Here is a 60,948-nt window from a genome sequence, read left to right on the forward strand (position 1 = left end):
CAGTAACAAACACAGACAACGTGTAATGATACACGAGACAATGGTTACGAAGGTTGAAAATTTACACGAATCCACGAGGACTCCTAACGCGATGAAGCCACGGGTCTGACCTAATTGAAAACATTAATTGCATACATTATTCATAGTTTGTATATGTTTGTGAAGTTATATGTATAACTTGAGATTCACCATGGGAAAAGTCACGGAATACTGACTGGCTGTATGCGGAAATTCAATCCAATGTTCCAGTTGTGTTATGAAGCTTATATGTTTTGCATAGGGTAACCTTTCACCATACTGATCAGGCCTATATGATATAATCCTTCCTTTTATTGTTATTAGTTGGGGTTCTTTTTTGTTTTTATGTTTGTTGGTTTTGTTTAATGGTTTGCATGTTTTTCTTGTTGTTTTTTGGGTTGTTTTGTTGTTTTTTGGTTTGATTTATTTTTCTTTTCTGTTTTTTTCTTTTTTTTTTTTTTGGGGGTGTTTGGGTGGTGGTGGTGGACAGAGAGAGAGAGGCGTGTGTGCCTGCGTGTGTGTGTGTGCTTGGGGCTTGTTTGTTTTTTGAGAGGGGAAATGGTACCCTTCCATTCAATTAGTCTGAATATCACTTGTAATGTTGTAATTTCATATATATCATGAATGTATACCCTTATTTAAAGTAGCACATCATCACGTTTACGATACAGATTTTATTATATTTGAAACTATCCTGCCTCATTGTCAGTAGGGAAGGCCAGTTATTTAATAAAATGCTACGGTGGCTCGTAAACAAACCAGACAATCAAATGATTGATGAGCAAGAAAATCAGCTGACAAAATAGTGCATTCATTTTATATATTTGTCTATAGACGTGTGTAATTTCACCTTTTAACAATTAAACAATTGTTAACATTGTAACATGCAGTTACAATGTATCCGCCTTATATGAGGTCTGAGCTGTATAACACCACATCGATAAATGCCCCTGCGTGTGGTGAAACCCAGGGCTTCAATTCAGCAGCAGAAACATCGATCCAGCTCAAGTAAATGCCAAACGTCACACCTGGCTGAATAAAGTCACAGTCAGCTATACACATTTGCTTCGTCCTTTAAAATATCTGTTACATGAGGGGGCGGTTGGATGGACTTATAATTAAGCGTCCGCTCGTTATGCCGAAGCCCCGGTTCGATTCCCCACATGTGTACAATGTGCGAAGCCAATTTCTGGTGTCCGCCACCTTGATATTGCTGGATTATTGCTAAAGGAGGCGTAAAACCATACTCACTCACTCACTGTTATATGAGAGTACTTAGTATTCGCCGTCAAATTCGAATCCTGGTTCGCCTTATGTTTCTTGGTTTTGTCAGCAACTCCTACAATAACCGGGGGTGGTGGGGAAGCCTAGTGGTTAAAGTGTTCGCTCGTCACACCGAAGGCCCGGGTTTGATTACCCACATGTGTACAATGTGTGAAGCCCATTTATGGTGTCCTCGTCTTGATATTGCTGGAATATTGATAAATGCGGCGTAAAACTAAACTCACTCGCACCTACAATAACCACTAAGAAGGTTTGATTGTGATTTGTGAAAACCATTGATCTCAATACATACTATATGTCATAATTGACATACCTTTCCACCCCACAAATGCACATGAAAACATCGACAGATCGATAATCTACGCATCGCAATGGCTCTTTTTTTTTTTGTTGTTGTTGTTGTTTTGCCTTATTCATCAGCTTCTTTGTTCAGGATATATGTAGGCCATCAGCCCATACAGATTTAGTTACAATGTTGCTAACTAGCAGTCTTTGAATTACTCATTAACACTGTTGTTTCTTAATTGCAATGTACAACGATACACACATTGCCAAATATATATACTGTTCAATCTTATCATGAAAAGCTAGTAAATTACACTTCTGAGAAGTTGAATGCTCAGTTCAACACACAACACACAACACACACACAAAAAACACACACACACACAACACACACAGTGAGTGTTGTTAGTGAGTATAGTTAAGGAAACCACTGGTGGTATTCCTTTCTCTTTTTTAAAAAATAATTGTTATCCCAGAATCATATACAGTCATATTGAAATGATACTTGCAACCCATAACACAAACACAGAAATATATATACTCAGCAGCAAAAAAAAACGTCAGTACGAATTCAAAATTAGATAGGCACTGTAATCAAATCATTACAGAAATGGACATAATAAGCGGATCAAAACCATTTTTTGTGTACAATATCTTGACACATCAATGAATAACTCAGCACAATGTCAAGACATTACGGGAACGTTTGCAGTCCATTCAGACTCTTGACATCAGTATCTAGTGTGACCACCACGAGCGGCAATAACTGATGCACAGCTTTTATGCATGGAGTGCACCAATCGATTGTTGAAGGCCATTGGCACCTGGAACCACACTTTGAGAAAGGCCTGGCGCAATAAATCGGCTGTGTTCGGCCTTGGTATGACATTATTCAGTTTCCTCTGAATTTCCTCCCAAAGATGTTCATTTGGGTTTAAATCAGGACTAAGGGCTGGCCACTGCAAAATGTTGACACCGTTGTGCTGTAGGAAGTCCCGTGTAGGTCTGTCAGTATGGGCCCGGGTGTTATCATGCCGGAAAATGTTGTTCCGGTGACGTGTGAAATGTGGTATGACTCGGGGTCTGAGAGCTTGGTCGAAGTAGCGCACCGCTGTGATGCCGCCTCCTCTCCCTGCACTACAGGACCCACTCTCTGGTTCAGGCCTATTCCACCCCATATCATGATGCTTGCACCTCCCCATGAGTCTCTGTCCATAACACATTGGTCTGAGTCACGCTGGCCACGTCGTCGCCATATTCTTGTTCTGCCATTCTGCAGTTGATACACAGTACCGACTCTCATCTGTGAACAGAACAGTTCTCCATTGCCTGTATCGCCAGTTTTGGTGTTGTAGGGCAAACTGTAGACGTTCACGCCGATGACGAGGGGTGAGGAGGATAGGTCCACGCTAAGGCCTACGGCAATGGAGGTTCCCGCTGTTAAGACGTCGGAGTACTGTATCAGTACTGACTGGTCTTCCGTGTGTTCCCACTGTCTGGCGTGCTGTTTCGGATGCCTGCATGAAGGGATTCTGTACATGCTGTCGCACAACATGGCGGTCTTGTGGTCTTGTGGTCAGCCAGTATGGAGGCGATTATTTGTGGTGTTTGTGGCCCGGAAACGTTGCTGCAGCCTGTAGATTGTCCGAACGTTGACCTGGAAGTGTGGTTGGCAACGGCTTGTGCAGTATGGCTAGCTTCAAGTCTTCCTAGCGCCTGGTTCCTCTGAGCTGTCGTGAGTCGCGGCATCCTGCTGACGTTGTAATGTGAATGTTTCAACCAGGTTTGGTTCAATTCTTAGTTTGGGAAGGAATTTCTTTGCTCAGGTAAAGTTGGAGATGTTGTCAAAAACATACAATCAAACCATTAAATTAGAAAATTCTAAACTGACGATTCTTTTGCTGCTTAGTATACATTAATAGCAAGCTAAAGGTGAGTTACTCATCGAACTGCTGCAATTATTTGACATGGAATTCATTTATACACCCGCGTGCTCTCTCTCTCTCTCTCTCTCTCTCTCTCTCTCTCTCTCTCTCTCTCTCTCTCTCTCTCTCTCTCTCTCTCTCTCTCTCTCTCTCTCTCTCTCTCTCTCTCTCTCTCTCTCTCTCTCTCTCCGCACTTTAAGTCGTTCAAACGTTGTTGTATAATTAAGATCAGATTGGATTCAACCTTCAACAACCACCCATGTATATCGTTAGAGAAAGCGACAAGCGAGATCGTGTCTACAGGCTTTAAAGGTAAAGTCTCCGCCTATACTGTATATAGCTTCAGCCTTTGAAATTGACAAACAAACATTACCTCATGTACGTGCCGCTTTTGATGTTATGAATACGACATCTATATTTGACCATATTACACCCGTGAAGTTTCCACTGTGAGGTTACCGTGTGTCATACATGTAGTAAACATGTTGGAGACACAATGTCAAGGAAGGTTGTGTAGTCTAGTGGTTAGAGTGTTCGCTCGTCACGCCGAAGACATGGGCTCGATTCCCAACATGGGTACACTGTGTGACGCCATTTCTGGTGTTTTGTTTAGCCGACATGCAGCTGAGAACCTTACTCACTCACATTATGTTGTGGGCGTCTCGGGGGGTTAAATAATTAATAAATATCATAATTACATAGTGCGTGGGGTAGGTTAGGTAGTTGGGTGGGCGGCTGACGTAGTACCTACCTTTGTAGTCATATGTGTAGAAGCTTTCGCCCATGCGCACCTCGTGGCTGGGGAGACAGGATGATGTCACGCTTCTTGCATGCTCCGCCATCTTGAGGGGCAGAGATGCAAGGAGCGTGCGCATTGGCCGAATTCGGGATTTCCCCAGTCACGTGGGCCAATGTCGGCTATATAAGCCTACCCTAGGTAGGGAATCCACATTTTCCGCCTGGAAAATGATATCAGATTAGCCCAGGTCAAGAAAAAGTACCTAGCTGCTGTCTTTTTAGACTTCAGCAAAGCCTTTGACATGGTATGGCACGATGGACTCCTCCAAAAACTAGAGAATGTTGGTGTACAAGGGAAAATGGCAAATTATGTTCAAAGTTTTCTGCAAGAAAGGTCAACATCAGTCCTAGTTGGAGACCACCTGTCTGAGCGACACAGATTAGATAATGGCACGCCGCAAGGAAGCATTATCAGCCCCACACTCTTCAACATCATGATTGATGACCTATTTGAACATGTCCGAGATGACGATAACATCAACACCTCTAAGTTTGCTGACGATGGGGCTGTTAGGGTCAGACATCGGGAGGTTTTTAAAATTCAGGCTCTAATGCAGAAAACCCTCGATGGTGTTGGAAAAATTGTGCGACATTTGGGATTCACCATCTCACCTGAGAAGACAGTCGGAGGGGTATTCAAGCGAAAGGGTTGCCGAGTAAGCAACACACCCAGTCTCAAACTGAAGGGCAAAACGGTCAAATTTGAGAAATCGGCAAAGTTTCTCGGGGTCACTTTCGATCAACACCTCACCTGGGCAAAACACATTGACAGCATAGCCCACAGGTGTCAGAGGACCTCAATGCAATGAGAGCTGTATCCGGCAGCTCTTGGGGAGCAAACGGCGAAACGCTCCTGACCCTCTATAAGACCTTTATCGGAAGCAAAATAGACTATGGGTGTGAAGCATACCACAGCGCCTCCCAAACGGTTCTAAACCGGCTTGAAACGATACAATATCGAGCTCTGAAATTGGCTACGGGCGCGGCGGCCCATACCTCCCACCAGGCCCTACTAGTGGAAACTGGGGAGCTACCACTCAAACTCAGGCGTGAGAAACTCACATTGAACTATTGGAGTCGCTGCTCCAATCCACTTGTCACTAGACAATGGGAAGAGAAACTCTACCCCGGACGCATAAAAGCATGACTCCAATAGAGACCTGACATAACGCCAGGCGGGTTCAGAGTCATTCAGCTTAGGCGAGAACATGGATGTAGAGGGTAGAGCCTCCAACATGTCGAATGACAGTGCAATGTCCCCATGGGACTTAAAATCCCCCAATGTCGATACCACTCTCACAAATGAAGTGCCTAAAAGTGAGAACCCAATGTTGCTACGAAGCATTGCGCTAAGTAGGATTGACTCCCTTTACGAAGACTCGGCTCACATATATACTGACGGATCCAAGGATCCTGTGAGAAATAAAACCGTCTATGGTTTCCAGATATACACAGCCTCTACAAACCAAACAATCTCGGTCCGCCTTCCCAACGGACAGTCAGTCTACACAGCGGAGCTAGAAGCCATACACCATGCACTAAGGTACAGTCGAAACCTTAAAGAGAAAAGAGTGGTCATCCTCTCTGACTCTCTCAGTGCATTGCAGTCACTGGCAACTAAGCATTCGAGTAGACGAGTAGACCTGACACCATCCGAGACATTTTGGTTCTCATTCAGACACTAAGAAAGGAAATTGAGAAAGAGATCACGCTGTGTTGGGTACCATCTCACATAGACATCCCCGGTAATGAGAGACCTGACAAATTAGCTAGGCAAGCGCTAGATTGGACGTGTCATTGGACCATCCTTAATCAAAAAGCGAAATTCGTAGCATGATCCAAGGTTCAATTACTAGCAAGTGGCAGAGGCAATGGGACACCTCAGACAAAGGCAGATGGTATCACGGGCTCCGCCCCAGTGTAAAAGGGAAGCGAACCACTCCCTCACAAAACAGGCGAGTCGACATCATGATCACCCGCCTTAGACTAGGTACCACCAAAACCTCATACAAAAACTGTCAAACATGCCACACCAAAGTTACTGTCCCTCACATTATACATGTGACTGGTTTGTTCGGAACTAACTTTCTTATGCATTTTCTTTTCAATAAACAAGAATGGAAACGTAATACTCTTTTTGTTGTGAACCGCCTCCGTGGTGTAGTGGTTAGAGCGTCCGCCCGGAGAGCGGAAGGTCGCGGGTTCGATCCCCGACCGCGTCATTCCAAAAGACGTTAAAATATGGTACTTGTTGGTCCCTGCCTGGTGCTCGGCATTAATGGGTACAACAAGGACTGGTCTGCTCGGAGTCAGTATAATGTGTCTGAGTGAGGTATTTATGCTTCACTGCGGCATGGTATCTCAGTGGGCTAGCACTATACAACCAGCTTAAGTCTGGGCTAGTACAAGCAGCCGCACATATACATACACACGCATGCCCGTCGTCATATGAGCGAAATATTCTCAAGCACGACGTTAAACCCAAATTCACCTCACCTCACCTCTTTTTGTTGTGACTTTAACCATTCACACAGAACCTGCAGACAAGCTGTACTGACCACGCAAAGAGACCTATTATAAAACACAACGCAAAGCATTATACTTCAGTAGCCAACTGACACTTGTCACACATCTGCAAGGTTCTGATGTCACTTGGCGTCTATTTTACACCACTCACGCGCTAGGCGCCTATTACAATGTCATTGTTGAGAGAAGTGTTTCCAGAGATAGTTTGGCCAGGTCTTTGGTGCAGGTAATATTGTACAGGCTGGCCTTTGCCAAAGGGGAGGCGTGTAAGGGTGTGTTTGGATTTTCCTTTTGAACATGGTTGGAAAGATAACATTTACAGATAACTCATTTTTTCTTGAATTCAATGGAACATTTACATTATGTGTGCGCCATACGCCGGTAAATAACATTTAGTTGTGGCTAAATATATTTTGCATATATTTTAAATGATTAATTATGAAATGTTGGTTAAAATATCCTGCCAGAATATATAGTTTGTTGGAAGTGATGATAGAAAATGAATAGTTTGTTTCGCGGCAAACGTCAGGATTTGTATGTTATTCCGCAAAAATGAACAGATTGTTTGATGGTCCTCAGTAAAAACAGAGTATAGAGGATAGAGTCGGGGAAAATATTCCAGTCTTGTTTCATCCCCTTAATGCCGAGTGCCAGGCAATGTGACAGCAAGAACTGTGTTTTAACGCAGTTTTGGTATGACACGGCAAAGTGGTCGAACATTCGACAACATTCGACCAAATCAGTGCAAAAGACTGAGTTTGGTTTTACGCCGCTTTAGCAATATTCCAGCAATTAACTTTATTGAATTCACTGTATAAAATAGTAAGCACTTGTATTTCCAATCGTTTAAAAACAACCTTGTACTCTCTGAATCATGAAAATCAGACTGGATTTATACCTGGTAGAAATATAAGCGAAAACACAAGATTACTGTATGACATTATGTTTGAGACAAAAAGAAGAGACATCCCAGGTTTATTAATTTTGATCGATTTTGAAAAGGCATTTGATACTGTCTCTAAAGATTTTATCAATTTGGTATTAAAAAAGTTGGTTTTGGTCCCCAAATTATTAACTGGATAAATATCCTAACCTATAATACAACTTCTTTTGTTATTCAAAATGGACATCTCTCAGAATTCTTTTCAAATGAACGGGGCTGTAGACAAGGGGATCCGTTATCACCATATCTTTTCCTTTTTGTAGCTGAAATCCTTGGATGCATGATAAGACAAAATGAAAATATCAAAGGTATAGCAATTGATGATACGGAGTATAAATTAGGACAATATGCAGATGATACTGAATTGTTTTTAGATGGTACAGAAAAATGTCTTTATTCTGCTGTTGATACAATTAATGCCTTCTATAAGATGTCAGGACTAAAAATAAATATTGATAAGACTAAAGCAATCTGGATTGGTTCAAAAACAGGCTGTGGAGATAAACTATGTCAGGATTTGAATATTGAATGTCGAAAAAATGAATTTGATGTTCTGGGAATTATATTTAACGCCGAACTGAAGGATTTATGGATCATCAATACAAAGAAAAAACTAGAGGAAATTAACAGATTATTGGCTGTGTGGAGAAAAAGACATTTAACACTAATCGGCAAAATCACTGTTATCAAGACACTGGCTATTTCAAAGTTAGTTCATATTTTCAATACTTTACCAAACCCACCCCAAGATTTTGTTACCTCCCTTGATAACATATTTTTCAAATTCATTTGGAATGACAAAAAAGACAAAATTAAGAGAAGTACTTTGAAAAAAGATTATATACATGGGGCTTTAAGAATGACTGACATAAATACCTTTATCAATGCCTTGAAACTGTCCACTTTGAGACTTTATTTGAGAAAATTATCAACATGCAATCCATGCAATTTTCCTTTACATGATATCATGAAATTTGGTGCTAATTTCTCTAATATTGCTGATATTCATAATCCATATTGGAAAGATGTTTTAAATGCATGGAATATGTATTGTTCTAACATAACCATAGACGAAAGCAACATTGATGAAATTTTAGCACATGGTTTAATCATAATTTTTAATAACCAAAATCATTATATCAGACATTGGGCAAATAAAGGACTATTAACCATCAAAGACATGTGTGATGAAGAAAGTTTGATGTCTTTTAAATCTTTGAAAAGTAAATATTCAATAAAAGGGACAGAATTAGATCATAGATATGTTTTAAATATTTTACCTGGATCATGGAAAAATACAATAACAAATCACAGATATATACATAACTATGACTTGAATCTAAATTCTTATCAAAAGAATTTTATGAAATCATTACAGGGATCAAGATTGTTTTATGATATATTGCTATTTAATAATAATAACCCTCATATATGTCATAAATGGGAGAAAGTGTTTGATGATACTGATTTTGGTTGGCCAATGACTTTTATGTCTTACAGACAAGACATTAATGATGTAAAACTCTTAGATTTCCAATTTAAATTTTTACATGGTATTATCTATACCAAAAAGGAACTATTAAAAATGAACCTTATCCAAAGTGCCTCATGCAGCTTTTGTAAAGATGAGGATGAAAACTTGTGCCATGTTTACTGGGAATGCTGTGAAATAAGAAGTTTTGGAATGATCTTCAAATTTGGACGAACACCCATTTGATACAAAAAGTTAATTTGACAAAATTTTTGGTGTATTTTGGTTCCTTAAGTAAAATCCCATTACTTAATCATATAATAATTTCAGCAAAAAAACATATTTATGTCTCTTCTTTGAAAATCAACATTCCAAAATGCAATAATCTTATAAAGACATTAAAAGATATTTTTTCTGTTGAAAGCTTCATTGCCAAAAGAAAGAATGAAATGAAGAAATTTGCAAATAAATGGCATCCATTATTCCCAGTATTTCAAACCTGACCTGTGTATGCAACAACCACTTTTGTAAAATCTTGATCTTTATGTATTGATTAATTAGTTAACATATTTGTAGGTGCACTGATGTAACATTGGGAACATTTATTATAGGGCGGGTATATGACGCAACATACAACACAATAAGTCGGATGTGGCGCAATATACAATACGCACTGGATGTGACATAAGACGCAGCATGATATGTCAATTTTTAAAATAAAAAAAATAAAAATAAAACATATTCCAGCAACATCACGGCGGGGGACATCACAAATGGGCTTCACACAATCTACCCATATGGGGATTCGAACCCGGGTCTTCGGCGTGACGGGCGAACTCTTAAACCACTAGGCTACCCCACCGCCCCAGTGCAAAAGACATCCACGTTAAGGAAATAATCGCCCAAATAATAGGCGGTCACACCCACACTACAACATTCGACTAAATAGCTGCCAACAGCCTCATTACGTAATCATTCGACAAAATACCTGCCAACATCCATCTTAAGGCAACAATCGTTCAAATAACTACCAACATACACGATAAGACAACATTTGGACAAATAACTGCCAACATACACACTAAGGAAACATTTGACCAAATAACTGCCAACATCCACGTTGAGGCAACTTTCGACCAAATATCTGCCAACATACACGCTAAGGCAACATTCGACCAAATATCGGCTAACATACACGCTGAGGGAACATTCGACCAAATAACTACCAACATACACGCTAAGGCAACATTCGATCAAATAACTGCCAACATACACGCTAAGGCAACATTCGACCAAATAACTGCTAACATACACGCTAAGGCAACATTCGATCAAATAACTGCTAACATACACGCTGAGGCAACATTCGACCAAATATCTGCCAACATACACGCTAAGGCAACGACCAACTAATTGACATCGAGTATTATCGAGTACGTCGAAGGCAACATATTGGCAGTTTTAGTAAACGATACCCCGTATTTCAAAAGTCTGACTGCTCCTTGTCCGTTGCTATAATACATCAGCCAATGAGACGAAAGGAAAAAGGCAACATATTTGCAACTTTAATTAACGCTATCCCGGTATTTCAAAAGACTGACTGCTCCTTGTCCGTTGCTATAATACATCAGCCAATGAGACGAAAGGAAAAACCAACACCTTTGTACAACTTAAAGCACATTGTGTGACTCGGAGATCGTCGTGATTCTCCGTGTCATTTCGCCTATTGCAACAGCTCAAGTTTGTAGACGGGGTGGACGTTTGTTACACTGCAGACATCGTCTCTGTAGTCGTGGACTGAAAGCTACACAAGGATAACGCTATCACTCAAAGCCCAGACAAAGGCAAGTATTAATATAATATCATTATCAATAAATAATTTATATACTATTACATATCATTCATGTCTGCGAACTTATTTCCTTTGTAACGCGCGAGACCCAACAGTTGGGAATGTAACTCGGGACTGCACAGCATAAGATTTAGATCAACACTTTATCAACATAGAAACGTCATGTTTGTCTATTCATCTGTTGGTATATATTTATATTATGTTCTGTATTAAGTGTGTCTTGTATGTGAAACAGTTTTGGGTACGATTGGATGTTTTCAGGGTCAAGGAATGTTTTGGGGGTATACCTCACACAACCAGGAAGTAGTTCACCAGCCTGTTGCCTTGTGAAACAGAGCATCACTTTCTGTACACATAAGGAATCTTCAGCGTGTGCAAAACGCTGCTGCACGTATAGTGACCCAGTCACGTAAATCTGATGACGCTCTGAAACTCCTACATTCTTTACACTGGCTGCCCATTCACTATAGGATTCAATTCAAGCTTCTGTGCCTCACTTTCCGCTGTCTGTCTGGATCTGCCCCTTTGTATCTGGCCTAGTCCCTCACACAGCACCGCCCATGTCGCCCTCTCCGTTCACAGGATAAACGTTTCCTCGTTATCCCCACTGTTAGGACTTCTACGTATGGTGAAAGGTTCTTTTCGTATGCAGCCTCTACAGCTTGGATTCAACTACCTCAATATCTACGTGACTGTACAGAACTTTCTAATTATAAATCTTTACTAAAGACTCACTTTTTCAGATTAGCTTATGAGTGTAAACCATAATTCATTGCATTGTTTCCATGTATCTCTCTAATCTTTTATTCTCTTCTATAGTCTGTTTGTATGTCTTGCGCTTTGAGCATGTTGTACATGGAAAACAGCGCATTACAAGCATGCTATTATTATTATTATTATTATTATTATAAACATTGAACAGGTGATTACATCACCGCAGCTGCACTTGGCCTTATGCATAATCGTCTCTCTCAGAAACTAAGGCCCAAAGGAAACGATTTTCTGACCCACAGTCCCTAAACCACAGTCCCTAAACCTACACTGCCGGTGAGCCCTTTCTGCAATCCAAAAGCCCTAAGTGATGCAAGTCTAGATTTTCCGCAGGTTGAGCTTACATCTCTCAGCCAACTGGAGCTTCTTTTCAGTTTAAATGGAGTTAGCTGTTGATATTAAAACAATATATAGTCACAGACGAAGCTATATGTATAACTCTCAGTTGACATTATCAAATATTTAATTTTCAGATGAAAATAACGATATTATAACCTAATAATGAACTCAAGTGAGACTTACACACCGCAATGTATACTTCCCATCAAAAGTTTAGACTCACTAGTGTAAATATAGCCACTTACTTCAGGCAGCTGTTCTACACTAAATTTTGCAAAAATATTCCATAGTTGCTTAAAGGTACTGTTTACACATGAACTGATGTATTGTAAAACAAATTCGTAACGTTGAAAAGATTATTGACATGAGTTCAATAAATGATAAAAATCAGTAAAAATTGGCGAATTCTTAACAAAACTTTACACCAAAACGTTCACATGCAGGTATTTCCACATGCTTTTCAGCAATTTGATGCATGATCCTCGTGCAATTTATCTGCATAAGGTTTTCTGTTTGTTCCCCAAAGTTAGTGGAGAAAGCAATCTTCGATGTAAACATACATATATATATATGCATAACATATAGTGAGTGTTTTAAGTGAGTCTAAACTTTTGATGGGAAGTATTATTATCATTAATATGATGTCTAAATTTATTTGTTTTAATAATTTGATTCAAAACGTATAAACTTGCAGACTATAAAGATTAAATGTCCGTAATACACAAGTGGTCATGGGTATCCCACTCCCATTCTGGCTGGGAAAAAAGGAAGGGGTAACCTGTGCATAATGGACTAGTCTATAGTCGGATCTGTACTCTGCTCTTATATATAGTAATGCAGTTTAATGGAGGATGTTGTTACGTTCAATGTATTATCTGTTCTTTTATTCCTTTTCACAACAATCGTAGAGAATATTATACCGAGAAAGCTGTTCGGGTATTTACAATAGCGATAAACGTATTAGTGGAAAATGCAATAGAAGTCACGTGTGCATTATTAAGATGGCACAAAATATCAACTTGCCTGATGATTGTATGCTAACAGTTTCAGACAGAATGATTGCCTGGATTTTATTGTATAGATCTGAAGTTTTTATATTTTTTAAAATATAAACCCTGCTGAAAGAGTACCGTTACTTTTCTGAACATGTACAGACTCGTTACTCATCAACATACTTTACTGTCTACGTTGAAATGGCTGCAGAACTAATGTAAATTAAAGTTTTATCACATCTTGGCGTAAAATTGAAACAAAGAAGTAAATCTTAATAACAAACATTTTATAACAGTTGATGACTCTAGACAGATCCCAGATTGCTTATGAAACTGTTCTACAAAATGGTAGGCTTCGAAGGTGGAAGAAATCTTTAAATATCTGGTAGTATATTATGAAAAGTTCAAAGACTTTGTACTAAAAGGAATTTTATAGACATTTCATCTCTTCAAACCTATCTTTCTCACACAAAAAATCAGATTTAGAACTTATAACCATAAATTGCCAACTGAATAAAGACAAACAGTTTTTTATTCAGTATACCAATAAAAGACCATGGCCCACATAACAGAATAATGTTACATTTAATTTGCTGCTGGTAAACCAGTAACAGTCATACATTTAAAAACGATGGAAACATTTTTGCACAATGTACAGGCATAATATACCCTTCTAAAGATAACATGTGAATCTTATGTACGCCTTTATCAGAAAACTTAGCAATACTTATCAAAACATCAGCCTTACATGACACAAGTCTAACAAGTGAGTGAGTAAGTTTAGGTTTACGCCGGTTGACACGTGTCGTCGGTTCCCAATTGCGCAGATCGATGCTCATGCTGTTGATCACTGAATTGTCTGGTCCAGACTCGATTATTTACAGACCGCCGCCATATAGCTGGAATATTACTGAATGCGGCGTAAAACTGAACTCACTCACTCACTCACATATAGTCTGTCTCACACGGGCGGTGGGATAGCCTAGTGGTTAAAGCGTTAGCCCGTCACACTGAAGACCAGGGTTCGATTCCCCACATGGGTACAATGTGTGAAGCCCATTTCTGGTGTACCCCGCCGTGACTAGGCTCACTCACCTGAACTGCATAGTCTAGATTTCCCCAGGTTCTGGATATTCCCAGCCTCAGAGTACAAGTTAGAAACCGTTGTAGCAAAGAGAGATGGTTAAGAGATAAAGTTACCTATTTCATTAGAAACAAAGTTGGTATACTTTCATTTGGACTCTTTTGTTTATAAGATCTCTTTTAAAGTCTGCTGTGTTGAAATAGACTGTACGTTCACCTACTTGACCTATTTTATGTTTACTTTCGTGAATGTATCTTTTGTCCATATACCGACGTCGCCATATGCTCTTTTGGGGGGTGTAGTCCTGGCCGGGATTCGAACCCACACTCTTCTAGTAAGGCTCCTGGGGCGGTGGGGTAGCCTAATGGTTAAAGCGTTGGCTCGTCCCCACATGGGCACAATGTGTGAAGCCCATTTCTGGTGTCCCCCACCGTGATGTTGCTGGAATATTGCTGAAAGCGGCGTAAAACCAAATTCAGTCAGTCAGTCAGTAAGGCTCCTAATCGTCCGTACACGAAGACAGCGATCTAACCTGAGATGTTTACTGAGAAAGTCGAATCCCAAATATAGCACATGTTACATTTAACTACCTTCTATAAGGCATTGTGTATTCATAGCTTTGGCCCAGGGAGCCGTGTCAATTTACACGTGTCAGACGTGGTCTAGGCTACCTGTTGTCAGACTGAGTGGTTTAGATTGCTGACTTTGTGTGCCGGCGATTACGTGCCTTACTATAAAATCGTGGGTTCGAATCCCGGTTGGGACTCAACCCCAAACAATACTAGAATCTGTATTTTTTTGAGAAAGTGTAATCCCCAATATAATATATGTCACTTTTATCGTTTCAGTTTGTCCATATTCTTAGACATGGAGCACTATGTTGGGTAAGTACTGTGTTCACATAATGATATCACGTACTTAGAAAAAAATAACTGCTATTGTTGACTGTCTTCAAAGTATTAACTTCAGTTGATGTTGAAGCTGGAAGTACATGAATATTGTAGAAATAGATAAAAATGGTGGTCCTTATTTCTTTCCTCGTTATTTCCTCATATACATATACATATATACATATACATATATATATATATATATATATATATATATATATATATATATATATATAAACGAGGTAAGAAATATGAACTGGTAGGCATGCTACATACTAAAGATTTTGTCTTTCCACAATATTCAGAACTTTATCAAAACCTCAGAGGGCTGAAGACTAAGGGCCCGTTAAATAACTGTGATACCTGAATCAAAGATGTCACTTTTGAATAACCATCAACAGCAGCAGCAGCATCATCAGCATCATCATCATCATTATCATCATCATCGTTACTGTTGTTGATGCTGCTGACCAAGTGTTCCAACATAATTGCAATGATCATAGTGGTGAAAATCATCTTCTGGGTGATCTAACTAGATACCATCATCGTCATCATCATTATTATTATTATTACTGTTTTTGTTGTTGTTGCTGTTGAACGTTTCTTACGAGCGTTCCAATATAATTGAAATGATCATAGTGGTGAAAATCATCTTCTGGATGATCTATATATCATCATCATCATCGTCATCATCATTATTATATTATTACTGTTTTTGTTGTTGTTGCTGTTGAACGTTTCTTACGAGTGTTCCAATATAATTGAAATGATCATAGTGGTGAAAATCATCTTCTGGATGATCTATATATCATCATCGTAATCATCATTATTATTATTGTTGTTGTTCTTATTATTATTTTTGTTGTTGTTGCTGTTGCTGCTGACCGTCTCTTACAAATGTTCCAGGATAATTGTAGGACTCATAGTGGCGAAAATCATCTTCTGGACGATCTATATATGCATTCGGGTATCAAGATCTCGGGCCAACAATGTACGTATCGGCCTAATTTTAATCAACCTTTGACGCAATATTGCTGACATATAGATGAAGTGATTTAAATCTTATCTCACACAAATTAAACTTAGAGTATATTGTCCTAGCAAAACGCTAGTTGCCTTGCTAAGATATGCAGATCATGGGTTCGAATCCCGGTTGGCCCCAGTTGTGTTCCTATGTTTGTCAACCCTCTACATGTGTATGTAGATATCAATACCGACGCCATGAAACATCAGCCCGCATGTTTAAGCCATACATGAGAGGAACAGTGAAATATGAACTGTCCAAGCAACACTTCGTATTTGCTCGATTTTGGGTAAAGAAGAGCGTAAAACACAGGCTACAGAAACGTTCGTAAAATGTATCTGAACAGGAAGTATTCGCTGAACATGTTATCTTCCTTGTTTGGTTAGATGGTTAGACTGGGTCCCTGACTCTTGAGGAGAAAGTTCCATTCTCGCCAATCCTTGTGAAAAAGATTGCTTCGACTTTAAGGCATTGGACGTTTGAAACACTCAGTCCAAACCTCTCTGCTTAAGACATACATTTCGCTCTACCCGATGTATAGTGTAATAAATTACAGTTTTGCTCTAAATTATTACCGTTTCAGCACGGGGACGCATGCGGGCAAAACTGTACTCTAACACACTTTCTAAGATACTTTAATATCAAAGGCGCCGACAGTACTTTTTCTGACGATAACGCACACTTTGTACATTACGTCACACTGTATTGACGTCATACGCCATTCTAGTCTGCCAGCTCGTAATCAAACGCCCACATGGTAATGTCATTTGTCATAGCCTTGCATCCCATTTCACGTCAACAGAAAAGCACGTCACTTACCCCTGAACAGTGAAAGTTGAGACGATGATCAGGGCTCATATATCAAAATTATGTCGTGGAATTATTTTTCCAAGGTTAAAGAACTATGTGCTAACTATTATTTAATAGCATTCTGGGAATCGTTTGTTCGGACTACAGAGTGGTTTTCCTTACATTTAACTGTGTGCGAGCAAAAACGGGGAATTCTGGGTTGAATTCAGACTCTACGACTCTTTTGAAAATGTGGTTGTCTTGCTCTTCAATACTGCAAAATTGGGCTGGAATTTCGATACTGTTCCTGCTTCCATAGCTATAACCAGACAATTCCCCAGTCTATGATAATAGCGACGAGGATGGCATAACATTGTTGAAAACTTATTTAAGTACAATTGTTTTGGCCAATCCAGGCAGTGCAATATTTCTCGCTGGTGATCTTAATACCAGAACAAAGGACTTTTAGACTACATCCCTAAGGATAACATTAACTTTATTGATAATGGTATAAAACTTGTTAATGATTATCCATCTGATTATTTCTGTATACCAAGGCAAAGTAAAGATAATGCTGTTTATAATCATTACTGTAGGAGACAATACAATACAGTGTGACGTTATACAATATGACGTCAATACAGTGTGACGTCTGTAATCACGTGACCAGTCATGTGACGTCTAGCGACAGGTGTCAGCGACGTCTGATGTGCTGTAAACGCCTTTGATCACTTGGCAAAGCATCTTTGTAAAGTTCATTGCAATGAAATAGTCATTACCTTGTATTCCATGATTCCGGGTTTCGAATCCCTACATATGTACAATTTGTGATGCCCATGTCTGGTATCGCATGGGTACAATGTTGATTTGTTAACGATATGGTGAAACATAACCAGTGTCATATATATCATATACGTCACACTTGCTTACCGTGTTTTACTGCACAAATGTACATGCATAAAATGGATAATAAAGAAATCAGTACACTCGAGCAAGTGTGTCTTACGACTTATACGAAACTCGTCCAGGATTATGTACAAAATTTCACACTCGTTCCGTCTAAGTCGTATGACACACTTGCTCGTGTAATAACCTCTATATATTACCGTCAAGCTCACCCACTCACCCACTCTTACAGGACCGCGTGGTGATTGTAGAACACGAGTACCCGCCGGACAGGTCTACACCACAAACGCCACGTCAGTTCGACCAGCGTCCCCCACCCGCGTATGAACAGACCTGCAAGCCAGGCCCGTGGGTCAGCCAACCCAGAACAGCGCGGCCAGTATAGTCCGCGTGGCAGCATTCTCAACTACACTGAAACCATGACAACGTATGCATAATATAAGATCTAGCAGCGTAGATTGAGATCATAATATTTTTATTTTACTACAAAATATAATGAATTATAGACATGTGTCCATCCTGTTTCTGGTAAATATTTTTTATTAAACCAGTAGGTATTCTAGCCGCTTCTTGTTGTATTTGTTCATGCTGAGAGGAATCCTTTTGAATCTGATCAGTTATCATTTATTTCATGTGCATATTCTATGACAGCCTCTGTGTTACGCCAGCACAGCATACAGACTGCCAGACTGAATATAAGATTATTATAAACAGTTATCACATACTTCAGATGCATAAGACCGCCTGTGTGTAGCGCCAGCGCAGCATACAGAAGGAACGAGGCGGATTGTAAGATTTTTAATAACGGCATATGTTCATTAAGAAACAACAAATTGGTTTGAAGCTTATTCAAATTCTATTATTGTAAATTGGATACTACATTTTTGCTTTTGTTTATCACTGTTGTGAAAGTGATTCCGTCTTAAGCTTGTTACACAAAACTCCATCCTGCCTTTAGGTTTCTCTTCAGGCCTACAGGTTCCTGGGCCATCTGACTGGGATCTGCATCACGTAGCATACCACCATGTAACGTGGGCGCTTGTCACGCTGTAATTCCTTGGTTAAAGTTATTTATAGTTCAGTCTTATACTATTATTGACGATTTATTATCAGTATTTTTATGGTGGTTGCTGTTACGAAAACCCTGACTTTGGAGACCGAAATCCATGGAATGTTAACATTTATTTATATTTTTGGTCATTTACAAACATAAATGGAGACAACTAGTCCCAGGGTTTACACACAGGAAAGAATGTTGGTTCCTTTCAAATAAAAACATGAAGCGCCTTGAATTCCTATATGCCTATATTGTATCTTACAATCGAATCGCAATGTCCCAGTAACTGTTATACACAGTGTCCAATGGTAGTAACACTGTCAAGCTGCTTTGCATACAACTTCCTGCTTGCAAGCATTTGTGTGTATTTTATTTCATGTCGTCTATGAGCTTCTTTACCGTAAGACATTTATAGCAAGCTTGTCCGCACCTCTATATTTTAAAGGGCAGTCTTATTAAAGTAATATTCCGAGACTATGTAAATCACGTATCTATATTTCGTCTTAATTGTTAAGATTTAGACGTAAGATCAACTTTTGTCTTAACCTGCAGTGCTCCTATGCCCCTGTACCGGTGAGTTCTCCCTACCACAAGACAAAGCTTTCTATGAAAAGAGGTTGAGGTGTAGTTGAACGACATATACTTTTGTGCTGTTTACTTCTATTTTGATACGTGTTTTGTTACACGCTTTAAAGTAAAGACATATTTTTAAGTACCATTGACCTTGTGTTGTTGTATAGATAATTTTGTTTGTTGATGGTCAAAGTCAAAGAAGTTTATTGTATTTCAGGCCCCCGGCCTATTTTCATTGGAGTTACATGCATTATACAGTCATATACAGCTTGAATACAGAGATAACTTTAACAGAGTATCACGCTTAGACATTGCATTGTGATAGTTTTAGCTGATACAGTTGTCATTAGTAGACAGGAATTGTTTAAATGCTACAGTAGGTGACTTGGAGAGGTAACATTTGGGAATATATTGTTTACGTAAAATGTAAGATGGACAGACAAATAAGAAATGAATTTCGTTTTCAATAGATATATAATTTAAACAATGGGCAAATTCTTTTATATCTGTCGATGGACAAACGTCTTTCTTCATTAATCATTAAGTTTGATATTAATGAATTTCTTAACTCTTTGGATGTTAAGTGTGATGGGTACTTTTCAGGTTGGAGTAAGGTTTTAAACATTCTATTGGAATCATATCGTGAGCTATTATCTAACTCTATTTCGGTTCGAAAATTATGTTTAATATCAAAATAAAATATCGCCACCATCAAAGGTAGACGCCCATTTCCTCACAGGGCTGTGCTCTCAGATTTCAAAGATTACGTTAAATGAGTTGATTGTCCCTGATTACACGCTGTCTTCGTTACTCCCAACAGGGAGTTACTTTGTTGTGTAAACCGTTACTTTAAAGTGGCACTGAGTTCATCCTTATAGTTAAGGAAATTGTCCGATTAAACGAGATTCTTCTTATATATGTCGTTTTGATAGCATCAGTTCATTTGTCGTCATTAAGGCCCCCTTAGTTCTTGGTACTGCATACAGACTGTTCTGAATTGGAGCTAAACTAATGAACCAAAAGTAATTCGCATATCTGGACAACTGTTAATCCCTGCGAGTTAACCGTTGGAAGTACTCTCCGGATTAACTGGCTTTTACTGTGTTTTCAACATACTTTCCTCAAGACTGAGGTTCGTTTAAATGACCCGATGTCACAATCAATACGAAAGCTGCTGCTACCTTTAACATCTGTTTTAACAAAAACTTGCATAAATCAAAATATTGAATAAACACTGCTGACTTGTTTGAAACTGTGTTGACTGGCTGATCGTGTGTTGACAAGCTGATCCTTGTAGTTAATGCGTTGACTGGCTGATAGTGTGTTGGTTAGTTGATCGTGTACAGTCAATGCGTTGACTGACGGATGGTGTATTGACAGTGTGTTGACTAGATGTTATGAACGTGTTAACATTGAATGGCCTATGGTGTGTTGATGGATCGTGTGTTGACTTGATGATCACGTGTTGACTGGTCGTGTGTATATATTCCGCTGGCTGGTTGGTCTTGTGTTGTCAATGTGTTGACTGGTCGTGTGTATATATTCCACTGGCTGGATGGTCGTGTGTTGACTGGTCGTGTGTATATATTCCACTGGCTGGATGGTCGTGTGTTGACTGGTGTTGTATATATTCCAATGGCTGGTTGGTCGTGTGTTGACAGTGGGTTGACTGGTCGTGTGTATATATTCCGCTGGTTGGCTGGTCGTATGTTGACAACGTGTTGACTGGCAGATCTGATCGTATGTTGGCAATCTGTTCACATGATTATGTATTGACATGTTGACAATATGCTGACAACCTGATCGTATGTGGATACGTGTATACGTTAGCTAGGTAATGGTTCGTTTTCAGTGCGTTTATTGGCTGATATGTTCTTGGCTGAACCTTTGTTGATCAACTGATCGCGTGCTGACAGGTAGATCACGTGTGGGTAATGTGTGGGCAATGTGTGGCCTGAACGAGCTTATGTTAAGAATGTTTTGTCTGGAGATTGCATGCTACTTTTTGCTAATTGACAAGGATAATAGTGATATCACATCACCAGTGAAATAACCTTCAAATGCAAAATAAAACATAAACATCAAGGTTAATAGACCCGAGTTGTGAAGCTGATGAGATATTAACTGATTAAACGCATTAATTTCTACATGAAAAGAAACGTGACCCAGCTGCTTTAAACACACGATAAATGTGGTGTCATCGATCAGGTTGGATGGTTGGTTGTTTAACGCCACACTCAGCAATATACCAGCTATATGGCGGCGGTCTGTAAATAATCGAGTCTGGACCAGTGATCCACTGATCAACAGCATGAACATCGATCAATTGGAAACCGATGACATGTGTCAACCAAGTCAGCGAGCCTGACCACCTGATCCCGTTAATCGCGGGTTGATCCCGTTAGAGAGAAATTGTTTATAGAAGCAGCATTGCCTTGGTAAATAGCATTGGCCACCATAAAAAGGAGAATTTTAAAACAAAATAGACAATAATAAAATTCATATAATTTATAAAAAATTACGTTCACACTATGAATGACATATTTGTTTTCAAACACTCAATCACGTTCATCCTGATAATATAAAAATATCAAAACTATAACATAACACACACACATGACTTAAAATACAAATATGATGTGATGATATGATGAAAATTGAATAAAATAATAAGTCGGTCGCTACAAGGAAGTTTCCTCATTTATTGTTCTATAAACCAATCAGAAACGAGGACAGCCATCGTAAATGCTGTAGTCAGTGGGGTAGCTTTGTGGTTAGAGCGTTCCCCCGTCACGCCACGAATATGCCTTCACTCACGATGCTCACTGACCCCCTAAACAATCTCTCTCTCACACCTTCAACATGCCTTCAAGATGCTAAATACTTCTAGTACACTGACCCCCTAAACAATCTCTCTCTCATCCCTTCAACATGCCTTCAATATGCTAAATACTTCTTATACACTGACCCCCTAAACAATCTCTCTCTCATCCCTTCAACATGCCTTCAAGATGCTAAATACTTCTTATACACTGACCCCCTAAACAATCTCTCTCTCATGCCTTCAACATGCCTTAAATATACTAAATACTTCTTATACACTGACCCCCTAAACAATCTCTCTCTCATCCCTTCAACATGCCTTCAATATGCTAAATACTTCTTATACACTGACCCCCTAAACAATCTCTCTCTCATCCCTTCAACATGCCTTCAATATACTAAATACTTCTAGTACACTGACCCCTAAACATCTCTCTCATCCCTTTCAACATGCCTTCCTAAACAATCTCTACACTGACCCCTCTCATCTCTCTCATCCTTCAACATGCCTTCAATATACTAAATACTTCTAATACACTGACCCCCTAAACAATCTCTCTCTCATCAACATGCCTTCAATATGCCTTAAATATACTAAATACTTCTTAATACACTGACCCCTAAACAATCTCTCTCTCATGCCTTCAACATGCCTTCAATATGCTAAATACTTCTTATACACTGACCCCCTAAACAATCTCTCTCTCACACCTTCAACATGCCTTCAAGATGCTAAATACTTCTATACACTGACCCCCTAAACAATCTCTCTCTCATCCCTTCAACATGCCTTCAATATGCTAAATACTTCTTATACACTGACCCCCTAAACAATCTCTCTCTCATCCCTTCAACATGCCTTCAAGATGCTAAATACTTCTTATACACTGACCCCCTAAACAATCTCTCTCTCATGCCTTCAACATGCCTTCAATATGCTAAATACTTCTAATACACTGACCCCCTAAACAATCTCTCTCTCATCCCTTCAACATGCCTTCAATATACTAAATACTTCTTATACACTGACCCCCTAAACAATCTCTCTCTCATGCCTTCAACATGCCTTCAATATACTAAATACTTCTAATACACTGACCCCCTAAACAATCTCTCTCTCATGCCTTCAACATGCTAAATACTTCTAAAGGCGGGGTAATACTAAACTCACTCACTCACTCACTCACTCTAATCTGTTGACTTGAATGCATCGTCAGCGTTTGCCTTTACTCATCCTTAAGTCATAGATACACAGAGAACGTCCACGATGAAACACATTAAGACATTTTTAAGTCGTGTGTAATTCTAAATCTTGAAAGGTGAAGGCTATTTCTAGTCAGTGTGTATAAGGTATAAGGCTAATGTTACACAGACCCATCAAATCTCTATTAATGTGGAATCGTGGATATATGGTGGTCCACGTTGCACACCGATCCTCTACCATAATCTCTCTCTCTCTCTCTCTCTCTCTCTCTCTCTCTCTCTCTCTCTCTCTCTCTCTCTCTCTCTCTCTCTCTCTCTCTCTCTCTCTCTCTCTCTCTCTCTCTCTCTCTCTCTCTCTCTCTCTCTCTCTCTCTCTCTCTCTCTCTCTCGATCGATCGATCGTGTCTACAGGCTCGTATTGTACAGCTTTACAGCTCTCTGTGAGACAGGTCCTTGGTCCGCCATTAGCAGCGTGCAGTCTTTATAGGTAAAGTCACCGCCTATACTGTATATAGCTTCAGCCTTTGAAATTGACAAACCAAAATTACCTCATTTACGTGCCGCTTTAGATGTTATGAATACGACATCTCCATTGAACAGGATACGATCTATCCAACTATGCAAAGTTACACCCGAGAAGTTTCCTCTGTGAGGTTACCGTGTGTCATACATGTAGTAAACATGCTGGAGACACAATGTCAAGGAAGGTTGTGTAGTCTAGTGGTTAGAGTGTTCGCTCGTCACGCCGAAGATACTGGTTCGATTCCCAACATGGGTACACCGTGTGACGCCATTTCTGGTGTTCTGTTTAGCTGAAATACAGCTAAGGGCGGAGTAAAGCGTTACTCACTCACTCACATTATGTCATTGTTGGGAGAAGTTAATCGCCTGTTCTTACTGCAAACTACCAGGTCATGTCGACAGTCACTGAATTACATGGTACAAGAAAATATTTGTGTGCGGACATGGATCTTACAAAACTGATCATTCTAGTTAAGACAATGATTAATTTTTTTAAATAGCCAACTTTTGTTCTGTGGTTGCGTGTGTTAAATTAAGTGGGACACCGGCAGTTAATGGACCACCATAACCATGGGTGAGAGTGAGTTTGGATTTTCGCCGCTTTTAGCAATATTCCAGCAATAACACGGTGGCGGATACAAGAAATGGGCTTCACACATTGTACCCATGTGATGAATCGAGTCAATATTCAACCAAATATCTGCCAACATACACGCTAAGGCAACATTCCACCAAATAACTGCCAACATACATGCTAAGGCAACATTCCACCAAATCATTGCCAACATGCAGGCTAAGGCAACATTCCACCAAATCATTGCCAACATGCAGGCTAAGGCAACATTCCACCAAATCATTGCCAATATACAGGCTAAGGCAACATTCCACCAAATATCTGCCAACATACATGCTAAGGCAACATTCCACCAAATATCTGCCAACATACACGCTAAGGCAACATTCGACAAAATAACTGCCAACATACATGCTAAGGCAACATTCCACCAAATCATTGCCAACATGCAGGCTAAGGCAACATTCGACCAAATCATTGCCAACATGCAGGTTACGGCAACATTCGACCAAATCATTGTCAACATGCAGGCTAAGGCAACATTCGACCAAATCATTGTCAACATACAGGCTAAGACAACATTCGACCAAATCATTGCCAACATGCAGGCTAAGGCAACATTCGACCAAATCATTGGCAACATACAGGTTAAGACAACATTCGACCAAATCATTGTCAACATACAGGCTTAGGCAACATTCGACCAAATCATTGTCAGCATTAAGGCTACGACAACATTCGACCAAATCATTGTCAACATACAGGCTAAGGCAACATTCGACCAAATCATCGTCAATATACAGGTTAAGACAACATTCGACCAAATCATTGCCAACATGCAGGCTAAGGCAACAAAATCATTGTCAACATACAGGTTAAGACAACATTCGACCAAATCATTGTCAACATACAGGCTTAGGCAACATTCGACCAAATCATTGTCAACATTAAGGCTACGACAACATTCGACTAAATCATTGTCAACATTCAGGATACGACAACATTCTACCAAATCATTGTCAGCATTAAGGCTACGACAACACTCGACCAAATCATTGTCAACATACAGGGTACGACAACATTCGACAAAATCATTGTCAACATTAAGGCTACGACAACATTCGACTAAATCATTGTCAACATTCAGGATACGACAACATTCTACCAAATCATTGTCAGCATTAAGGCTACGACAACACCCGACCAAATCATTGTCAACATACAGGGTACGACAACATTCGACCAAATCATTGTCAGCATTAAGGCTACGACAACACTCCACCAAATCATTGTCAGCATTAAGGCTACGACAACATTCGACCAAATCATTGTCAACATACAGGCTAAGGCAACATTCCACCAAATCATCGTCAATATACAGGCTAAGGCAACATTCCACCAAATCATTGTCAACATTCAGGCTAAGGCAACATTCCACCAAATCATCGTCAATATACAGGCTAAGGCAACATTCTACCAAATCTTTGTCAATATACAGGCTAAGGCAACATTCCACCAAATCATTGTCAACATACAGGTTAAGGCAACATTCGACCAAATTATTGTCAACATACAGGCTAAGGCAACATTCGACCAAATCATTGTCAACATTCAGGATAAGGCAACATTCGACCAAATCATTGGCAACATACAGGCTAAGGCAACATTCGACCAAATCATTGTCAATATACAGGTTAAGGCAACATTCGACCAAATCATTGTCAATATACAGGCTAAGGCAACATTCCACCAAATCATCGTCAATATACAGGTTAAGGCAACATTCGACCAAATCATCGTCAATATACAGGCTAAGGCAACATTCCACCAAATCATCGTCAATATACAGGTTAAGGCAACATTCCACCAAATCATTGTCAACATTCAGGCTTAGGCAACATTCTACCAAATCTTTGTCAATATACAGGTTAAGGCAACATTCGACCAAATTATTGTCAACATACAGGTTAAGGCAACATTCGACCAAATTATTGTCAACATACAGGCTAAGGCAACATTCGACCAAATCATTGTCAACATTCAGGATAAGGCAACATTCGACCAAATCATTGGCAACATACAGGCTAAGGCAATATTCGATCAAATCATTTTCAACATACAGGCTACGACAACATTCGACCAAATAGCTGTCAGCCACATTCACGCAAAGCCAACATTCAACAAAATAACTGCCAACATCCACGTTAAGACAACATTCGACCAAATAATTGACATTGAACATTATCGAGTACGTCGAAGGCAACATATTGGCAGTTTTAGTAAACGATACCCCGTATTTCAAAAGACTGACTACTCTTTGTCCGTTGCTTTAATACACCAGCCAATGAGACGAAGTGGAAAAGCAACACCTTTGTACAGCTTAAAGAACATTGTGTGACTCAGAGATCGTCGTGATTCTCCGTGTCATTTCGCCTATTGCAACAGCTCAAGTTTGTGGACGGGGTGGACGTTTGTTACACTGCAGACATCGTCTCTGTAGTCGTGGACTGAAAGCTACACAAGGATAACGCTATCACTCTAAGCCCAGACAAAGGCAAGTATTAATATAATATCATTATCAATAAATAATTTATATACTATTACATATCATTCATGTCTGCGAACTAATTTCCATTGTAACGCGCGAGACCCAACATTTGGGAATGTAACTCGGGACTGCACAGCATAGGATTTAGATCAACACTTGATCAACATAGAAACGTCATGTTTGTCTATTCATCTGTCAATATATATTTATATTATACTCTGTATTAAGTGCGTCTTGTATGTGAAACAGTTTTGGGTAAGATTGGATGTTTTCTGGGTCAGGGAATGTTTTGGGGTATACCTCACACAACCAGGAAGTAGTTCACCAGCCTGTTGCCTTGTGAAACAGAGCATCACTTTCTGTACACATATACATTGAACAGGTGACTACATCACCGCTGCCGCATTTGGCCTTATGAATAATCGTTCCATAGTTGCTTAAAGGTACTGTTTACACATGAACTGATGTATTGTAAAACAAATTCGTAACGTTGAAAAGATTATTGACATGAGTTCAATAAATGATAAAAATGAGTAAAAATTGGAGAATTTTTAACAAAACTTTACACCAAAAACGTTCACATGCAGGTATTTCCACATGCTTTTAAGCAATTTGATGCATGATCCTCGTGCAATTTATCTGCATAAGGTTTGCTGTTTGTTCCCCAAAGGTAGTGGAGAAAGCAATTTTCGATGTAAACATATATATATGCATAACATATAGTGAGTGTTTTAAGTGAGTCTAAACTTTTGATGGGAAGTATTATTATCATTAATATGATGTCTAAATTTATTTGTTTTAATAATTTAATTCAAAACGTATAAACGTGCAGACTATAAAGATTAAATGTCCGTAATACACAAGTGGTGATGGGTATCACACTCCCATTCTGGCTGGGGAAAAGGTGAGGTGAGGTGAAATTGGGTTTAACGTCGTGTTGCTTGTACTAGCCCAGACTTAAGCTGGTTGTATAGTGCAAGCCCACTGAGATACCATGCCGCAGTGAAGCATGAATACCCCACTCAGACACATTATACTTATGCTTGAGAATACTTCGCTAATATGACGACGTGCATGCGTGTGTATGTGTATGTGCAGCTGCTTGTACTAGCCCAGACTTAAGCTGGTTGTATAGTGCTAGCCCACTGAGATACCATGCCGCAGTGAAGCAGTACACAAAGTACGTTGTCTATGGTAAGACAAAATGAAAATATCAAAGGTATAGTAATTGATGATACAGAGTATAAATTAGGACAATATGCAGGTGATACTGAGTTGTTTTTAGATGGTACAGAAAAATGTCTATATTCTGCTGTTGATGCAATTAATACTTTCTATACGATGTCAGGACTAAAAATAAATATTGATAAGACTAAGCTATCTGGATTGGATCTACAGCAGGTTGTGGTGATAAACTATGTCAGGATTTGAATATTGAATGGCGAAAAAATGAATTTGTTGTTCTGGGAATTATACTTAATGCTGAACTGAAGGATCTATGGATCATCAATACAAAGAAAAAACTAGAGGAAATTAACAGATTATTGGCAGTGTGGAGAAAAAGACATTTAACATTAATCGGCAAAATCACTGTTATCAAGACACTAGCTATGTCAAAATTAGTTCATATTTTCAATACTTTACCAAACCCACCCCAAGATTTTGTTACCTCCCTTGATAAAATATTTTTCAAATTCATCTGGACTGACAAAACTGACAAAAATAAGAGAAGTACCTGGAAAAAAGATTATATACATGGGGGTTTAAGAATGATCGACATAAAAACCTTTATCATTGCCTTGAAACTATCCACTTTGAGACTTTATTTAAGAAAATCATCAATATGTAATCCATGCAATTGTCCATAACATGATATCATGAAATTTGGTGCTAATTTCTATAATATTGCTGATATTCATAATCCATATTGGAAAGATTTTTTAAAAGCTTGGAACATGTATTGTACTAACATTACCATAGAGGAAAACAACACTGATGAAATTTTAGCACAGCCATTATGGTTTAATCATAATTTTAAATACCAAAATCATTATATCAGTCATTGGGCAAATAAAGGACTATTAACCATCAAAGACATGTGTGATGAAGAAGGTTTGATGTCTTTTGAATCTTTAAAAGTTAATATGCAATAAAAGGGACAGAATTAGATCATAGATATGTTCTAAATAATATACCTGAATCATGGAAAAATACAATAACAAATCACAGGTGTATAAATAACTATGACATGAATCTTAACTCCTATCAAAAGAATTTTATGAAATCATTACAAGGATCAAGATTATTTTATGATATATTGTTATTTAACAATAATAACCCTCATATGTGTCATAAATGGGAGAATGTGTTTGAAGATACTGACTTTGATTGGCCAATGATTTTCAAGTCTTACAGACAAGACATTAATGATGTAAAACTCTTAGAGTTCCAATATAAATTTTTACACAGTATTATCTATACCAAAAAGGAACTTTTAAAAATGAACCTTATCTAGAGCGCCTCATGCAGCTTTTGTAAAGATGAAGATGAAAATTTGTGCCATGTTTACTGGGAATGTTGTGAAACTAAGAAGTTTTGGAAGGATCTTCAAATTTGGATTAACACTTATTTGATACAAAAAGTCAATTTGACAAAATATTTGGTGTATTTTGGCTCCTTAAGTAAAAACCCATTACTTAATCATATAATCATTTCAGCAAAAAGACAGATCTATGTCTCTTCTTTCAAAAACAACATTCCAAAATGCGATAACTTTATACAGACTTTAAAAGATAGTTTTTCTGTTGAAAGCCTCATTGCTAAAAGGAAAAAATAAAATGAAGAAATTTGCTAATAAATGGCATCCATTATTCCCAGTATTTCAAACCTGACCTGTGTATGCAGCAACCGCTTCTTTTGTAAAATCCTGATCTGTTTCCCCTTTTGAAAAATTATCATTGTTTTAGTTATATATTGACTAGTTAGTTAATGGCACTGGTGTAACTATGGGGAACACATATTATAGGTTGGATATAAGACACAATATACAACACAATAAGCCGGATGTTGGGCAATATATAACACAACACATTTGATGTGACACAAGACACAGCATGACATGTCAGAATAATTGTGGCACTATATACAACACATGTTAGATAAGACATAATTACAATGTATATCAGATAATACACTGTGTACAACACGATAGATTGGCCGTGACACTATATACAATATGCTATGTCGGGTGTTGCACTATATACAGTATGATATGTCAGATGTGGCGCTATATACAACGTGGTATGTCAGATGTGGCGCTATATACAACGTGGTATGTCAGATGTGGCGCTATATACAACGTGGTATGTCAGATGTGGCAACAAACAAAATATGTTGAATATGTATGCAATATACAACATGATATGTTGGATGTTACACTATATACAGCTTGATATGTCAGATGTGGTGCTATAAACAATATGATATGTTCATATATGATGCTATTTACAACTTGACATGTGGGATGTAAAACTATATACTTATGATATATCAGATATGACATTATATACAACTTATGATGGAAGACTTTACTTTTTCATGAAAATAAAAAAAAATTGATTGAAAAAAAAAAGAAAAAAAAGTACGTTGTCTAGACTACCAGACTGAGTGGTTTAGATTGCTGAGTTTGTGTGCCGGCGTGACTTACTATACTAGCCACATAAAGAAACTGTGCACACAGATAATGCCTTCAGAATTGGAATACAACACAGCAAAGACGAAATGATGTTGACACTTTATAAGCTGAAGTATCGGACAACAAAAAATTGTCAAAAGAACATGAACAATATCCGTAACGATGACGTCAGAAGTTCAAAATCGAGTCACATGACGAAGTCACAAAATCAATAACGGATATGACCACCATGTGCGTGAAGCACAGCAGTGCATCGACGACGCATAGAGGCTACCAAATGAGCATTGAAGGACTGGGGAATGGTTTGGGACGTGGTCACTGCTGTCTGGAACCTGTGTCTGAGATGAGTCACCCGAATCCACCTGTCCTGTCTTGGCGTCGTTACGTCTGGAACGCCCAGAACGTGGGTGGTCGGCGATGTCATTACTGTTTCAATAACGCCTGACCAATGCAGATATCGTGTTACGATGGCATTGGAAATGTGCTGCCACCTGTTGTTGGCTCATTCCTGCTCGAACCATTCCAATGGCTTCATGACGTTAAGCAGATGTTAATCTTGGCATGATGTGCATCTGACTTCTCATGTGGATTTGTGAACGTTTAAATGACCAAAGATTAAGCTTTCGACAGTGACAGCAATTTCAGAGTTTCAAATGTTGTGTGCAGCTGTACGGGTTGCACGTGAAGAGTCCCTTTATCAAATTTTAACTTTTACTGTGGCGAAGATGAACTGTGCTATGCTGGATCCTACAAGTATTCTCGGAATGTGGTTCGAGGTACATTTAGATATGAAACACAGTATTTTGGAAATATCTAAAAGTGCTAATAGAGCTGTCTCATCTGTGCTCATATCCAAATACCAACAATGCTTACGACCAATTATACACCAAATTATACGAATCAACGGCCAAACCTATTCTCATGTATGGAGCACCTATTTGGGGACTTTCATCACAACGCTTTATTTAAATACAAAACAGATCATGTCGTTTTTTCCTGGGAGTTCAGCGGAATACTTCAAATATTGCCGTGCAATGCGAAATGGGGTGGAAATCATGCTTAACAAAGCAAAGGATATCTGCAGTACGTGCTTATGTTAGACTTAGTAGAGCTGGGGACTCAAGACTACCAAAGCAACTATTTGATTGGTCTAAACGTCGAAATAAGTCATTTGCTTGTTCAGTTGAAAAGATGTGTACACGAACTAATATGTCTAATTTACTATATGCTTCAGGATCAGTTAGTGACGTGATGTATGCTATAAAGATGTGGCTCCCTACCTCTACATATTGAAACTGGACGTTTTTGTAAACCCCCTACTCCTACCCACCTGAGAACCTGTCCGTTTTGTGGAAAGATCGAAAATGAAATACATTTCTTTTGTGAATGTGACTTTTACTATGATCTTACATATGACTTATTTACCCTCTATCTCAGTTTGTATAGTGTACCCATGAATGATGTATATAATTTATTCATTAATGTAATGAGTCTTCAGAACTTTGAATTTATTAAATTGTTAGCTAATACTATATCCCAAATGTTTCATAGGCAAAGCTTACACACAGTTAGGTAATTTATAACCATTTTTTACAATATTTTTATGTTTTAATGTATGTGTATATATGTGTAATATATGTGTGTATGTATGTATATATGTGTGTATGTATGCATATGCATATAAAACACACACACACACACACACATATGTATATTTTATATTTCATAACAGCAATAATTATCTATTTTGAAAATGTACTTTTACGATAAATTTAGATTTATAGTTCAGTGTCTCGTAAGATGTCAGTTTCTCTTTATCCATGAATGTTTTTCATATATGTATATTTCTTATGCAACTGACTTGTGGCACTTAAATAAAATATTTCTGTCTGTCTGTCTGTCTGTCTGTCTGTCTATAATATATGTCACTTTTACTGTTTCAGTTTGTCCATATTCTTAGACATGGAGACATATTGGATTTGGTAAGTACTGTGTTCACTTAATGATATCACGTACTCAGAAAAAATAACTGCTATTGTTGACTGTCTTCAAAGTATTTACTTCAATTGATGTTGAAGCTGGAAGTACATGAATATTATAGAAATATATAAATATGGTGGTCCTTTTTTTCTTTCCTCGTTTATATGTATGTGAATGAACTCGTGGACATTGCCGTATTGAAAAGTATTTCAGTTACATAACTACATACTGAAAATTTCAAGTCAAAACATTGATTATAATCCGTTTGTCTTCATTGCTCACTGACACAAAATCTAATAAATGCAACAAAATCAAACTTTCACAGTCACGTGAAATCGACAAACCAACTCTGATGATCTGTCTCATAATTTTGGACACCCGAATAAAACAGTTGTTTAACAAACGATCATTATTTTGTTGTCACTTTTCGCTATTTCTTACGAGGGAGAACCACTTGCTGGTAGAACAGCCAGGTGTGCGAGTTGTACGTATGAAATTTCACTGCACAAGCTTGTTGATTACTTGTCTATTTCAACACTACGCTCCTTCTAATCCTTGCAAACACGTCGTGCAGCGTGCTCTGTCGTACAGCGTGCTCTGACAAACGTAAAGTCGTGGAAATCTCAAAACGAGTCTCGGCCGCTAGAAACGTTTGGCGGTCTGGTACGGACTTGATATTATATCAATCACATTGTACGTTAAAAAAACACACCGAATAAGCGCAAAGAACACTTAACAGGTGTAACCAGTACGCCAGATGAATTGTGAATCATTTTACGACCTCATCAAACAGAGGCAGTCTGTGACGTCTTAGTTACGGTCATGCTGCCTAAACCTCATCACAAAATATTGAAATAGGATTTTATTAAAGTTTAAAATTAAAAAAAATCATTTGTAAATACCATTTCCTCATTAAACAAGAAATTCGAATTTAGTGTAACCATAGTTGTTTGTATAGTGTCTCTTATCATTTCACACGAGAATTTCGGAGGGGCGGTGGGGTAGCCTAGTGGTTAAAGCGTTGGCTCGTCACGCCGAAGGCCCGGGTTCCAATCCCCACATGGGTACAATGTGTGAAGCCCATTTCTGGTGTTCCTCGCCGTGATGTTGATGGAATGTTGCTAAAAGCGGCGTAAAACCAAACTCTGTCAGTCGGATCGGCTGAAGAGTAGGTCATTGTCTGAATTGGTTAATGAGACTCATGTTTCGGTTTGATTTTTACACAATATTCCAAACTTTATCAAAACCTCAGAAGGCTGAAAACTAAGGGCCCCTAACATAACTATGATTCCAGAATCAAAGATATCACCTTCGAATAACCATCATCATCATCATCGTCGTCGTCTTCGTTCTTGTTGTTGGTGACCGTTTCTTACGACTGTTCCAATATAATTGTAATGATCATAGTGGTGAAAGTCATCTTCTGGACAATTGTTAAGGTTGGCACCGGCATGAAAGTGCATAATGGCACAGGTACATGTGACGAATGCGAGTAAAAAATATCGTCAATATTGAACCCAAGTTCAAACGAGCCGTAGGTGATTGAACATCAAGGGCTGAGCTCCTTATGACGTCACCTAACAACGGGCCCGTCGTCAATTAATTTGGGGACATTATCAAGTTACAGTGGCCCGCTCATTTCTGGTAACATGCGGGCGTTTTAATGGTAATTCTATCCAATTTAGCTATATTATTATGTTTTACAGATTAAGATGAAAATGCAGCAGAGAGGGTTCGGGTGATCCCGGCACAGTCAGGCTGGTAAGGCTCATAATCAGCTCAGGGCCTTTGCCCCCTCTACACGCAGCCCAGACAGCGAATGGGACTTCTCCCTGGAAACGCTGCCTAGTCGAACCCACCAAAACTTACCGGAGAATATGTAGAGTCCCCAACACTGCAGCCTTCTGCATTACCCAGAGTGTCAGAAGGGCTGTGCTCCCGGTGCAGAACCCGGGCACTCTCCTGATCTCTTGGCGCAGATCAAGGGCACCGAGAACAATGAGGAGCCTGACGACACTGTACTGGGATGCAAGCGAGACATTTCAAAGGCGAGGACCGCATATTTAGCATGCTTTTCCTGGATCTACAGCAATCACATTGCTGTCAAAAGGGACAGAAAATCAATGATATAAATAAATTCATTAGCTTTATCAAAAAGGCGGACAAGTTTGTTGGCTGGAATTGTTGTTGTTTGTTTGTTGCTTGTTGTTGTTGTTGTTGTTGTTGTTGCTGACCATCACTTACAAATGTTCCAGGATTCTTATGGGAATCGTAGTGTTGAAACTCTTATTCTGGACGATATTTTGTTGGAATCGGAGATCAGGAGCTGCGGATCTCAATGTAAGTATCGGCCTAATATTAATTAAACTTTGACGCAATATTGCTGAAATATAGACGAAGTGATTTAAATTTTATCTCACACAAATTAAACTTAGGGGTAAATTGTCATTTCAAAACGCCGCGATTCTCTATGGAAAGTTGCGTTGCTTAGATGTGCAGATCACGGGTTCGCATTACTGTTGGCCCCAGTTGTGTTCCTATGTGTGTCAACACTATACATGCGTATGTAAATACCAAAGATAAACGCCATGAAACATCAGCCCAGATGATAAAGCAATACATGAGAGGAACAGTGAAATATGAACTGTCCAAGCAACATTTCGGTATTTTCTCGAGTTTACGTATAAAAGAGCTTCAAAACAGTCAACAAAAACGCTCGTAAAATGTATTTGCCCAGGAAGTAATCGGCGAACATGGTACCTTCTTTGAGTAGATGGTTAGACTGGGTCCCTTACTCGTGATCAGGTGGTTGAGGGTTCCATTCTCCAAACCCGTGAAGGTCCGGGTTAGAATGAACCTTCAGTAACCCATGCTTGTCGTAAGAGGCGATTAACGGGATCGGGTGGTCAGGCTCGCTGGCTTGGTTGACACATGTCATCGGTTCTCATTTGCGCAGATCGATGCTCATGCTGTTGATCACTGGATTGTCTGGTCCAGACTCGATTATTTACAGACCGAAGCCATATAGCTGGAATATTGCTGAGTGCGGCGTAAAAATAAACTCACTCACTCACTCCATTCTCCAGTCCAGACCTTATGAAAAAGGTGGCTTCAATTTTTTAGACATTGGAAGTTTGAAACACCCAGTCCAAACCTCTTCTGCTTAAGAAGTACGCTTTTCTCTACCCCCCATGTATAGTGTAATAAATTACACTTTTGCCCAGAACAAATATCGTATAGCATGGGGACACGTGCTGGTAAAACTGTATGTTTTCAGACGATAAAGTACACTGTTTGCATTACGTCACACTGTATTGACGTCATACTCCATTCTAGTCTGCCAGCTCGTAATCCAACATACCCTTTGTAATGTCATTTGTCATTGCCTTGGACAGTCTCCTATAGTAACACTAACGGCGTAGCACCCAGTTCCACGTCAACAGAACAGCACGTCAGTAAGCCCTGAACAGTGAAAGAAAGTTGAGACGATGACCGCAGGGGCCCGTTTCACAACAGCCATCTTAGCGGTACGACTGTCGTACCTCCTATACTGTAACAGACTTACGACAGATGAAGCCCTACGGTCGTTCTGTGAAACGGGGCCGTGCATCACAATTCTGTCGCGGAATTCTTTTTCCAGAATGACCTATGTGCTAACTATGATTTGGTTTCTATGAATCGTTTGTTCTGTCAGCCAGCGGTTTTCTGACCGTCCTTGTGCGGGAATTCTGGGTTGACAATAGATATATAGTCAGATCCTACGATTGTTTTGAAAATGTGGTTGTCCTGCTCTTCAGTACTGCAAAAGTGGGCTGGAATTTTGATACTGTGTTCCTGTTTCCATAGCTATAACCAGACAATTCCCCAGTCTATGATAAAAGCGACGAGGATGGCATGACATTGTTTTGGTCCAATCCAGGCAGTGCAATATTTCTCGCTGGTGATCTTAATACCAGAACAAAGGACTTTTAGACTACATCCCTAAGGATATATTGACTTTATTGATAATGGTATAAAACTTGTGAATGATTATCCATCTGATGATTTCTGTATACCAAGGCAAAGTAAAGATAATGCTGTTTATAATCATTACTGTAGGAGACAATACAATACAGTGTGACGTTATACAATATGACGTCAATACAGTGTGACGTAATGTAACATGTGTAATTTATCATCTGATAAAGTACTTTAGGCGCCTTTGATCTTTTGGCAAAGCATCTTAGAAAGAAGTGTTTGAGAGGTATTCTAGAAGTTGTAAGTAATCGAAATGACAAATCTTTATGGATGATCAACTTCTTCAACATCGCTATTGCACAATAAAGAAGTTGATCAGACGTTCCATCTTATAAAGAATGATCATTGCGATGAAATGTTTTTTTCTTTGCATTTCATGATTCCAGGTTTCGATTCCCTATATGAAGTACAATATTTTATGCCCATGTCCGGTATTCCGCATGGGTAGAATGTTGATATATTAGCGTCAGGCTCACTCACTCACTCACTCTTACAGGACCGCGTGGTGATTGTAGAACACGAGTACCCGCCGGACTGGTCTGGACCACAAATGACACGTCAGTATGACCAGCGTCACCCATCCGCGTATGAACAGACCTGCAAGCCAGGCCCGGGGCTCAGCCAACCCATAACAGCACTGCCAATTTAGTCCACGAGGCGCCATCTTCAAACCATGACATACATCATATATAATCTGGAGGCATAGATTGGGATCATAGCCTTTTTATTTTACCACAAACTATACTGAATCATAGTCATGTGTCCACCCTAATTCTCGTAAAGAATTTGTATTAAACCAGTAGATATTCTAGCTGCTTCGTGTTGTATTTGTGCAACCTGATAGGAATCCAAATCTGCAGTTATCACTTACTTCAGATGCATATTCTAAGACAACCTCTGTGTCGGCCAGCAGTGCAGCGCTAGCACAGCATACAGAAAGAACCAGGCTGATTTTAAGATTATTATTAATGGCATTCATTATGAAAAACCCTTTGTTTTGGAGCTTATTCAAATACAATAATTGTAAATTGGATACTACATTTTTGCTTTTGTTTATCAGAGTTGTGGAAGTAATTCCGTCTTGTTACACAAAATTCTATCCTGCCTTTAGGTTTCTCTTCAGGCCTACAAGTTCCTGTGCCATCTGACTGGGATCTGCATCACGTCATCATGTGATACCATACCATCATGTAACTGGCCGCTTGTCACGCTGTAATTCCTTGGTTAAAGTTATTTATAGTTCAGTCTTATACTATTATTGACGATTTACTATCAGTATTTTTATGCTGGTTGCTGTTACGAAAACCCTGACTTTGGAGACCGAAATTCATGGAACGTTAACATTAATTTATATTTTTGGTCATTTAAAAACATAATTGGAGATAACTAGTCCCCTGGTTTACACACAAGAAAGAAATGTTGGTTCCTTTCAAATAGAAACATGCAGCGCCTTGCAATTCCTATATATACCTATATTGTATCTTACAATTGAATCGTCATGTCTCAGTAACTGTTACCACAGTGTCCAATAGTAGTAACACTGTCAAGCTGCTTTGCATATAACTTCCTGCATTTGTGTATTGTTTGTGTCATGTCGTCCATCAGCTTCTTTACCGTAATAGACATTTATAGCAAGCCTGTCCATATTTTAAAGGGCAGTCTTATAAAAGTAATATTCCGAGATCATGTAAATCACGTAATCCATATTTCGTCTTAATTGTTAAGATTTAGACTTAAGATCAACTTTTGCCTTAATCTGCAGTGCTCCTATGCCCCTGTACCGGAGATTTCTCCCTACCTCAAGACAAAGCTTTCTATGAAAAGAGGTTGAGATGTAGTTGAACGACATTAACTTTTGTGCTGTTTACTTCTATTTTGATACGTGTTTTGTTACAAGCTTTCAAGTAAAGACATATTTTTAAGTACCATTGACCTTGTGTTGTTGTATAGATAATTTTGATTGTTGATGGTCAAAGTCAAAAAATGTTTATTGTATTTCAGGCCCCTGGCCCATATTCATTGGAGTTGCATGCATTATACAATCATATACAGCTTGAATATGTTACAGTCAGATTGTGAAATTTCAGTCATTTCGTCCCTACTGCTCGTTCTCTTTCTTCCTGGGTTAACCTTGGCATTTTCTCTGTGTGATATTGCAGTGTTGGACAGGCCATTTATACTGATTTTTCGCACGATCTTTCCCATGTATCCGACTAAGACAATGTGTTTCGTGGTTCTGAGAGTCGGGGCCACAAAATGCATCTTGGCGATTTGTTTCGTGCATCACGAACATTGGCAATCGTTATCAAGCACATTTACATCAAATTTGATGGAAACGTCCAAACCTATTTATATAGCCAATAGCGAAATGGCTGATCGTCTTAGTCATTTCACGAAATGACTGATTTTTTTTGTCATTTCACGAAATGACTGATTTCACAATCTTACTATAACAAATACACAGATAACTGTAACAGAGTATAACGTTTAGACATTGCATTGCATTGTGATAGTTTTAGCTGATACAGTTGTCATTAGTAGACAGGAATTGTTTAATGCTACAGTGGGTGACTTGGAGAGGTTACATTCAGGAATATATTGTTTACGTAAAATGTAAGATGGACAGACAAATAAGAAATGAATTTCGTTTTCAATAGATAATTTATACAATGGGCAAATTCTTTTATATCTGTCGATGGACACACGTCTTCCTTCATTAATCATAACGTTTGATAGGCCTAATCTAAATCGTATTTATGAGTTTCTTAACTCTTTGGATGTTAAGTGTGATGGGTACTCTTCAGGTTGGAGTAAGGTTTAAACATTCTATAGGAATCAATCATATCGTGAGCTATTATCTAACACTGAATGCCAATCTTGATTAAATATATTGATAGCTGTTTCTCGGAATTAATACACACAAAAATCCACATTGCCAACCACACAAAACAATAACCATGGGAAAATAGATTTCTTACATGAGATGTCCATGTTACTTTACCCAAATCATCCAGATGAACAATCAGATTGAAAGTCTTTTTTTTTGTAGTCCATTTTTATACATACATGTAAATTTTCAACATTTATGCATCTAATATTAGAATTGATATACAAGGGATATCTCCCTTGTATTCGCCATGTTGGTGTTGACTGTCCCACACCAAAAACTTTTACACGCCATTAGATGTACTTATTCGATACTTTCAAAACGCTGGAATTCCCATATCTCGGATCCGTAGAGTAAGATAGGCATTTGTGAATCAAATAGCTTAAAATATTTTGGGCGTGAACACGCTTAAGTTATGCATATAGTTGACAATATAAAATTATTAATGCTTTGTTTGCTCCTAAGGCAAGTTAAGCAACCGATTTTGTTTCAAATTAATGGTTGTATTAAAAATAAAACCAAGATATGTGTATTGATTTCTTACAGTTACAGGTTGATTATTGAAACTCCATCTTCCTCTTGCCGCAACTGGGCCACCTTTTCTGAAAATGACTATATGTGTTTAATCTTGGTTCCATGTCTTTGTGTAACGTTCTAAAATACTGAATTGTGTCTGAAGCCCAACAACTGATTCTGACAAAAGAATAACATCATAGGCAAATGAAAGTATTAACATTTCTATTAGATCTGAAAACATCTGGACACCATATTTTCCGTTTGCCATAATTTCGTAATATAATTCATTGATAAGAAGGAAAAGAGGATGGGGATGAGAATGCAACCTTGTCTCAGGCCACAGGCAAACTGTAGCGCAAATAGGGTTGCGCAACAAAGAGAAAATGACCAGTCTTCCTATATGCGAGCGAAGTGAGCATAGGTTGGCAACGTTCTTCCCTCGCTTCCGTTTGAAAAGAAAATTTTAATATCAAAATATAATATCGCCACCATCAAAGGAAGACACCCATTTCTTGTGCTCATAAATAATAATTACTCACGTAAAATATATTCAACACTCTAAGCGCCACTCGTGGTATGTCAAATCAAGTCAAGTCAAGTCAAGTCCAAACTGATTCACCGGACTAAGACCGAGACAACACAAATTCCAACCATCTATGGGGATGAAGCATGATTTGCAGTGAAATGATTTGTCATATATCAAAAGAATTAACATGAGAGTACAAATTCCATAACAATGAAATATACTCTATCCAAAACGAAACGCATAAGTGATCTTGATATATACTGAAAGGCAAAAGAAACATCGTAATATTGGAAACATTTAATACACCGGAAGTCAAGTTTGACTAGCCATAGCTGCTGTGTTTAGAAAACACGATTGCCATTCAAACCGGCAATTTATGCCTGAATGCATGCATGATGCACGTGCGTATATATTTCAATGATGTGTTTGTGCGAACTCTTCCCTTTACACAAACAAAAACATTTCAAATCTCAATCTCAAACAATACCTTTTTGGGGCAATACAGGCTATACGACCACGATTCCTCAAACTTGACTTCCGGTGTATTTTTTTAAAAAAGGTTCAAATACTCCATTGATAATTAAATGTCCTTTCCAAAATTACGACGTTTCTTTTGCCTTTCGGTATATAAAATTTCAAATATTTTTCAAAATTAGTGTTTGTTATAATGTCGCCATTATAATGCTGGTTTGTTTACATGGAACAAAATGCACAGCGCAAAAACGTATTTTAGGAAACTTTAATGCAGATCGATGCACATGCTGTTGATCACTGGATTGTCTGGTCCAGACTCGATTATTTACAGACCGCCGCCATAGAGCTGGAATATTGCTGAGTGCGGCGTAAAACTCAACTCACTCACTCACTCATTCACTCACTGCAAGTGCAGTGATTGGTTTGAGGAGAGTGTCAGTGAAAACCATTCGTAGTTGTTTACGATAAGCTGAACTTCGGGTCAGAAGACTTTATTTTGGCCCTGTTCTGCGACGACTACGTCGATGGGCCCAGTGGTGCAGTAACTACAAAACTGGAGACATGTATGGTTCAGTGACGAATCACACTTTCGGCTTCAGTGCCGTGACGGAAGAGCATGTGTCTATCAACGTCGAAATGAATTAATTGTGTCGCCCAGATTGATCGATATGGTAGTCCGAGAGTCATGATGTGGGGAGCCATATCCTACACGCAGAAATCTACCTTTGTGTGCCTTCAGGGCAATTAAACTGCTGTTCGGTACAGAGACGAAATCTTATGGATCTTATGGTTCCGATAGTTCCGATCACTAATTGCCAGATAATGTCAGGCCTCACACAGCACATGCCATTATTCAGTATCTTCAGAATGAGATCATTACTATGCTTCCTTGGCCTTCCAAATTACACGCCCTCAATCCTATCGAGCATTTGTGGGATGACCTCGGTCGACGCGTACGTGAAATTCAACTGGCGTCCCAGATGTTAGATGAACTGTCTCAGGCACTGCAAGAGGATTGGGCCAGAATTCCACAAGGTCGAATTCAAAGACTTATTCAGTTTATGCCGTCGGTGCCGGATCTTGAGCTCCCTCAGTCGGTTCCGCACAGTCCTGGAACTGGACACAAGCCAGGAATGGTCCGAGCAGTTTTCAGGGCTCGCGGTAACCACAACAGATACTAAAGACAACGCCAAACTCGGAACGCACGCCTTCTCTTATTGAACATTTTATAAGCTATACATGCTATTTGATCATTTATATTGTGAAATTTGGGTACAACAGAACCAGAATAATATGTGCTGTCAATTTAATGTCCATAGATAAAATTCTGGAAAATACACATATGCGGTTTTTTCAGGGAGAGTATATATACTACTGGAATAAAGTAACTGTGCATTATTGGATGATGTGCCAATTTTAAGGCGAAAAGATAATAACATGATTTGTGGAGTTTAACTGTTTACGGGATAATATCAAAATCTGTATAATTTGACACTAGGCATCGTGACACGCCCTTGAAGAGATGTAGTGTCAAAAGTCAGTTCACAAATACAGCATGTGTCCACCATTGGCGTTGATGCAGGCTTGACAACGACGACGCATAGACGACACTAAGCGATTGAAGAAAGCTTGGGGAATGTTGTTCCATGTCTGAACCAACGCTTGTCCCAATTCAGCTTACGTCAATGGCTGATTCTGGGCTTGACGTAAACGTCGCTCCATTTCATCCCAAGCGTGCTCGATAAGGGACAGGTCCCAAGAAACAGCTGGCCAGAGGAGTACCGGAATGTTCTGCTGTCTCAGGAAATTTGTCACAACACAAGCGACATGCGGATGGGCATTGTCTTGCGTGAATCATCCTCCCATATCAAGCGTGAGGTTGTTTTTGTCCTTAAATGAACGGCTGCACACGAGCCCCTATGATCTCATTCCTGTATCGCAGATCTGCCAGCTTGCCATTGACAATGACAAGTTGTGTACGACCATGGGATGGGATGGCTGCACATACCATAACGCTACTGCACCAAACTGTCGACGTTGAACAACACCGCATCAGCGTACCGTTCACCTCGCCGCCTGTACACCATTGCCCTGCCATCTGAGCTGTCCAGATGAAATCTTGACTCGTCAGTGATCAAAACACCATCCCAATCTTGTCTACTTACCGTAGATGCTGTCTGCACCAAGTAAGACGTGCCTGTCGGTGACGTTGGAGCAAAAATGGACGTATTGCAGGCCGTCGTGGCCGGATGATGTGCTCCCTCAGTCGGTTCCGTACAGTCCCAGAACTGATTGGACGTAAGCCAGGAATGGTCCGAGCAGTCAAACTGGCAGTCTGGAATCGATTCCTCAGATGGGTGAGTAGAGTGTGGTTGTTTTGCTGACGTGACGTCTCGCGTGGACGACCGGTCGGACGCAAATCTCTCCTGTTCCCATTATGTCTCCTTCATCATCCCATAGCAACTTGCTAAATCATCATCCTACATCACCCTCCCATAGCAACCTCCTACATCACCCTCCCATAGCAACCTCCTACATCACCCTCCCATAGCAACCTCCTACATCACCCTCCCATAGCAACCTCCTACATCACCTCCCATAGCCCTCCCTCCTACATCACCCTCCCCCAACACCCCATAGCAACCTCCTACATCCTAGCATCTCCCTACATCACCCTCCCCTCCTCATCACATCACCCAGCAACCTCCTACATCACCCTCCTTCTCGCCCTCCCATAGTTACCTCCTACATCACCCTCCCATAGCAATCTCCTACATCACCCTCCCATAGCAACATCCTACAACACCCTCCCATAGCAACCTCCTACATCACTCCTCCCATAGCAACCTCCTACATCACTCTCCCATAGCACCTCCTACATCACCCTCCCATAGCAACCTCCTACATCGCTCCCTCCCATAGTTCCCATACCAACCTCCTACCTCCTACATCACCCATCACCCTCCCATAGCAATCTCCTACATCACCCTCCCATAGCAACCTCCTACATCACCTCCCCATAGCAACCTCCTACATCATCCTCCCATAGCAACCTCCTACATCACTCTCCCATAGCAACCTCCTACATCACCCTCCCATAGCAACCTCCTACATCACCCTCCCATAGCAACCTCCTACATCAGCCTCCCATAGCAACCTCCTACATCACCCTCCCATAGCAACCTCCTACATCACCCTCCCATAGCAACCTCCTACATCACCCTCCCATAGAAACCTCCTACATCACCCTCCCATAGCAACCTCCTACATCACCCTCCCATAGCAACCTCCTACATCACCTCATCATACCACCCTCCTCCATCAGCCTCCTCCCATACCAACCTCCTACATCTCCTCCTCCATACCAACTCCTCCTACATCACCTCCCATAGCAAAACCTCCTACATCACCCTCCCATACCAACCTCCTACATCACCCTCCCATACCAACCTCCTACATCAGCCTCCCATAGCAACCTCCTACATCACCCTCCCATAGCAACCTCCTACATCACCCTCCCATAGCAAACCTCCTACATCCAGCCTCCCATCATCAGCCTCCTAGCAACCCTACATCACCCTCCCATAGCAACCTCCTACATCACCCTCCCATAGCAACCTCCTACATCACCCTCCCATACCAACCTCCTACATCACCCTCCCATACAAACCTCCTACATCACCCTCCCATACCAACCTCCTACATCACCCTCCCATACCAATATCACTCCTCCCATAGCAACCCTCTCCTACATCACCCTCCCATAGCAACCTCCTCCTACATCACCCTCCCATAGCAACCTCCTACATCATCACCCTCCACATAGCAACCCTCCTACATCACCCTCCCATACCAACCTCCTCATAACATCAGCCTCCCATAGAAACCTCCCCTACATCAGCCTCCCACTCCCTCCTCCCATAGCAACCTCTCTTACATCACCTCCCTTCCATACCAACCTCCTAAATCAGCCTCCCCCATAGAAACGTCCTACATCAGCCTCCCATAGCAACCTCCTAAATCACCCTCCCATACCAACCTCCTACATCACCCTCCCATAGCACCCTCCTACATCACCCTCCCATAGCAACCTCCTACATCACCCTCCCATAAAAACGTCCTACATCAGACCTCCCATAGCAACCTCCTACATACCATCACCCTCCCATAGCAACCTCCTACATCACCCTCCCATACGCAACCCTCCTACATCACATGATCCTCTCCCATAGAAACCTCCTACATCAACCTCCCATATAGCAACATCCTACCCACATCACTCCCTCCTGGCATCCCTTCTTTCCTACATCAACCTCCACCCTCCCATATCAACCTCCTCACATCACTCCTCCCATCCCTCCCATAGCCACCCTCACTATCACCCTCCATATAGCACCCTCCTACATCACCCTCCCATACCAACCTCCTACATCACCCCTCCATAAAAACGTCGTACTGTCAGCCTCCACGGCAACCTCTCACACCTCCATGGCAACCTCCTACATCACCCTCCATAGGCAACCTCATCGCTCTCCATAGCGACCACGTCACCTCTCGTACCTCCACTCCTGTCTTCCCTCCATGTGTCCGTCCACATCCACCCGTAGGGGCCTCCACCTTCCATCTCCACATCAACCTCGTCGTGGAAACGTCCATCCATGACGTCCTGCGTGTGACCTCCATCCACCCTCCATGCTGACCTCACCGTCCACCCCTGTCCTCCATCGACCTCCATGGCCTCCTCTCTCCATCCGCCTGTCCATGCTGTGTGCATCCTCACCCTGCTGTTTCCACTCCATGCTGCCTCCCTACATCCACCTCCTGTGATCCACCCTCCATGGTTACATCCACCTCCACCACCTCCACCCTCCATGCCTCCCATCCTATACCCTCCTCCCTCCACCTTCTTCCTTAAAGCATCGTACATCCACCCACCATCCCTCCACTTCCACCCTCCACCCTCCCTTATCCATCCACCCTCCATACTCCATATCCATTATCCTCCATCCACCCTCCACCCTCCCTTCCTTTATGAACCTCCATCCACCTCCCTCTTCCTCCTCCACCTGCTCTTCCCTCCATCCACCTCCACTGCCTCCATTCAACCTCCACTGTCTACATCCACCCTCTCCAGCCTCCATCCTCATCCACCTTCCACCATCCACAGCCTCCACCTCCACTTGTCCATCCACCTCCTCCATATGCTTTCATTCCATGTCCATCTTTCTTTTATCCATCCCTCCATGTTTGTCCTACATCAACCTCCATATCATTTGTTACATCAGCCACTCTCATGCCTCCACATGATCATCCACTTGGCCTCCTCCACCTCCACTGCCTCCATCACCTCCATGCCAACCTCCATCAGCCTCCATGTCCATCCAACCTCCATTTTCTACATCCACTGCTGGCCTCATCCACCCTCCGTCCATCAGCCTCCATGGCAACCTCCTGTCCACTCCACTTCCGGCCTCCACTGCCTCCAGCCTCCATGCCTCCTGCATGGCCTCCATGCTTGGCCTCCTACATCCACCACTCCGTCCATCCATGCCAGCCTCCATCCACCCTCCATATTCCATCCGGCCTCCACTTGCTGGCCTCTCCAGCCTCCACCTTCATCCAGCCTCCATGCCAACCTCCTACATCATCATCCATACATCTTTCCATCCATATCCATCCATTTATCCATCATCCATGCCTCCATCCACCTCCATTCCACCCTCCTTGCTGTCTCCATATCCACTTCCATCCTTCCATGTTTCCTCCTGTCTTTTCCTCGGCCTCCATCCTTGTGGCCTCCATGCCTCCATCCATCCTCCCCATGCATTTGTCCACGTGCCACTCCATGCTTGTCCACCCTCCACCGTCCACATCCTCCATATCCATCACCTTCTGTGTCGTGTCCTTGGCCTCCACCCTCCATGTCATTCATCGGGCCTCCTCCATGCTGTCAGTCCATCCATGCTGTCTCCATGTCCGGCCTCCATGTCGTGTCGGACTCCATGTGTGCCTCCATGCGTCCATGCCCGGCCTCCATCCATGTCCAGCCTGCTGTCACCTCCATATCCGGCCTCTTGGTCGTCATCCATCGGCCTCCGCCGGCATCCATCGGCCATCCGCCGTATTTTCCTTCCATCCGGCCATATTTTCCATCCATATCCGGCCGGTCGTCATTCCGCTGGCGATCTATCCAGCCGGCGCCGGGCGTCGTATCGTCGGCGTTCGATCGTCCACCTTCCGCTGGCGTCCATCCGGCTCCGCTGGCCTCTACATCCGCCTCCATCCGCCGTCCATCGTGTCCGGCCACCGGTCCTCCGCCGGCCGGTCGTATCATCGGCGTCGCATCCGCATCCGGCCTCCATCGTCATCCGCCATCCACCCCATCCGTCGTCATCGTCCTCTTCCGTTCCTCTTCGGCGTATCCGCATATCGGCGTCCATGTCGTCGTCCGGTCTCCTCTTCGACCTCTTCAGGCTCGTCGTCGTCCATATGGCCTCCTGCGTCGTCCTCCCTGCGTCCTCTTCCGTCACCTCCGTATCCGGCATCCAGGCATCGTCGTCCATGACCTCGTCAACCTCCATGACCTCTTCGAACATCAGGCTCAAATGTCGTCGTCGTCCATCGTCGTCCTCTACGTCCTCTTCCATCAATCTGATCAATCTCATCAATCCATGGATATGGTCCTCATCGATCGATATTCAACATCAACCTCCCCGTCAATATCCTCAATTCTTCGGTCTAACTCGTGAGAAGCCCTTGCCGATGACTTTATAGAGAAGCACTGTAACAAGTGTTAAAAACACGTACGTCTATTTCGTAGTATGATTACCCATATTTCCCTTTTTTATTACATGCAGGAGTTAAACTGGTTCAGGCTCCATTTGTATAGCGCGCCAAAGTTGCGCCTTATGGTCGCGATATGCGATATGCGGGGCCCAGCTTGACAACATGGGAGGGGCAGCAGCGCATTTTATACGCGAAACTGGTTTGTCGTTCACTCCAGCGATGGAAGGAACATAGGAAGTAGTTCAGGAGTTCGTCTGAGTGTTACAAGTTATCAAAGGTTTGTAGGTATTTATTTCTTTGTCAGGCTTAGAAGCCATGATATGATAGTCCCTTGTCGTTTCACTGCTTCTATACCTACAACGGGTGCCTAACTCGTCACCAATACACAGCCGGTAAACATTTCACACTCAACTCAACATTCTGCAATGGCCGTTTTTGTTTGCTACACTGGGGCACAGACGTCAGTCTTACCTTGAACAAAGACGTATATCATGATATACGTCTTTAGCCCTAACTTTATTTTGTGATATATCGAGGGATATCGATAACGCCTTAAAATCATATGTAAGGAGACTACTGCATGTTTGTGAATAGTGACCACTTTAAAGCGTTGGGATTAGCCTAGGCCTAGGATGTCCTGAATTCAGTAAATCAACACAAAGCGATTTTGTTCGTTTTGCATCGATATTGTTACCACGTGTGACCTGTGACATTGAAACTTTTCAAACACATGACATAGTTTGTAACAACATCTCCTCCTACATCACCCCTCCCATAGAAACCTCCTACATCACCCTCCCATAGCAACCTCCCATCAACCTCCTACATCATACATCTCCTCCCATAGAGCAACGTCCTACATCAACCTCCCATAGCAAATCCTACATCACCCTCCCATACAACTCCTCCTACATCAGCCTCCATATAGAAACATCCCTACATCAACCCTCCCATAGCAAACATCCTCCTACATCATCCTACCTCCCATAGCAACAACTTTCCTACATCAGCCTCCCATATAGCAACCTCCCCTACATCATCATCCCATAGCAACCTCCTACATCACCCTCCCATAGCAACCTCCTACATCACCCTCCCATAGCAAACCTCCTACATCACCCTCCCCATAGCAACCATCCTCCTACATCACATCAGCCCCTCCCATAGCAACCTCCTACATCACCCTCCCATAGCAACCTCCTACATCACCCTCCCATAGCAACGTCCTACATCACCCTCCCATAGCAACCTCCTACATCACCCTCCCATACAACCTCCTCCCTACATCAACCCTCCCCCATAGCAACCTCTCTCCTACATCACCCTCCCATAGCAACCTCCTACATCACCATCCCATAGAAACCTCCTACATCAGCCTCCCATAGCAACCTCCTACATCACCTCCTACCATCCCATAGCAACCTCCTACATCACCCTCCCATAGGGCAGCCTCCTACAACCTCCTCCCTACATCACCCTCCCATAGCAACCTCCTACATCACAGCCTCCCATAGAAACCTCCTACATCAGCCTCCCCATAGAAACGTCCTACACACCACCCTCCCATAGCAACCTCCTACATCACATCACCTCCCATAGCAACCTCCTACATCACCCCCCATACCAACCTCCTACATCAACCTCCTCCCATATCAAACCCTCCTACATCAGCCTCCCATAGCAACCTCCTACATCCCTACATCATCCTCCCATAGCAACCTCCTACATCACCCTCCCATAGCAACCTCCTACATCACCCTCCTACATCACCCTCCCATAGAAACGTCCTACATCAACCTCCCATAGCAACCTCCTACATCACCCTCCCATAGCAACCTCCTACATCACCCTCCCATAGAAACGTCCTACATCAGCCTCCCATAGCAACCTCCTACATCACCCTCCTATAGAAACGTCCTACACTACCCTCCCATAGAAACGTCCTACACCACCCTCCCATAGCAACCTCCTACATCAACCTCCCATAGCAACCTCCTACATCACCCTCCTATAGAAACCTCCTACATCACCCTCCTATAGAAAGCTCCTACATCAGCCTCCCATAGCAACCTCCTACATCATCATCATACATCACCCCCCATATCAACATCCAACATCATCATCCCATAGCAACATCCTACATCCTCTTCCTACATCAACCTTCCATAGCAACCTCCTACATTCCTCTTCCTACATCAACCTCCCATAGCAACCTCCTATATCACCCTCCCATATCAGCATCCAACATCATCATCCCATAGCAACCTCCTATATCCTCTTACTACATCAACCTCCCATAGCAACCTCCTACATCATCCTCCCATATCAACATCCAACATCATCATCCCATAGCATCATCCTCCCATATCAACATCCTACATCATCCTCCCATAGCCTCCTCCTACATCACCCTCCCATATCAACATCCAACATCATCATCCCATAGCAACCTCCTATATCCTCTTACTACATCAACCTCCCATAGCAACCTCCTACATCCTCTTCGAACATCAAACTCAAATATCAACCTCCTACATCATCATCCCATAGCAACCTCCTACATCATCCTCCTACATCCTCTTCCTACATCAACTCCCAAGTCAACTCTCCCACATCAACATCCCACATGAACCTTCATGTAAACCCTCATACGTCGACTCTCCCCCACCAACTTTCCAACATCAACCTCCCCCGTCAACCCTCCTCTCTCTCAATTCTTCGGTCTAACTCGTGAGAAACTCCTGCCGACGACTTTATAAGCCTTGTAACAAACATTAAAAACACGTACACGTCTATTTCGTAGTATGACCCACCCATATTTCCCTTTTTTTATTACATGCAGGAGTTAAACTGGTTCCAGGCTCCATTTGTGCGCGCCAAGTTGCGCCAACTATAGTGCGATATGCGAGACGGGGCCCAGCTTAACATGGGGGGGGGGGCAGCAGCGCATTTTATACGCGAAACTAGTTTGTCATTCACTCCGGCGATACCGGAAGAACATAGGAAGTAGTTCAAGTTCGTCTGAGTGTTGCAAGTTATCAAAGGTTTGTAGGTATTTATTTCTTTGTCAGGCTTGGAAACCATGATATGATAGTCCCTTGTCGTTTCACTGCTTCTGTACCTACAACGGGTGCCTAACTCGTCCTGTACACAGCCGGTAAACATTCACACTCAACTCAACATTCTGCAATGGCCGTTTTGTTGCTACACTGGGGCACAGACGTCAGTCTTACTTTGAACCAAAGACGTATATCATGATATACGTCTTTGCTTCAACATTTTGTGATATATCGAGGGATATCGATAACACTTAAAATCATATGTAAGGATACTACTGCATGTTTGTAGATAGTGACCACTTTTAAGAAGCGTTGGGATTAGCCTAGGCCCTAGGATATCCTGAATTCAGTAAATCAACACAAAGCGATTTTGTTCCGTTTGCATCGATATTGTTACCACGTGTGACCTGTGACATTGAAACTTTTCAAACACATGACAAAGTTTGTAACAACATCCAGATCAGTGGAATTCCCAATCGCACCAACATGAAATAATGTCTGTTTTTTTATTTATCTTCTATACGGATATGACAATCCTTTTGAACGTGTTGAACTTCAGGGTTTACGTCATTTGTAGTATTTACTGCCCAGGTTCCAGTTTAACTAACCAATCATAACACTATGACAGTCGTAACCCCTATAGTTACTTATGAGAGTCCAAGCACTACGATAGCTTGGTGAAACGGGATGGGAACAGGTGAAAAGAGCCAAAGTACAAAAGGGCCAAAATTAAAAAAGTCAAAAGGGCCAAAGAAAAGTCAAAAGGGCCAAAGGAAAGTCAAAAGGGCCATAGACTTAAGTCATAAGAGCCAAACTTTTAGAAAATAGTAAGATTAGAAGAAATTCATTACATGTTGCTTCCTAAACATCTCCAAGTCTCTCAGTGTTGTTTATTTAAAACATCTCAGAGTGCTTAAGTGTTTATTTTATGAGTATAGTCAACCATACAACTGTTTGTGTAATGATTACAAGAGATCACTTAGGACAATTACACTCGTCAGTAATCTAAACAAGACTAACAGTAGTGGTTAAGTGTTTATTTTATGATGTGCATGATGATGTGTGGAGTGATGATGTCTGTAGTGAACTTTAAAGTGTGAATTATGAACATTTGAACCACTATGGTTTGAACATATTTATTTTCTGAAACCTGGGATGGTAAACAATTTGTTACCACATAGGATAGTTTCTAGATCATATCTGTGGATGTAAAATTAGGTATTTTTCTGATTTCACTATATTTAGTACAAGTAATGAAATAATGATATGAATTCTCAATTTGGTGCCCACAAGAGCAGACCGGGTTTTGTGATATATATCTTTGAAATCTGTCCCAGTTAAGATCAAAGTAAACATTACATATTGATTCAAATATAATAAAACATATAAAATATATATTATAGTACTGTCGGAAATAGAAAAAAACTGTTTTTTCACATTTATATCTACAATTTAGGTAGTTAATATGTGAAAGTGTGAAATATCTGTTAAACTAAGTTAAGCCTAACTACAGTCTCAGTGAAAGGGAGATAGGAAATGTTAAAATCCTGGTTGTAACGATTGGCGGATTTTACTGAGGAGAGATTAGTGCAGAAATGAGCAATGCAGTTTTTTCAAAGTCTGAAGCGCACTTATTTGGGGGCAGACCATGGCTTTATGACAAATTAGTGTGCAATGATATTGCATAACAAATGACACTTTTGAATGTCTGTGTTCCACACAAGCAAAAAAACACTTTTGCAATGTCTAATTTGCACAAATTCTTGTGGACATTAGCTTCATAATAAGCGATAGCAGACATAAAAAAATAAAACTTTAATTCTGAAACTATTTCCAGGATATAGATACCATTGAGTCTCACTATCACTATAAAAGAAACAGGCAGGAGGGTTCGTCTCAAAAGTCCCTTTCTTCTTAAAGGCGTGTGTTGCTGACAGTAGTTCTTGCTATTTAGTCGGCTTGGGGATAGACATCATTAGCTACGTGATTAGATAATCAATACAGACATATTCAATACACATGAAATTAAGCATAAAATATATCTGAGATGACCCACGCTGTGTCTGTGGGCAGCATGCGTGCATTTCATGTCAAATGAGTCGCCGGTCCGTTTCGTCATACCTGGCTGGCGACCTAATTGCCATCTATAGTCTCGATCTATTGTTTTCAGCAGCTATTCCTATTTTTTTTCTAAGTTTTGCCCGATTTTACTATTAGAATAGAAGTAAACATGCTTTTCTGGATATCCTAATTCGCATCCCTCTGAGAGGGAGATAGGAAATGTTAAAAAAAAAAGGATTTTACGCCCAAGTTAGGCCATATGGTCTATTTCGACATATGCTATTTGCAATTGTGTCAATTTTAGGGATCAATACAGGATTCAATAACAGCCTAAAGACAGATGACAGCCTAAAGACAGTTTTTTTCTATTTCCGACAGTACTTTAGTTTGTATGTTCTTATTTTAATTTGACCTATGGCCCTTTTGACTTTCCTTTGGCCCTTTTGACTTTTCTTTGGCCCTTTCGACTTTTTCAGTTTTGGCCCTTTTGTCCTTTGGCCCTTTTGACTACAACCCAAACGGGACCCTGCCCTTTAGATTGACCTATTGCATGTCTTCCATTATGGGCATTCTGCGTGACTTTTAACATTCCTTTTTTCCAGATTGCTTAGTGTGCAGAGTTTGTCACAATGTTGGATTATTACTACATGTAAGTAGAACCTTTCATAATGCCGAAATATACTATCATTAAAAATGGTTAATGTGCTCATATTAAGGTATTGATAAATACTACTGCATACATTATTTGACTGATTTGAAATACAGTCGAGCACCATTGTGTCAATCTCTGATAACTCGACATCTCGGTTGTCTCGAGATAACATTGCGGTCCCGGCAAAATCCTTCATAATGTATCATTATTCAAGCTCTTTTAACTCGATACGGATGTCTCGATATTTTGGATATCTCGATATAATTTCACAGTCCCAACAAGCAAAATTACCCTTTTTACTCGATATTTGCAAAGTAACTCGATATTCACCTACCTTTCATGGGCAAGTAGCCCTCTGAACTGAGGTTGTTTCCACAGGTTTCAACACGGTGCGGCATGAATCACAAGGATGCGGTAGTGTAAAATAATTAGGGCTAATTGACTTGAAGGGGTGGCTTGTTTGTTATTTAATTAGGAATAATTAAGGAGGAATTAAGTAGGAAGTACTAACTGTTACGACTAAACACTACTGATAACGGATTATAGTTTCGAAACAACACATACTGAGAATCTAGTGAGGGGTTTGTGTAATTACTGAGTAGCATGTGATTGTTGAGTAGTTTCTAAATTGTTTTGTTTTCTTTCTGACATAGTGATATGTGATTATATGCCCTGGTCGGATGTCTCGAAGTTCGGATAACTCGATATGTTTTCTTGGTCCCATGAATATCGAGACAACGGTGCTCGACTGGAGGGTACAAGATATCTCATCCCACAAACAGGGCGGTGGTTAAAGTGTTCGCTCATCAGGCCAAAGATCTGGGTTTGATTCCCCACATGGGTACAATGTGTGATGCCCATTTCTGGAGTTACCCGCTGTGATACTGCTGAAAAATTGCCAAAAGTGGCATAAAACTGAACTCACTCACTCACCCCGCAAGCAAAGCATCTTTCAGAGTTCTCAGTTCTTTGAACTGAAGTGGATTTTATGAATGTATGAATATAAATGAAAGTCACGCTTTAATTATTATGAATATAGATACATATTACTGAAAACATGATGGCAGAAAAACATGAGTTTACGGTGACATGTTTACTTTTAATACACAGTGTCTCTCTAGTATTTCCCGGTTGGCTATAAATAGCAGAATCTTCACAGTGTCCCTGAGCTTAAATGTCTCTCTAGTATTCCCTGGTTGGCTATAAATAGCAGAATCTATACGGTGCCCCCCATGCTTATATGTCTCTCTCGCTTACCAGCTAACCTTCTTTCTGAAATTTGGGGCGATTGGGGTAGCCTAGTGGTTAAAGCGTTGGCTACCAGCTAGACCTGGGTTCGATTCCCCACATGGGCACAATGTGTTAAGCCCATTTCTGGTGTCCCCCGACGTGATATTGCTGGAATATTGCTAAAAGCGGCGTAAAACTAAACTCAGTCAGTCAGTCAGTCTTTCTGAAATTTGAAAACAAATGATTCAGGATTGTAATACGCCTGGAAAAAGGGAAAGCATATGAGCTTCTGTTAAAGACATACTGTATTACGATGCAAATCATATGGCCCCCATATTATCGGGATACATATTGTATCATGGCCACTGTATTATTACACCTCTAATGGTTACCGCTACAATTTTGTGTTTTCAGCATCATCGTGATTCTGGTGTTCCTCAAGGTGATCTTTTGGACATTTTACTTCTACATTCGAGCACAGAGACTCCGTGCAGCCAGAGTGCAAAGACAGTTTGTTATTGTTGACACAAGACAGATGCCACCAGGCTACAATGTAAGTAGACATCAAGCCAAGATATTTAACATGGTTACATAAACAACCGTTTCTAAGGAGACGATTCCTAAGTCTGCAGCTTCAGTGTTTAATGCTCATGTGTCACTCTGACAGTTATTCAAGTTGACAAAAATGAATTGCCCTTTGAGCATTTTTGTGAGCCCACAAGTGACAAAAAATTGTGTCATGTTGGGAAAAGCGGAGTCATTTTAAAAGGAGAGCCACTGACGACTTGGTGATCATGTAGAATAGTTTCGTAAGATTAATTTATTTTACTATCAATAGTCCATATGCTATAACTAAAATCTACTGAAAGTAATACCGAATTACAACTTCAGGCTAGAAGTCTTTAAAGGGTTCGGCACCCTACTGATAGCTTTAGGGACCGTCCATATGGGGGGTGATGATTTTTATGGAGAAGCATATACAATGTGAATTAACCCCCCTAAAATGTATGTACAACGTAAGTGACACCCCCCACCCCCCTTGCAAGTCATGTACAAAATCAACAGCGCCCTTTCCTCCCATTCCTATGCCCCCAACCCAACCCAACTCTTCCTCCCCTCTCCTCTCCTAACATTATCATCATCACCCTCCTAGCCATAAATTATGAACGGTGACAATATTCCATATTTTTGTGTTACAGGACCGATCCGCCATTGTTCAACATGAGGTTCTGCCTGACACCTGTCCAGGCTTGCCACCCCAGTACTCAGGTGCTGGATCCCAGTTTCCAGGAGGGCCCCCACCGTATGAAGAAACCCAGCACAGCCAGCCCAACAAGCCCCCGAGTTATGAACAGGCTGTATCAGGCTACGCTCCCCCTGCCCCAACTCAACCAGTGAGCCAGACCCAGAACCCCGCACCAATGCCGGTTGTCTATGTAGAGACTGGTATCTCCAACACATCACAAAGCATTGGTGTTCAAGGACCATAAACAGCTTGTCTGTGATGTCATCAACAAACAAGGCTTTTCGTTACCATAATTTGCGATGTTATCAATCCAAGCAACACAGACCACACTGTCAAAATATTTGATGGTTTGAGGAGTTTTGCTAACCATTGCTTTGAGTTGTTCAAAACAAAAACATTTGTATGGCTCAATAGGATTTGATTTGATTTTATTTGAAGTTATCCGAGTCAGTTACACGACTCAAAGTTAATTCACTCTTCACTGAATACAATGAGTCAAATCATTATTGTAACATTGTATAAAGTACAAGAACTTCAATATTGTTGCAGGAAAATTAGTATTTTATTTCTTGAAAGGGTTCACTTACGTTAATAAGGTTTTGCAGTTGACAGAGACTTGCAATGTGTTTGATCAGTTACTTTTCAAAAAGTTGAACAGGCAACTAAGTTTTGCATAATGTTAGTTCTTTCTCTTTTCTAATATTCATTCATGTAAATATGTATTTTAGTTAGATTCATTTGCTTTTCTGAATTTGTTTTTTAATGAAACCAAAAACCAAGGACTAAAAATAGTGTTTCCGACTTGTGTGATGCATAATGTTATGGTCTTTCAAAGTGAATGTGATGTGATGCTATTGACTCAATTTTAGTAATATACGTTTTGCTAATTACAGTGGTGTATCATTGGATAATTCGTTTTCGGACACCAGACATTTTCGGATGGTAGTGCTTACTTAAGCTATAAAGACGGGGTGTTGCGTCGATAGACACAGACATTGTAAATTCTTTAATGTTTCTGTTTGGGATAAAATTACCTTTTAAAGTTTGTGACATGTTTTACAATTTTGCATGCGATAATCGAGACAACACATGTTCTTAAGTGTTCGAAAACCAATAACATGAGAATAATGCATATTGGAAGAAAGAAAAGACATAACAAGGACGCATTGTTCTCTTTGCAAAGCAGGCAGTGTCCAGGTAATACATGTGACATGAGCAAATAAATATAACATGAGAGTGATTGTAGTTTTGTCCTGTGATGATTGCTGTATATACATGTATTTTAGGTTGAAACATTGTTTTAAGTGCCATTTTATGTTACCTAGAACATTCCTATTGGCTCTAAAAAGTATAAAAAGGTTGTGAGATTGCACCAGATTTTACCACTGATGTGTGTACAATGTATTTGCAAGACACTGTTTTACTTACCAGGAGAGGAGAATGTGTGCAGCCTCAAAAATTTGTCTTATTTTCAAGTTTGGTCCTGAAAATTGAAGCTAGTCCTGGTTGATCAAGGCAAAGCTGTTTATTCTATACCATGAGTTTTATTCAGTTCCAATTTGTTGCAACATTTAAGCATTTAGAACTGTTATTGTATAGACCTCAATAGCTACTCACCAGATAATACAATTATCATTGGTTTTTCACTTGTCCTGAGCACAAGTTAGTAGTCATGGGCAAGCAGGCTAGCGTCAATTTTAAAGGCTGATTTTGTATTAAGTAGCTCAAGTCGCGACAGTATGTGCATCCTTTGTCTTCATTTGAAGAACTCTTTTAATTCCTGAAATACCAGGAGACTGTTTTTAAGAAAAAGAGAGAGGAAAACTTCAAGATACAATGCTGTGAAATGCTGTTCACAAATATTTCTTTAATATCAGCATTCAGTTTAATGCTTTCAAGGATTGTGTTTTGCCAGTCTTTCAATCCTTATTCGTACAACATACTTGAAACACAGACTCGATTATTTACAGACGGCCGCCAAATAGCTGGAATATTGCTGAGAGCGGCATAAAACAACAAGCAATAGCAAACCAACTTGAAACACAGGGCTAAGTCATCTTCCAGCCTTGGTGTCTGTGGTACATTTACCTTAAGTCAAATAGAAGAAGCACCAAGATTCTTTGTAGAACCATGCCATGGCTGCTTTGGTAAGAGAACTTCTTTTTGAGACATGTTACTTTTCCAGGGTAGTTGTGACTGGAAATTTGTTTTTCTTTCATTGTTGCTTGTCATTAAATAATACTCCAAAGATGATTGCGTGATCATGTATTTTTTAAATGTATTTTGTATGCATTGTGTAGGTGTTCCTGGTTATAAATGAAATCTAACTGGTATGTAAAGTGTTTTGTCGGTGGCTACAAATACCTATTCTATTAACACACTTGTGTTTATTTACCCAACATCAGTATATGAAACACAGAATCTATAGTCACATATATCCCAGACATGTTGTGTGTAAATAGAGTTAAAACAGACCAACTGGAGATATATTTATCACATACCTGCATACCAGTCACCTGTCTCCCTTGACACTGCACCCACTATTGTCCTTTATATACTACTCAAAAGAAATTAGGGGCGGTGGGGTAGCCTAGTGGTTAAGCGTTCGCTCGTCATGCCGACAACCCAGGTGCGATTCCCCACATGGGTACAATGTGTGAAACCCATTTCTGGTGTCCCCCAGCCGTGATATTGCTGGAATATTGCTAAAAGTGGCATAAAACTAAATTCACTCACTCACTCAAAAGAAATTAACACACCCTCATTCCTTCATTTTAGTTCACGTGATGGATTAACTATTGTCATTAATTGTCTGTCATTTTGGATATGTTTTGAATACATTATCCACAGCATGATTCTGAAATGCATCAATAAAGGTAGGTTAACTATGGTCATATGTACGAATTGCTTACTCTTTAACTTGTTTTGAACGATAGGCTTCTTTAACTTGTTCTGAGCGATAGGCTTCTTTAATTTGTTTTGAGCGATAGGCTTCTTTAATTTGTTTTGAGTGATAGGCTTCTTAACAGAAATATACATCTACAAGGTAAGGGTTTCCACATCATGTTCTTCTCAAAAGAAGTTAAGGACCATCAGATGGCTCTTAACTTCTTTGAGTGGTATGTATGATGCCCTGAGTTTACCCAGCTCATCCACAGCTCTGATAGTTATCTAGCAGTGCACTGAGTCAGGTGGTGAGATTTAATGAAGCATTATCAGTCCATTATTTTTCCTTAGGTCTTTAAATATCTATACTAGTTCCCAACTGACAACTTACAATTTCCCACCTCTGCTTATTGCAATAATAACCCATCCTTTACTTTTGCAAACATTGCATTTATTATGCCAACAACTTTGACCAATGCTGCAATATCTTTTTAAACTTAACTGACATAACTGCATTGAATGCAATGCTACATATTTATGAACATATGTTTCCCAGGCATGGGCGTCCCCATGTCAGTCATTACGATTCTAGGGACCATTAAGAAATACTCTTGTACTGAATGGTGTGTTGATTGATTGCTTCATTGGTGATAGCATTGTGTCTTTGTTAATATCTGGCTGTATTATGCATTTGGCTGTTGAAGTGTACTATTATCCAGTGCCTTAATTGTTTCAGTATCTATTGTGGGAGCTTAGGAACCGTTCATAATTTATGGCTGAGGGGGTTGATGATGATTTTTATGGTGAAGGAAGTACAATGTGAATGACAACACCCACCCTACCCCACCCCAAAATGTCTGTACGAAGTAAGTGACCCCTTGCATGTCATGTACACAATCAATCACACCCCTTCCCCAAATTATTAAGCATAATTACATAATGTACAAAATTGATGACCCCATACCTCCCTAGAACAAAATGGGTGACCCCCCTTAAAATCAGACCACACCCACATCCCCAAGCCATGAATTATGGACGGTCTCTTACATGTATATTTGCTTTTACCTGTATAGTCGTTGGCTAGATGATTTTTCACTTTTTGAATCTCATCCCCCCGTTTAAAAGGGTCGTTGTAATATTTACTGTTAATGATGTAGTCAGTTTTGAGTGATAATGGAGTTTCACTGGGATCTTTTATTTCTCTGTTTGAGAGTGATAACTTCAAGTAAATCATGTTATTTAATGTATTGGGAATTCAGAATTTAACATATGTTTGGTGCAAGGGTGGCCAAGTCATTTCAGGCGCAATTATTGTTCATGCATAGTTGTGCCCCTTGGCATCACCAGAACGCTGTGATCGCGGGTGTGAATCCTACTTCAATGTTTATAGGCTATGCAGCCCTTTAGACATGCTTGCAGGTTTTACCAAATGGTAAATGTATGAGACATGTGTCACTTCCTTCCACATTAAACTGACATGTTGTGATATAACTGTAAAGCTGTTTCAAAAAGCGTTAACCGCCCTCACTCAAAATTTGTGAAGTAAGTTAGCTCCCACTGCTCTGAAGACATGTTGGTGGCTACCACTAGATGCTTTACTGACAAACTCACAACAAGCACTGGTGTTTTTAGACTTCTTTTCAAGGAAAATTTGTTCTTGACATAATTAATCTTTACCAACCAGAACCATTTTTAACCCTTTTAATAATGCTTTTTGAACGGCATATTTTAAAGGTT

The 60,948-nt window shown here is 40.5% G+C and overlaps 1 protein-coding gene and 2 long non-coding RNA genes across 4 annotated transcripts; all 3 read left to right on the forward strand.

Moving 5' to 3' along the window:
* The first annotated feature begins 15,131 nt into the window (after nt 1–15,131).
* Nucleotides 15,132–19,665, forward strand: LOC124285130. Its single transcript, XR_006900735.1, has 3 exons — nt 15,132–15,172; nt 16,085–16,169; nt 18,130–19,665. It is a non-coding gene; the product is annotated as an uncharacterized LOC124285130 (long non-coding RNA).
* Nucleotides 19,666–32,829: 13,164 nt separating this feature from the next.
* Nucleotides 32,830–38,813, forward strand: LOC124285134. Its single transcript, XR_006900736.1, has 3 exons — nt 32,830–32,873; nt 35,127–35,211; nt 37,385–38,813. It is a non-coding gene; the product is annotated as an uncharacterized LOC124285134 (long non-coding RNA).
* Nucleotides 38,814–48,333: 9,520 nt separating this feature from the next.
* On the forward strand, nt 48,334–60,066 carry LOC124285137. Of its 2 annotated transcripts, none has more exons than XM_046721311.1 (4): nt 48,334–48,354; nt 53,800–53,846; nt 55,494–55,632; nt 56,279–60,066. In XM_046721311.1, exons 2-4 carry the CDS (start codon nt 53,827–53,829, stop codon nt 56,567–56,569), a joined length of 450 nt encoding a protein of 149 aa, XP_046577267.1. In that variant the 5' UTR covers nt 48,334–48,354; nt 53,800–53,826; the 3' UTR covers nt 56,570–60,066. The 2 variants fall into 2 exon arrangements, with proteins under 2 accessions (XP_046577267.1, XP_046577259.1); XM_046721303.1 differs by lacking the exon at nt 48,334–48,354 and adding an exon at nt 51,038–51,121.
* The last annotated feature ends 882 nt before the right edge of the window (nt 60,067–60,948 follow it).

This window comes from Haliotis rubra, unplaced genomic scaffold (genome assembly GCF_003918875.1).
Source record: "Haliotis rubra isolate DU_JTF1 unplaced genomic scaffold, ASM391887v1 Scf11, whole genome shotgun sequence".
NCBI lineage: Eukaryota > Metazoa > Mollusca > Gastropoda > Lepetellida > Haliotidae > Haliotis > Haliotis rubra.

What these genes read in the sequence shown, in the direction of transcription:
- LOC124285137 (XM_046721311.1), top strand. Translation starts at nt 53,827, where the DNA reads ATGTTGGATTATTACTACAT. An exon ending in ATGTTGGATTATTACTACAT is followed by an intron (nt 53,847 to 55,493) that starts GTAAGTAGAACC and finishes TTGTGTTTTCAG; the next exon opens with CATCATCGTGATTCTGGTGT. An exon ending in AGATGCCACCAGGCTACAAT is followed by an intron (nt 55,633 to 56,278) that starts GTAAGTAGACAT and finishes TTTGTGTTACAG; the next exon opens with GACCGATCCGCCATTGTTCA.